Raw genomic sequence first — 72,089 nt, forward strand, 5'->3', positions numbered from 1 at the left:
TCAGGTTTACTGTATCCCTTGGACCTTCGTATTGGCGATGAAACACAGAAATTGCATCCGAATTTAATACAAAAGGCACAATGCCGACTTAAGTACAAGAGGACTGACACACTAACTTTCTAAGATTTGAACCTCTTGTGTGAGTCCAGTTTTAGATTTCGATGCTTCACTTCAGGTTTACTGTATCCCTTGGACCCTCTTACAGACGACGAAACACAGAAATTGCAATTGAATTTTTTAAAAAAAATCACAATGCCGAGTTAAGTACGAGAGGACTGACACTCTAACTCTCTACGATTTGAACCTCTCTTGTGAGTCCAGTTTTAGAATCCGATGCTTCACTTCAGGATTACAGTATCCCATGGACCTTCTTAATGATGATGAAACACAGAAATTGCACCCGAATTTAATACAAGAGGCACAAGGCTGACCTAAGTACAAGAGGACTCACACCATAACTCTCTATGATTTGAACCTCTCCCGTTAGACCAGTTTTAGATTCCGATGCTTCACCTCAGGTTTACTGTATCGCTTGGACCTTCTTATTGACGATGAAACACAGAAATTGCATCCGAATTTAATACCAAAGCCACAATGCTGTCTTAAGTGCAAGAGGACTGACATTCTAACTTTCTATGATTTGAACCTCTCCTTTGTGTCCAGTTTTAGTTTCCGATGCTTCAATCCAGGTTTACTGTATCCCTTGGACCTTCTTATTGACGATGAAACACAGAAATTGCATCAGACTTTAATACCAAAGGCACAATGCCGACTTAAGTACAAGAGGACTGACACTCTAACTTTCTATGATTTGAACCTCTCCTGTGAGTCCAGTTTTAGAATCCGATGCTTCACTTCAGGATTACTGTATCCTTGGACCTTCTTATTGACGATGAAACACACAAATTGCATCCGAAAATAATACAAAAGGCACAATGCCGACTTAAGTACAAGAGGACTGACACTCTAACTTTCTATGATTTGAACCTCTCCTGTCAGTCCAGTTTTAGATTCCGATGCTTCACTTCAGGTTTACTGTATCCATTGGACCTTCTTATTGACGATTAAACACACAATGAGCAACCGAATGTAATACAAAAGGCACAATGTCGACTTAAGTACAAGAGGACTGACACTCTAACTCTCTATGATTTGAAACTCTCCTGTGAGTCCAGTTTTAGATTCCGATGCTACACTTCAGGTTTACTGTATCGCTTGGACCTTCTTATTGACGATGAAACTCAGAAATTGCATCCGAATTTAATGCGAAAGGCACAAAGTCGACCTAAGTACAAGAGCACTGACACTCTAACTTTTTATGATTTGAACCTCTCCTGTGAGTCCAGTTTTAGATTCCGTTGCTTCACTTCAGGTTTACTGTATCCCTTGGACATTCCTATTTACGATGAAAAACAGAAATTGCGCCCGAATTTAATACAAAAGGCACAATGCCGTCTTAAGTACAAGAGGTCTGACACTCTAATATTTTATGATTTGAACCTCTCCTGTGAGTCCAGTTTTAGAATGCGATGCTTCACTTCAGGATTACTGTATCCCTTGGACCTTCTTATTGACGATGAAACACAGAAATTGCGTCCGAATTTAATACAAAAAGCACAATGCCGACTTAAGTACAAGAGGACTGACACTCTAACTTTCTATGATTTGAACCTCTCCTGTGAGTCCAGTTTTAGATCACGATGCTTCACTTCAGGTGTACTGTATCCCTTGGATCTTCTAATTGACGATGAAACACAGAAATTGCATCCGAATTTAATACAAAAGGCACAATGCCGACTTAAGTACAAGTGGATAGACACCCTTATTTTCTATGATTTTAACCTCTCCTGTAAATCCAGTTTTAGAATCCGATGCTTCACTTCAGGATTACTGTATCCTTGGACCTTCTTATTGACGATGAAACACACAAATTGCATCCGAATTTAATACAAAAGGCACAATGCCGACTTAAGTACAAGAGGACTGACACTCTAACTTGCTATGATTTGAACCTCTCCTGTCAGTCCAGTTTTAGATTCCGATAATTCAATTCAGGTTTACTGTATCCATTGGTCCTTCTTATTGACGATTAAACACACAATGAGCAACCGAATGTAATGCAAAAGGCACAATGCCGACTTAAGTACAAGAGGACTGACACTCTAACTCTCTATGATTTGAACCTCTCCTGTGAGTCCAGTTTTAGATTCCGATGCTACACTTCAGGTTTACTGTATCCCTAGGACCTTCTTATTGACGACGAAACACAGAAATTGCATCCGAATTTTATACAAAAGGCACAATGACGACCTAAGTACGAGAGGACTGACACTCTAACTATATATGATTTTAACCTCTCCTGTGAGTCCAGTTTTAGATTCCGATGCTCCACTTCAGGTTTACTGTATCCCTTGGACCTTCTTATTGACGATGATACACAGAAATTGCATCCGAGTTTAATACAAAACGCACAATGCCGACTTAAGTACAAGAGGACTGACACTCTAACTCTCTATGATTTGAACTTCTCCTGTGAGTCCAGTTTTAGATTTCGATGCTTCACTTCAGGTTTACTGTATCCCTTGGACCTTCGTATTGGCGATGAAACACTGAAATTGCATCCGAATTTAATACAAAAGGCACAATGCCGACTTAAGTACAAGAGGACTGACACACTAACTTTCTAAGATTTGAACCGCTTGTGTGAGTCCAGTTTTAGATTCCGATGCTTCACTTCAGGTTTACTGTATCCCTTGGACCCTCTTACAGACGACGAAACACAGAAATTGCAATTGAATTTTTTAAAAAAAATCACAATGCCGAGTTAAGTACGAGAGGACTGACACTCTAACTCTCTACGATTTGAACCTCTCCTGTGAGTCCAGTTTTAGAATCCGATGCTTCACTTCAGGATTACAGTATCCCATGGACCTTCTTATTGACGATGAAACACAGAAATTGCACCCGAATTTAATACAAGAGGCACAAGGCCGACCTAAGTACAAGAGGACTGACACTCATACTCTCTATGATTTGAACCTCTCGTGTGAGTCCAGTTTTAGATTCCGATGCTTCACTTCAGGTTTACAGTATCACTTGGGCCTTCTTATTGACGATGAAACACAGAAATTGCACCCGAATTTAATACAAAGGGCACAATGCCGACTTAAGTACAAGAGGACTGACACTCTATCTTTCTGGAATTTGAACCTCTCCTGTGAGTTCCGTTTTAGATTCGGATGCTTCACTTCAGGTTTACTGTATCCCTTGGACATTCTTATAGACGATGAAACACAGAAATTGCATCCGAATTTAATACAAAAGCCACAATGCTGTCTTAAGTGCAAGAGGACTGACACTCTAACTTTCTGTGATTTGAACCTCTCCTTTGTGTCCAGTTTTAGTTTCCGATGCTTCAATCCAGGTTTACTGTATCCCTTGGACCTTCTTATTGACGATGAAACACAGAAATTGCATCCGACTTTAATACCAAAGGCACAATGCCGACTTAAGTACAAGAGGACTGACACTCTAACTTTCTATGATTTGAACCTCTCCTGTGAGTCCAGTTTTAGACTCCGATGCTTCATTTCAGGTTTACTGTTTACCTTGGACCTTCTTATTGACGATGAAACACAGAAATTGCATCCGAATTTAATACAAAAGCACAATGTCAACTTAAGTACAAGAGGACTGACTCTGTAACTTTCTATGATTTGAACCTGTCCTGTGAGTCCAGTCTTAGAATCCGATGCTTCACTTCAGGTTTACCGTATCCCATGGACCTTCTTATTGACGATAAAACACAGAAATTGCATCCGAATTTAATACAAGAGGCACAAGGCCGACTTAAGCACAAGAGGACTGACACCATAACTCTCTATGATTTGAACCTCTCCTGTGAGACCAGTTTTAGATTCCGATGTTTCACCTCAGGTTTACTGTATCGCTTGGACCTTCTTATTGACGATGAAACTCAGAAATTGCATCCGAATTTAATACAAAAGGCACAATGTCCACTTAAGTACAAGAGGACTGACACTCTAACTTTCTTTGATTTGAACCTCTCATGTGAGTCCAGTTTTAGATTCCGATGCTTCACTTCAGGTTTACTGTATCCCTTGGACCTTCTAATTGACGATGAAACACAGATATTGCAACCGAATTTAATACTAAAGGTGCAATGCGCACTTAGGTACAAGAGGACTGACACTCTAAATCTCTATGATTCGAACCTCTCGTGTGAGTCCAGTTTTAGATTCCGGTGCTTCACTTCAGGTTTACTGTATCCCTTGGGACTTCTTATTGACGATGAAACACAGAAATTTCAGCCGAATTTAATACAAAAGGCACAATGCCGACTTAAGTACAAGAGGACTGACACTCTATCTTTCTATGATTTGAACCTCTCCTGTGAGTTCAGTGTTAGATTCGGATGCTTCACTTCAGGTTTACTGTATCCCTGGGACCTTCTTATTGACGATGAAACACAGATATTGCATTCGAATTTAATACAAAAGGCACAATGCTGTCTTAAGTACAAGAAGACTGACACTCTAACTTTCTATGATTTGAACCTCTCCTGTGAGTCCAGATTTAGACTCTGATGCTTCACTTCAGGTTTACTGTATCACTTGGTACTTCTTATTGACAATGAAACACAGAAATTGCACCCGAATTTAATACAAAAGGCACAATGCCGACTTAAGTACAAGAAGACTGACACTCTAACTTTCTATGATTTGAACCATTCCTTTGAGTACAGTTTTAAAATCCGATGCTTCACTTCAGGTTTACTGTATCCCTCGGACCTTCTTATTGACGATGAAACACAGAAATTGCATCCGAATATAATACAAAAGGCACAATGCCCACTTAAGTACAAGAGGACTGACGCACTAACTCTCTTTGATTGGAACCTCTCCTGTTAGACCAGTTTTAGATCCCGATGCTTCACTTCAGGTGTACTGTATCCCTTGGACCTTCTAATTGACGATGAAACACAGAAATTGCATGCGAATTTAATACAAAAGGCACAATGCCGACTTAAGTACAAGTGGATAGACACTCTAATTTTCTATGATTTGAACCTCTCCTGTAAATCCAGTTTTAGAATCCGATGCTTCACTTCAGGATTACTGTATCCTTGGACCTTCTTATTGACGATGAAACACACAAATTGCATCCGAATGTAATACAAAAGGCACAATGCCGACTTAAGTACAAGAGGACTGACACTCTAACTGTCTATGATTTAAACCTCTCCTGTCAGTCCAGTTTTAGATTCCGATGCTTCACTTCAGGTTTACTGTATCCATTGGACCTTCTTATTGACGATGAAACACACAATGAGCAACCGAATGTAATACAAAAGGCACAATGCCGACTTAAGTACAAGAGGACTGACACTCTAACTCTCTATGATTTGAACCTCTCCTGTGAGACCAGTTTTAGATTCCGATTCAGGTTTACTGTATCCCTAGGACCTTCTTATTGACGACGAAACACAGAAATTGCATCCGAATTTATACAAAAGGCACAATGACGACCTAAGTACGAGAGGACTGACACTCTAACTTTCTATGATTTGAACCATTCCTTTGAGTCCAGTTTTAAAATCCGATGCTTCACTTCAGGTTTACTGTATCCCTTGGACCTTCGTATTGACGATGAAACACAGAAATTGCATCCGAATATAATACAAAAGGCACAATGCCCACTTAAGTACAAGAGTAGTGACACACTAACTCTCTTTGATTTGAACCTCTAATGTGAGTCCAGTTTTAGATTCCGATGCTTCACTTCAGGTTTACTGTATCCCTTGGACCTTCTTATTGACGATGATACACAGAAATTCCATCCGAGTTTAATACAAAACGCACAATGCCGACTTAAGTACAAGAGGACTGACACTCTAACTCTCTATGATTTGAACCTCTCCTGTGAGTCCAGTTTTAGATTTCGATGCTTCACTTCAGGTTTACTGTATCCCTTGGACCTTCTTATTGACGATGAAACACAGAAATTGCATCCGAATTTAATACAAAAGGCACAATGCCGACTTAAGTACAAGGGGACTGACACACTAACTTTCTATGATTTGAACCTCTTGTGTGAGTCCAGTTTTAGATTCCGATGCTTGACTTCAGGTTTACTGTATCCCTTGGACCCTCTTACTGACGACGAAACACAGAAATTGCAATTGAATTTTTAAAAAAAAATCACAATGCCGACTTAAGTACGAGAGGACTGACACTCTAACTCTCTACGATTTGAACCTCTCCTGTGCGTCCAGTTTTAGAATCCGATGCTTCACTTCAGGATTACAGTATCCCATGGACCTTCTTATTGACGATGAAACACAGAAATTGCACCCGAATTTAATACAAGAGGCACAAGGCCGACCTAAGTACAAGAGGACTGACACCATAACTCTCTATGATTTGAACCTCTCCTGTTAGACCAGTCTTAGATTCCGATGCTTCACCTCAGGTTTACTGTATCGCTTGGACCTTCTTACTGACGATGAAACACAGAAATTGCATCCGAATTTAATACAAAAGGGCACGATGCCCACTTAAGTACAGGAGGACTGACACTCGAACTCTCTATGATTTGAACCTCTCCTGTGAGTCCAGTTTTAGATTCCGATGCTTCACTTCAGGTTTACTGTATCCCTTGGACCTTCTTATTGACGATGAAACACGGAAATTGCATCCGAATTAAATTCATAAGGCGCAATGCCCACTTAGGTACAAGAGGACTGACACTCTAACTCTCTATGATTTGAACCTCTCGTGTGAGTCCAGTTTTAGATTCCGATGCTTCACTTCAGGTTTACAGTATCCCTTGGGCCTTCTTATAGACGATGAAACACAGAAATTGCACCCGAATTTAATACAAAGGGCACAATGCCGACTTAAGTACAAGAGGACTGACACTCTATCTTTCTGTGATTTGAACCTCTCCTGTGAGTTCAGTTTTAGATTCGGATGCTTCACTTCAGGTTTACTGTATCCCTTGGACCTTCATATTGACGATGAAACACAGATATTGCATCCGAATTTAATACAAAAGGCACAATGCTGTCTTAAGCGCAAGGGGACTGACCCTCTAACTTTCTATGATTTGAACCTCTCCTTTTTGTCCAGTTCTAGTTTCCGATGCTTCAATCCAGGTTTACTGTATCCCTTGGACCTTCTTATTGACGATGAAACACAGAAATTGCATCCGACTTTAATACCAAAGGCACAATGCCGACTTAAGTACAAGAGGACTGGCACTCTAACTTTCTATGATTTGAACCTCTCCTGTGAGTCCAGTTTTAGACTCCGATGCTTCACTTCAGGTTTACTGTATACCTTGGACCTTCTTATTGACGATGAAACACAGAAATTGCATCCGAATTTAATACAAAAGCACAATGTCAACTTAAGTACAAGAGGACTGACTCTGTAACTTTCTATGATTTGAACCTCTCCTGTGAGTCCAGTCTTAGAATCCGATGCTTCACTTCAGGTTTACCGTATCCCATGGACCTTCTTATTGACGATAAAACACAGAAATTGCATCCGAATTTAATACAAGAGGCACAAGGCCGACTTAAGCACAAGAGGACTGACACCATAACTCTCTATGATTTGAACCTCTCCTGTGAGACCAGTTTTAGATTCCGATGTTTCACCTCAGGTTTACTGTATCGCTTGGACCTTCTTATTGACGATGAAACTCAGAAATTGCATCCGAATTTAATACAAAAGGCACAATGTCCACTTAAGTGCAAGGGGACTGACACTCTAACTCTCTATGATTTGAACCTCTCATGTGAGTCCAGTTTTAGATTCCGATGCTTCACTTCAGGTTTACTGTATCCCTTGGACCTTCTAATTGACGATGAAACACAGATATTGCAACCGAATTTAATACTAAAGGTGCAATGCGCACTTAGGTACAAGAGGACTGACACTCTAAATCTCTATGATTCGAACCTCTCGTGAGAGTCCAGTTTTAGATTCCGATGCTTCACTTCAGGTTTACTGTATCCCTTGGGACTTCTTATTGCCGATGAAACACAGAAATTGCACCCGAATTTATTACAAAAGGCACAATGCCGACTTAAGTACAAGAGGACTGACACTCTATCTTTCTATGATTTGAACCTCTCCTGTGAGTTCAGTGTTAGATTCGGATGCTTCACTTCAGGTTTACTGTATCCCTTGGACCTTCTTATTGACGATGAAACACAGATATTGCATTCGAATTTAATACAAAAGGCACAATGCTGTCTTAAGTACAAGAAGACTGACACTCTAACTTTCTATGATTTGAACCTCTCCTGTGAGTCCAGATTTAGACTCTGATGCTTCACTTCAGGTTTACTGTATCACTTGGTTCTTCTTATTGACGATGAAACACAGAAATTGCACCCGAATTTAATACAAAAGGCACAATGCCGACATAAGTACAAGAGGACTGACACTCTAACTTTCTATGATTTGAACCATTCCTTTGAGTCCAGTTTTAAAATCCGATGCTTCACTTCAGGTTTTCTGTATCCCTCGGACCTTCTTATTGACGATGAAACACAGAAATTGCATCCGAATATAATACAAAAGGCACAATGCCCACTTAAGTACAAGAGGACTGACGCACTAACTCTCTTTGATTGGAACCTCTCCTGTTAGACCAGTTTTAGATCCCGATGCTTCACTTCAGGTGTACTGTATCCCTTGGACCTTCTAATTGACGATGAAACACAGAAATTGCATCCGAATTTAATACAAAAGGCACAATGCCGACTTAAGTACAAGTGGATAGGCACTCTAATTTTCTATGATTTGAACCTCTCCTGTAAATCCAGTTTTAGAATCCGATGCTTCACTTCAGGATTACTGTATCCTTGGCCCTTCTTATTGACGATGAAACACACAAATTGCATCCGAATGTAATACAAAAGGCACAATGCCGACTTAAGTACAAGAGGACTGACACTCTAACTTTCTATGATTTAAACCTCTCCTGTCAGTCCAGTTTTAGATTCCGATGCTTCACTTCTGGTTTACTGTATCCATTGGACCTTCTTATTGACGATGAAACACACAATGAGCAACCGAATGTAATACAAAAGGCACAATGCCGACTTAAGTACAAGAGGACTGACACTCTAACTCTCTATGATTGGAACCTCTCCTGTGAGTCCAGTTTTAGATTCCGATGCTACACTTCAGGTTTACTGTATCCCTAGGACCTTCTTATTGACGACGAAACACAGAAATTGCATCCGAATTTTATACAAAAGGCACAATGACAACCTAAGTACGAGAGGACTGACACTCTAACTTTCTATGATTTGAACCATTCCTTTGAGTCCAGTTTTAAAATCCGATGCTTCACTTGAGTTTACTGTATCCCTTGGACCTTCGTATTGACGATGAAACACAGAAATTGCATCCGAATATAATACAAAAGGCACAATGCCCACTTAAGTACAAGAGGACTGACACACTAACTCTCTTTGATTTGAACCTCTAATGTGAGTCCAGTTTTAGATTCCGATGCTTCACTTCAGGTTTACTGTATCCCTTGGACCTTCTTATTGACGATGAAACACAGATATTGCATCCAAATTCAATACAAAAGGCACAATGCCGGCTTAAGTACAAGAAGACTGACACTCTAACTATCTATGATTTTAACCTCTCCTGTGAGTCCAGTTTTAGATTCCGATGCTTCACTTCAGGTTTACTGTATCCCTTGGACCTTCTTATTGACGATGATACACAGAAATTGCATCCGAGTTTAGTACAAAACGCACAATGCCGACTTAAGTACAAGAGGACTGACACTCTAACTCTCTATGATTTGAACCTCTCCTGTGAGTCCAGTTTTAGATTTCGATGCTTCACTTCAGGTTTACTGTATCCCTTGGACCTACTTATTAACGATGAAACACAGAAATTGCATCCGAATTTAATTCAAAAGGCACAATGCCGACTTAAGTACAAGGGGACTGACACACTAACTTTCTATGATTTGAACCTCTTGTGTGAGTCCAGTTTTAGATTCCGATGCTTGACTTCAGGTTTACTGTATCCCTTGGACCCTCTTACTGACGACGAAACACAGAAATTGCAATTGAATTTTAAAAAAAAAATCACAATGCCGACTTAAGTACGAGAGGACTGACACTCTAACTCTCTACGATTTGAACCTCTCCTGTGCGTCCAGTTTTAGAATCCGATGCTTCACTTCAGGATTACAGTATCCCATGGACCTTCTTATTGACGATGAAACACAGAAATTGCACCCGAATTTAATACAAGAGGCACAAGGCCGACCTAAGTACAAGAGGACTGACACCATAACTCTCTATGATTTGAACCTCTCCTGTTAGACCAGTTTTAGATTCCGATGCTTCACCTCAGGTTTACTGTATCGCTTGGACCTTCTTACTGACGAAGAAACACAGAAATTGCATCCGAATTTAATACAAAAGGCACAATGCCCACTTAAGTACAGGAGGACTGACACTCTAACTCTCTATGATTTGAACCTCTCCTGTGAGTCCAGTTTTAGATTCCGATGCTTCACTTCAGGTTTACTGTATCCCTTGGACCTTCTTATTGACGATGAAACACAGAAATTGCATCCGAATTAAATTCATAAGGCGCAATGCCCACTTAGGTACAAGAGGACTGACACTCTAACTCTCTATGATTTGAACCTCTCGTGTGAGTACAGTTTTAGATTCCGATGCTTCACTTCAGGTTTACAGTATCCCTTGGGCCTTCTTATTGACGATGAAACACAGAAATTGCACCCGAATTTAATACAAAGGGCACAATGCCGACTTAAGTACAAGAGGACTGACCCTCTAACTTTCTATGATTTGAACCTCTCCTTTTTGTCCAGTTTTAGTTTCCGATGCATAAATCCAGGTTTACTGTATCCCTTGGACCTTCTTATTGACGTTGAAACACAGAAATTGCATCCGAATTTAATACCAAAGGCACAATGCCGACTTAAGTACAAGAGGACTGACACTCTAATTTTCTATGATTTGAACCTCTCCTGTGCGTCCAGTTTTAGACTACGATGCTTCACTTCAGGTTTACTGTATACCTTGGACCTTCTTATTGACGATGAAACACAGAAATTGCATCCGAATTTAATACAAAAGCACAATGTCAACTTAAGTACAAGAGGACTGACTCTGTAACTTTCTATGATTTGAACCTCTCCTGTGAGTCCAGTTTTAGAATCCGATGCTTCACTTCAGGTTTACTGTATCCCATGGACCTTCTTATTGACGAAGAAACACAGATATTGCATCCGAATTTAATACAAGAGGCATAAGGCCGACTTAAGCACAAGAGGACTGACACCATAACTCTCTATGATTTGAACCTCTCCTGTTAGACGAGTTTTAGATTCCGATGCTTCACCTCAGGTTTACTGTATCGCTTGGACCTTCTTATTGACGATGAAACACAGAAATTGCATCCGAATTTCATACAAAAGGCACAATGTCCAGTTAAGTACAAGAGGACTGACACTCTAACTCTCTATGATTTGAACCTTTCCTGTGAGTCCAGTTTTAGATTCCGTTGCTTCACTTCAGGTTTACTGTATCCCTTGGACCTTCTAATTGACGGTGAAACACAGAAATTGCAACCGAACTTAATTCAAAAGGTGCAATGCGCACTTAGGTACAAGAGGACTGACACTCTAAGTCTCTATGATTCGAACCTCTCGTGTGAGTCCAGTTTTAGATTCCGGTGCTTCACTTCAGGTTTCCTGTATCCCTTGGGTCTTCTTATTGACGATGAAACACAGAAATTGCACCCGAATTTAATACAAAAGGCACAATGCCGACTTAAGTACAAGAAGACTGACACTCTATCTTTCTATGATTTGAACCTCTGCTGTGAGTTCAGTTTTGGATTCGGATGCTTCACTTCAGGTTTTCTGTATCCCTAGGACCGTTTTATTGACGACGAAACACAGAAATTGCATCCGAATTTTATACAAAAGGCACAATGACGACCTAAGTACGAGAGGATTGACACTCTAACTTTCTATGATTTGAACCATTCCTTTGAGTCCAGTTTTTAAATCCGATGCTTCACTTCAGGTTTACTGTATCCCTTGGACCTTCTTATTGACGATGAAACACAGAAATTGCATCCGAATATAATACAAAAGGCGCAATGCCCACTTAAGTACAAGAGGACTGACACACTAACTCTCTTTGATTTGAACCTCTAGTGTGAGTCCAGTTTTAGATTCCGATGCTTCACTTCAGGTTTACTGTATCCCTTGGACCTTCTTATTGACGATGAAACACAGATATTGCATCCAAATTCAATACAAAAGGCACAATGCCGGCTTAAGTACAAGAGGACTGACACTCTAAGTATCTATGATTTTAACCTCTCCTGTGAGTCCAGTTTTAGATTCCGATGCTTCACTTCAGGTTTACTGTATCCCTTGGACCTTCTTATTGACGATGATACACAGAAATTGCATCCGAGTTTAATACAAAACGCACAATGCCGACTTAAGTACAAGAGGACTGACACTCTAACTCTCTATGATTTGAACCTCTCCTGTGAGTCCAGTTTTAGATTTCGATGCTTCACTTCAGGTTTACTGTATCCCTTGGACCTTCTTATTGACGATGAAACACAGAAATTGCATCCGAATTTAATACAAAAGGCACAATGCCGACTTAAGTACAAGAGGACTGACACACTAACTTTCTATGATTTGAACCTCTTGTGTGAGTCCAGTTTTAGATTCCGATGCTTGACTTCAGGTTTACTGTATCCCTTGGACCCTCTTACTGACGACGAAACACAGAAATAGCAATTGAATTTTTAAAAAAAATCACCGTGCCGACTTAAGTACGAGAGGACTGACACTCTAACTCTCTACGATTTGAACCTCTCCTGTGAGTCCAGTTTTAGAATCCGATGCTTCACTTCAGGATTACAGTATCCCATGGACCTTCTTATTGACGATGAAACACAAAAATTGCACCCGAATTTAATACAAGAGGCACTAGGCCGACCTAAGTACAAGAGGACTGACACCATAACTCTCTATGATTTGAACCTCTCCTGTTAGACCAGTTTTAGATTCCGATGCTTCACCTCAGGTTTACTGTATCGCTTGGACCTTCTTATTGACGATGAAACACAGAAATTGCATCCGAATTAAATTCATAAGGCGCAATGCCCACTTAGGTACAAGAGGACTGACACTCTAACTCTCTATGATTTGAACCTCTCGTGTGAGTCCAGTTTTAGATTCCGATGCTTCACCTCAGGTTTACAGTATCCTTTGGGCCTTCTTATTGACGATGAAACACAGAAATTGCACCTGAATTTAATACAAAGGGCACAATGCCGACTTAAGTACAAGAGGACTGACACTCTATCTTTCTGTGATTTGAACCTCTCCTGTGGGTTCAGTTTTAGATTCGGATGCTTCACTTCAGGTTTACTGTATCCCTTGGACCTTCTTATTGACGATGAAACACAGATATTGGATCCGAATTTAATTCAAAAGGCACAATGCCGACTTAAGTACAAGAGGACTGACACACTAACTTTCTATGATTTGAACCTCTTGTGTGAGTCCAGTTTTAGTTTCCGATGCTTGACTTCAGGTTTACTGTATCCCTTGGACCCTCTTACTGACGACGAAACACAGAAATAGCAATTGAATTTTTAAAAAAAAATCACAATGCCGACTTAAGTACGAGAGGACTGACACTCTAACTCTCTACGATTTGAACCTCTCCTGTGCGTCCAGTTTTAGAATCCGATGCTTCACTTCAGGATTACAGTATCCCATGGACCTTCTTATTGACGATGAAACACAGAAATTGCACCCGAATTTAATACAAGAGGCAGAAGGCCGACCTAAGTACAAGAGGACTGACACCATAACTCTCTATGATTTGAACCTCTCCTGTTAGACCAGTTTTAGATTCCGATGCTTCACCTCAGGTTTATTGTATCGCTTGGACCTTCTTACTGACGATGAAACACAGAAATTGCATCCGAATTTAATACAAAAGGCACAATGCCCACTTAAGTACAGGAGGACTGACACTCTAACTCTCTATGATTTGAACCTCTCCTGTGAGTCCAGTTTTAGATTCCGATGCTTCACTTCAGGTTTACTGTATCATTTGGACCTTCTTATTGACGATGAAACACAGAAATTGCATCCGAATTAAATTCGTAAGGCGCAATGCCCACTTTGGTACAAGAGGACTGACACTCTAACTCTCTATGATTTGAACCTCTCGTGTGAGTCCAGTTTTAGATTCGGATGCTTCACTTCAGGTTTACTGTATCCCTTGGACCTTCTTATTGACGATGAAACACAGATATTGCATCCGAATTTAATACAAAAGGCACAATGCTGTCTTAAGTGCAAGGGGACTGAACCTCTAACTTTCTATGATTTGAACCTCTCCTTTGTGTCCAGTTTTAGTTTCCGATGCTTCAATCCAGGTTTACTGTATCCCTTGGTCCTTCTTGTTGACGATGAAACACCGAAATTGCATCCGAATTTAATACCAAAGGCACAATGCCGACTTAAGTACAAGAGGACTGACACTCTAACTTTCTATGATTTGAACCTCTCCTGTGAGTCCAGTTTTAGACTCCGATGCTTCACTTCAGGTTTACTGTATACCTTGGACCGTCTTATTGACGATGAAACACAGAAATTGCATCCGAATTTAATACAAAAGCACAATGTCAACTTAAGTATAAGAGGACTGACTCTGTAACTTTCTATGATTTGAACCTCTCCTGTGAGTCCAGTTTTAGAATCCGATGCTTCACTTCAGGTTTACTGTATCCCATGGACCTTCTTATTGACGATGAAACACAGATATTGCATCCGAATTTAATACAAGAGGCACAAGGCCGACTTAAGCACAAGAGGACTGACACCATAACTCTCTATGATTTGAACCTCTCCTGTTAGACCAGTTTTGGATTCCGATGCTTCACCTCAGGTTTACTGTATCGCTTGGACCTTCTTATTGACGATGAAACACAGAAATTGCATCCGAATTTCATACAAAAGGCACAATGTCCACTTAAGTACAAGAGGACTGACACTCTAACTCTCTATGATTTGAACCATTCCTTTGAGTCCAGTTTTAGATTCCGATGCTTCACTTCAGGTTTACTGTATCCCTTGGACCTTCTAATTGACGATGAAACACAGAAATTGCAACCGAACTTAATTCAAAAGGTGCAATGCGCTCTTAGGTACAAGAGGACTGACACTCTAAGTCTCTATGATTCGAACCTCTCGTGTGAGTCCAGTTTTAGATTCCGGTGCTTCACTTCAGGTTTCCTGTATCCCTTGGGTCTTCTTATTGACGATGAAACACAGATATTGCATCCAAATTCAATACAAAAGGCACAATGCCGGCTTAAGTACAAGAGGACTGACACTCTAACTATCTATGATTTTAACCTCTCCTGTGAGTCCAGTTTTAGATTCCGATGCTTCACTTCAGGTTTACTGTATCCCTTGGACCTTCTTATTGACGATGATACACAGAAATTGCATCCGAGTTTAATACAAAACGCACAATGCCGACTTAAGTACAAGAGGACTGACACTCTAACTCTTTATGATTTGAACCTCTCCTGTGAGTCCAGTTTAAGATTTCGATGCTTCACTTCAGGTTTACTGTATCCCTTGGACCTTCTTATTGACGATGAAACACAGAAATTGCGTCCGAAATTAAAACAAAAGGCACAATGCCGACTTAAGTACAAGAGGACTGACACACTAACTTTCTATGATTTGAACCTCTTGTGTGAGTCCAGTTTTAGATTCCGATGCTTGACTTCAGGTTTACTGTATCCCTTGGACCCTCTTACTGACGACGAAACACAGTAATTGCAATTGAATTTTTAAAAAAAAATCACAATGCCGACTTAAGTACGATTGGACTGACACTCTAACTCTCTACGATTTGAACCTCTTTTGTGAGTCCAGTTTTAGAATCCGATGCTTCACTTCAGGATTACAGTATCCCATGGACCTTCTTATTGACGATGAAACACAGAAATTGCACCCGAATTTAATACAAGAGGCACAAGGCCGACCTAAGTACAAGAGGACTGACACCATAACTCTCTATGATTTGAACCTCTCCTGTTAGACCAGTTTTAGATTCCGATGCTTCACCTCAGGTTTACTGTATCGCTTGGACCTTCTTATTGACGATGAAACACAGATATTGCATCCGAATTAAATTCATAAGGCGCAATGCCCACTTAGGTACAAGAGGACTGACACTCTAACTCTCTATGATTTGAACCTCTCGTGTGAGTCCAGTTTTAGATTCCGATGCTTCACTTCAGGTTTACAGTATCCCTTGGGCCTTCTTATTGAAGATGAAACACAGAAATTGCACCCGAATTCAATACAAAGGGCACAATGCCGACTTAAGCACAAGAGGACTGACACTCTATCTTTCTGTGACTTGAACCTCTCCTGTGGGTTCAGTTTTAGATTCGGATGCTTCACTTCAGGTTTACTGTATCCCTTGGACCTTCTTATTGACGATGAAACACAGAAATTGCATCCGAATTTAATACAAAAGCACAATGTCAACTTAAGTACAAGAGGACTGACTCTGTAATTTTCTATGATTTGAACCTCTCCTGTGAGTCCAGTTTTAGAATCCGATGCTTCACTTCAGATTTACTGTATCCCATGGACCTTCTTATTGACGATGAAACACAGATAATGCATCCGAATTTAATACAAGAGGCACAAGGCCGACTTAAGCACAAGAGGACTGACACCATAACTCTCTATGATTTGAACCTCTCCTGTTAGACCAGTTTTAGATTCCGATGCTTCACCTCAGGTTTACTGTATCCCTTGGACCTTCTTATTGACGATGAAACACAGAAATTGTATCCGAATTTAATACAAAAGGCACAATGCCGACTTAAGTACAAGAGGACTGACACTCTAACTTTCTATGATTTGAACCTCTCCTGTGAGTCCAGTTTTAGATTCCGATGCTTCACTTCAGGTTTACTGTATCCCTTGGACCTTCTAATTGACGATGAAACACAGAAATTGCAACCGAATTTAATACAAAAGGTGCAATGCGCACTTGGGTACAAGAGGACTGACACTCTAAATCTCTATGATTCGAACCTCTCGTGTGAGTCCAGTTTTAGATTCCGGTGCTTCACTTCAGGTTTACTGTATCCCTTGGGTCTTCTTATTGACGATGAAACACAGAAATTGCACCCGAATTTAATACAAAAGGCACATTGCCGACTTAAGTACAAGAGGACTGACACTCTATCTTTCTATGATTTGAACCTCTCCTGTGAGTTCAGTTTTAGATTCGGATGCTTCACTTCAGGATTACTGTATCCCTTGGACCTTCTTATTGACGAAGAAACACAAAAATTGCATCCGAATTTAATACAAAAGGCACAATGCCGACTGAAGTACCAGAGGACAGACACTCTAATTTTCTATGATTTGAACCTCTCCTGTGAGTCAAGTTTTAGAATCCGATGCTTCACTTCAAGATTTCTGTATCCCTTGGACCTTCTTATTGACGATGAAACACACAAACTGCATCCGAATTTAATACAAAAGGCACAATGCCGACTTAAGTACAAGAGGACTGACACTCTAACTTTCTATGATTTGAACCTCTCCTGTTAGGCCAGTTTTAGATTCCGATGCTTCATTTCAGGTTTACTGTATCCATTGGACCTCCTTATTGACGATCAAACACAGAAATTGCATCCGAATTTAATACAAAAGGCACAATGCCGAACTTAAATACAAGAGGACTGACACTCCAACTCTCTATGATTTGAACCTCACCTGTGAGACCAGTTTTAGATTCCGATGCTTCACTTCAGGTTTACTGTCTTCCTTGGACCTTCTAATTGACGATGAAACACAGAAATTGCATCCGAATTTAATACAAAAGGCACAATGCCGACTTAAGTACAAGAGGACTGACACTCTAATTTTTTATGATTTGAACCTCTCCTGTGAGTCCAGTTTTAGATTCCGATGCTTCACTTCAGGTTTACTGTATCCATTGGACCTTCTTATTGTCGATGAAACACAGAATGTGCAACCGAATTTAATACAAAAGGTACAATGCCGACTTAAGTACAAGAGGACTGACACTCTAACTCTCTATGATTTGTACCTCTCCTGGGAGTCCAGTTTTAGATTCCGATGCTACACTTCAGGTTTACTGTATCCCTAGGACCTTCTTATTGATGACGAAACACAGAAATTGCATCCGAATTTTATACAAAAGGCACAATGACGACTTAAGTACGAGAGGACTGACACTCTAACTTTCTATGATTTGATCCTCTCCTGTGAGTCCAGTATTAGAATCCGCTGCTTCACTTCAGGTTTACTGTATCCTTTGGACCTTTTTATTGACAAAGAAACACAGAAATTGCATCCGAATTTAATACAAAAAGCACAATGCCCACTTAAGTACAAGAGGACTGACCCTCTAACCCTCTATGATTTGAACCTTTAATGTGAGTCCAGTTTTAGATTCCGATGCTTCACTTCAGGTTTACTGTATCCCTTGGACCCTCTTATTGTCGATGAAACACAGAAATTGCATCCGAATTTAATTCGAAAGACTCAATGTCGACTTAAGTACAAGATCACTGACACTCTAACTCTATACGATTTGAACCTCTTCTGTGAGTCCAGTTTTAGATTCCGATGCTTCACATCAGGTTTACAGTATCCCTTGGACCTCTTTATTGACGATGAAACACAGAAATTGCATCCGAATTTAATACAAAAGGCACAATGCCGTCTTAAATACAAGAGGACTGACACTCTAACTCTCTATGATTTGAACCTCTCCTGGGAGTCCAGTTTTAGATTCCGATGCTACACTTCAGGTTTACTGTATCTCTAGGACCTTCTTATTGACGACGAAACACAGAAATTGCATCCGAATTTTATACAAAAGGCACAATGACGACTTAAGTACGAGAGGACTGACACTCTAACTTTCTATGATTTGAACCTCTCCTTTGAGTCCAGTCTTAAAATCCGATGCTTCACTACAGGTATACTGAATCCCTTGGACCTTCCTATTGACGATGAAACACAGAAATTGCATCCGAATTTAATACAAAAGGCACAATGCCCACTTAAGTACAAGAGGACTGACACACTAACTCTCTTTGATTTGAACCTCTAATGTGAGTCCAGTTTTAGATTCCGATGCTTCACTTCAGGTTTACTGTATCCCTTGGACCTTCTTATTGACGATGAAACACAGAAATTACATCCAAATTCAATACAAAAGGCACAATGCCAACTTAAGTACAAGAAGACTGACACTCTAACTTTCTATCATTTGAACCTCTCCTGTGAGTCCAGTTTTAGATTCCGATGCTTCACTTCAGGTTTACTGTATCCCTTGGACCTTCTTAATGACGATGAAACACAGAAATTCCATCCGAATTTAATACAAAAGGCATAATGCCGACTTAAGTACAAGAGGACTGACACTCTAACTCTCTACAATTTGAACCTCTCCTGTGAGTCCAGTTTTAGATTCCGATGCTTCACTTCAGGTTTACTGTATCCCTCGGACCCGCTTATTGACGATGAAACACAGAAATTGCATCCGAATTTAATACAACAGGCACAATGCCGACTTAAGTACAAGAGGACTGTCACCCTAACTTTCTATGATTTGAACCTCTCCTGTGAGTCCAGTTTTAGATTCCGATGCTTCACTTCAGGTTTACTGTATCCCTTGGATCTTCTTATTGACGATGAAACACAGATATCGCATCCGAATTTAATACAAAAGGCACAATGCTGACTTAAGTACAAGAGAACTGACACTCAAACTTTCTATGATATGAGCCTCTCCTTTGAGTCCAGTTTTAGATTCCGATGCTTCACTTCAGGTTTACTGTATCCCTTGGACCTTCTTATTGACGATGAAACACAGAAATTGCATCCGAATTTAATACAAAAGGCACAATGCCGACTTAAGTACAAGAGGACTGACACTCTAACTTTCTATGATTTGAACCTCTCCTGTGAGTCTAGTTTTAGATTCCGATGCTTCACTTCAGGTTAACTGTATACCATGGACCTTCTTATTAACGATGAAACACACAAATTGCATCCGAATTTAATACAAAAAGCACAATGCCGACTTAAGTACAAGAGGACTGACACTCTAACTTTCTATGATTTGAACATCTCCTGTGAGTCCAGTTTTAGAGTCCGATGCTTCACATCAGGTTTACTGTATCCATTGGACCTTTTTATTGACGATGAAACACAGAATGTGCAACCCAATTTAATACAAAAGGCACAATGCCGACTTAAGTACAAGAGGACTGACACTCTAACTCTCTATGATTTGAACCTCTCCTGGAACTCCAGTTTTAGATTCCGATGCTACACTTCAGGTTTGCTGTATCCCTAGGACCTTCTTATTGACGACGAAACACAGAAAATGCATCCGAATTTTATACAAAAGGCACAATGACGACTTAAGTACGAGAGGACTGACACTCTAACTTTCTATGATTTGAACCTCTCCTGTGAGTCCAGTTTTAGAATCCGATGCTTCATTTCAGGGTTACTGTATCCCTTGGACCTTCTTATTGACGATGAAACACAGAAATTGCATCCGAATTTAATACAAAAGGCACAATGCCCACTTAAGTACAAGGGGACTGACACTCCAACTCTCTATGATTTCAACCTCTAATGTGAGTCCAGTTTTAGATTCTGATGCTTCACTTCAGGTTTACTGTATCCCTTGTACCCTCTTATTGACGATGAAACACAGAAATTTCATTCGAATTTAATACGAAAGGCACAAGGTCGACTTAAGTACAAGAGCACTGACACTCTAACTTTCTATGATTTGAACCTCTCCTGTGAGTCCAGTTTTAGATTTCGATGCTTCACTTCAGGTTTACTGTATTTCTTGGACATTCTTATTTACGATGAAAAACAGAAAATGCGTCCGAATTTAATACAAAAGGCACAATGGCGACTTAAGTACAAGAGGACCGACACACTAAATTTCTATGATTTGAACCTCCCCTGTGAGTCCAGTTTTAGATTCAGATGCTTCACTTCAGGTTTACTGTATCCCTTGGACCTTCTTATTGACGATGAAACACAGAATGTGCAACCGAATTTAATACAAAGGGCACAATGCCGACTTACGTACAAGAGAACTGACACCTTAACTCTCTATGGTTTGAACCTCTCCTGTGAGTCCAGTTTTAGATTCCGATGCCTCACATCAGGTTTACAGTATCCCTTGGACCTCTTTATTGACGATGAAACACAGAAATTGCATCCGAATTTAATACAAAAGGAACAATGCCGACTTAAATACAAGAGGACTGACACTCTAACACTCTATGTTTTGAACCACTCCTGTGAGTCCAGTTTTAGATTCCGATGCTTCACTTCAGGTTTACTGTATCCCTTGGACCTTCATATTGACGATGAAAGACAGAAATTGCATCAGAATGTAATACAAAAGGCACAATGCCGACTTAAGTACAAGAGGACTGACACTCTAACTTTCTATGATTTGAACCTCTTTTGTGAGTCCAGTTTTAGATTCCGATGCTTCACATCAGGTTTACTGTATCCCTTGGACCTCTTTATTGACGATGAAACACAGAAATTGCATCCGAATTTAATACAAAAGGCACAATGCCGACTTAAATACAAGAGGACTGACACACTAACTCTCTACGATTTGAACCTCTACTATGAGTCCAGTTTTAGATCCCGATGCTACACTTCAGGTTAACTGTACCCTTGGACCTTCTAATAGACGATGAAACACAGAAATTGCATCCGAATTTAATACAAAAGGCACAATGCCGACTTAAGTACAAGAGGACTGACACTCTAACTTTCTATGATTTGAACCTCTCCTGTGAGTCCAGTTTTAGATTCCGATGCTTCACTTCAGGTTTACTGTAACCCAAGGACCTTCTTAATGACGATGAAACACAGAAATTGCATCAGAAGTTAATACAAAAGGCATAGTACCGACTTAAGTACAAGAGGACTGACACTCTAACTCTCTACAATTTGAACCTCTCCTGTGAGTCCAGTTTTAGATTCCGATGCTTCATTTCAGGTTTACTGTATCCCTCGTACCCTCTTATTGACGATGAAACACAGAATTTGCATCAGAATTTAATACAACTGGCACAATGCCGACTTAAGTACAAAAGGACTGACACTCTAACTTTCTACGATTTGAACCTCTCCTGTGAGTCCAGTTTTAGATTCCGATGCTTCACTTCAGGTTTACTGTATCCCTAGGAAGTTCTTAATGACGATGAAACACATAATTGCATCCGAATTTAATACAAAGGGCATAGTTCCGACTCAAGTACAAGAGGACTGACACTCTAACTCTCTACAATTTGAACCTCTCCTGTGAGTCCAGTTTTAGAATCCGATGCTTCATTTCAGGTTTACTGTATCCCTCGGACCCTCTTATTGACGATGAAACACAGAAATTGCATCCGAATTTAATACAACAGGCACAATGCCGACTTAAATGCAAGAAAACTGACACTCTAACTCTCTATGGTTTGAACCTCTCCTGTGAGTCCAGTTTTAGATTCCGATGCCTCACATCAGGTTTACAGTATCCCTTGGACCTCTTTATTGACGATGAAACACAGAAATTGCATCCGAATTTAATACAAAAGGAACAATGCCGACTTAAATACAAGAGGACTGACACTCTAACACTCTATGTTTTGAACCACTCCTGTGAGTCCAGTTTTAGATTCCGATGCTTCACTTCAGGTTTACTGTATCCCTTGGACCTTCATATTGACGATGAAAGACAGAAATTGCATCCGAATGTAATACAAAAGGCACAATGCCGACTTAAGTACAAGAGGAATGACACTCCAACTTTCTATGATTTGAACCTCTCCTGTGAGTCCAGTTTTAGATTCCGATGCTTCACATCAGGTTTACTGTATCCCTTGGACCTCTTTATTGACGATGAAACACAGAAATTGCATCCGAATTTAATACAAAAGGCACAATGCCGACTTAAATACAAGAGGACTGACACTCTAACTCTCTACGATTTGAACCTCTACTATGAGTCCAGTTTTAGATCCCGATGCTTCACTTCAGGTTAACTATATCCCTTGAACCTTCTAATAGACGATGAAACACAGAAATTGCATCCGAATTTAATACAAAAGGCACAATGCCGACTTAAGTACAAGAGGACTGACACTCTAACTTTCTATGATTTGAACCTCTCCTGTGAGTCCAGTTTTAGATTCCGATGCTTCGCTTCAGGTTTACTGTATCCCTAGGACCTTCTTAATGACGATGAAACACAGAAATTGCATTAGAATTTAATACAAAAGGCATAAGGCCGACTTAAGTACAAGAGGACTGACACTCTAACTCTCTACAATTTGAACCTCTCCTGTGAGTCCAGTTTTAGATTCCGATGCTTCATTTCAGGTTTACTGCATCCCTCGTACCCTCTTATTGACGATGAAACACAGAAATTGCATCCGAATTTAATACAACAGGCACAATGCCGACTTAAGTACAAGAGGACTGACACTCTAACTTTCTACAATTTGAACCTCCCCTGTGAGTCCAGTTTTAGATTCCGATTCTTCATTTCAGGTTTACTGTATCCCTCGGACCCTCTTATTGACGATGAAACACAGAAAATGCATAAGAATTTAATACAACATGCACAATGCCGACTTAAGTACAAGAGGACTGACACTCTAACTTTCTATGATTTGAACCTCACCTGTGAGTCCAGTTTTAGAGTCCGATGCTTCACTTCAGGTTTACTGTATCCATTGGACCTTTTTATTGACGATGAAACACAGAATGTGCAACCCAATTTAATACAAAAGGCACAATGCCGACTTAAGTACAAGAGGACTGACACTCTAACTCTCTATGATTTGAACCTCTCCTGGAAGTCCAGTTTTAAATTCCGATGCTACACTTCAGGTTTGCTGGATCCCTAGGACCTTCTTATTGACGACGAAACACAGAAATTGCATCCGAATTTTATACAAAAGGCACAATGACGACTTAAGTACGAGAGGACTGACACTCTAACTTTCTATGATTTGAACCTCTCCTGTGAGTCCAGTTTTAGAATCCGATGCTTCATTTCAGGGTTACTGTATTCCTTGGACCTACTTATTGACGATGAAACACAGAAATTGCATCCGAATTTAATACAAAAGGCACAATGCCCACTTAAGTACAAGAGGACTGACACTCCAACTCTCTATGATTTCAACCTCTAATGTGAGTCCAGTTTTAGATTCTGATGCTTCACTTCAGGTTTACTGTATCCCTTGTACCCTCTTATTGACGATGAAACACAGAAATTTCATCCGAATTTAATACGAAAGGCACAATGTCGACTTAAGTACAAGAGCACTGACACTCTAACTTTCTATGATTTGAACCTCTCCTGTGAGTCCAGTTTTAGATTTCGATGCTTCACTTCAGGTTTACTGTATTCCTTGGACATTCTTATTTACGATGAAAAACAGAAAATGCGTCCGAATTTAATACAAAAGGCACAATTTCGACTTAAGTACAAGATGCCCGACACACTAAATTTCTATGATTTGAACCTCCCCTGTGAGTCCAGTTTTAGATTCAGATGCTTCACTTCAGGTTTACTGTATCCCTTGGACCTTCTTATTGACGATGAAACACAGAATGTGCAACCGAATTTAATACAAAGGGCACAATGCCGACTTACGTACAAGAGAACTGACACTCTAACTCTCTATGGTTTGAACCTCTCCTGTGAGTCCAGTTTTAGATTCCGATGCCTCACATCAGGTTTACAGTATCCCTTGGACCTCTTTATTGACGATGAAACACAGAAATTGCATCCGAATTTAATACAAAAGGAACAATGCCGACTTAAATACAAGAGGACTGACACTCTAACACTCTATGTTTTGAACCACTCCTGTGAGTCCAGTTTTAGATTCCGCTGCTTCACTTCAGGTTTACTGTATCCCTTGGACCTTCATATTGACGATGAAAGACAGAAATTGCATCCGAATGTAATACAAAAGGCACAACGCCGACTTAAGTACAAGAGGACTGACACTCTAACTTTCTATGATTTGAACATCTCCTGTGAGTCCAGTTTTAGATTCCGATGCTTCACATCAGGTTTACTGTATCCCTTGGACCTCTTTATTGACGACGAAACACAGAAATTGCATCCGAATTTAATACAAAAGGCACAATGCCGACTTAAATACAAGAGGACTGACACTCTAACTCTCTACGATTTGAACCTCTACTATGAGTCCAGTTTTAGATCCCGATGCTTCACTTCAGGTTAACTGTACCCTTGGACCTTCTAATAGACGATGAAACACACAAATTGCATCCGAATTTAATACAAAAGGCACAATGGCGACTTAAGAACAAGAGGACTGACACTCTAAATTTCTATGATTTGAACCTCTCCAATGAGTCCAGTTTTAGATTCTGATGCTTCACTTCAGGTTTACTGTATCCCTAGGACCTTCTTACTGACGACGAAACACAGAAATTGCATCAGAATTTAATACAAAAGGCATAATACCGACTTAAGTACAAGAGGACTGACACTCTAACTCTCTACAATTTGAACCTCTCCTGTGAGTCCAGTTTTAGATTCCGATGCTTCATTTCAGGTTTACTGTATCCCTCGTACCCTCTTATTGACGATGAGACACAGAAATTGCATCCGAATTTAATACAACAGGCACAATGCCGACTTAAGTACAAGAGGACTGAGACTCTAACTTTCTATGATTTGAACCTCTCCTGTGAGTCCAGTTTTAGATTCCGATGCTTCACTTCAGGTTTACTGTATCCCTAGGACGTTCTTAATGACGATGAAACACAGAAATTGCATCCGAATTTAATACAAAAGGCATAGTGCCGACTCAAGTACAAGAGGACTGACACTCTAACTCTCTACAATTTGAACCTCTCCTGTGAGTCCAGTTTTAGATTCCGATGCTTCACTTCAGGTTTACTGTATCACTTGGACCTTCTTATTGACGATGAAACACAGAAATTGCATCCGAATTTAATACAAAGGGCACAATGCCGACTTAAGTACAAGAGGACTGACACTCTAATTTTCTATGATTTGAACCTTTCCTGTGAGTCCAGTTTTAGAATGCGATGCATCACTTCAGGATTACTGTATCCCTTAGACCTTCTTATTGACGATGAAACACAGAAATTGCATCCGAATTTAATACAAAAAGCACAATGCCGACTTAAGTACAACAGGACTGACACTCTAACTTTCTATGATTTGAACCTCTCCTGTGAGTCCAGTTTTAGAATCCGATGCTTCATTTCAGGGTTACTGTATCCCTTGGACCTTCTTATTGACGATGAAACACAGAAATTGCATCCGAATTTAATACAAAAGGCACAATGCCGACTTAAGTACAAGAGGACTGACCCTCTAACCCTCTATGATTTGAACCTCTAATGTGAGTCCAGTTTTAGATTCCGATGCTTCACTTCAGGTTTACTGTATCCCTTGTACCCTCTTATTGACGATGAAACACAGAAATTGCATCCGAATTTAATACAAAAGGAACAATGCCGACTTAAATACAAGAGGACTGACACTCTAACTCTCTATGATTTGAACCTCTCCTGGGGGTCCAGTTTTAGATTCCGATGCTTCACTTCAGGTTTACTGTATCCCTTGGACATTCTTATTTACGAAGAAAAACAGAAATTTCATCCGAATTTTGTACAAAAGGCACAATGACGACTTAAGTACGAGAGGACTGACACTCTAACTTTCTATGATTTGAACCTCTCCTGTGAGTCCAGTTTTAGAATCCGATGCTTCATTTCAGGGTTACTGTATCACTTGTACCCTCTTATTGACGATGAAACACAGAAATTGCATCCGAATTTAATACGAAAGGCACAATGTCGACTTAAGTACAAGAGCACTGACACTCTAACTTTCTATGATTTGAACCTCTCCTGTGAGTCCAGTTTTAGATTTCGATGCTTCACTTCAGGTTTACTGTATTCCTTGGACATTCTTATTTACGATGAAAAACAGAAAATGCGTCCAAATTTAATACAAAAGGCACAATGGCGACTTAAGTACAAGAGGACCGACACACTAAATTTGTATGATTTGATCCTCCCCTGTGAGTCCAGTTTTAGATTCAGATGCTTCACTTCAGGTGTACTGTATCCCTTGGACCTTCTTAATGACGATGAAACACTGAATGTGCAACCGAATTTAATAACAAGGGCACAATGCCGACTTACGTACATGAAGACTGACACTCTAACTCTCTATGATTTGAACCTCTCCTGTGAGTCCAGTTTTAGATTCCGACGCCTCACATCAGGTTTACTGTATCCCTTGGACCTCTTTATTGACGATGAAACACAGAAATTGCATTTGAATTTAATACAAAAGGAACAATGCCGACTTAAATACAAGAGGACTGACACTCTAACTCTCTATGATTTGAACCTCTCCTGTGAGTCCAGTTTTAGATTCCGATGCTTCACTTCAGGTTTACTGTATCCCTTGGACCTTCTTATTGACGCTGAAACGCCGAAATTGCATCCGAATGTAATACAAAAGGCACAATGCCGACATAAGTACCAGAGGACTGACACTCTAACTTTCTATGATTTGAACCTCACCTGTGAGTCCAGTTTTAGATTCCGATGCTTCACTTCAGGTTTACTGTATACCTTGGACCTTCTTATTGACGATGAAACACAGAAATTGCATCCGAATTTAATACAAAAAGCACAATGCCGACTTAAGTACAAGAGGACTGACACTCTAACTTCCTATGATTTGAACCTCTCCTGTGAGTCCAGTTTTGGATTCCGATGCTTCACTTCAGGTTTACTGTATCTCTTGGAACTTCTTATTGACGATGAAACACAGAAATTGCAACCGAATGTAATACAAAATTCACAATGCTGACTTAAGTACAAGAGTACTGACACTCTAACTTTCTATGATTTGAACCGCTCCTTTGAGTCCAGTTTTAGATTCCGATGCTTCACTTCAGGTTTACTGTATCCCTTGGACCTTCTTATTGACGATGAAACACAGAAATTGCATCCGAATTTAATACAAAAGGCACAATGCCGACTTAAGTACAAGAGCACTGACACTCTAACTTTCTATGATTTGAACCTCTCCTGTGAGTCCAGTTTTAGATTTCGATGCTTCACTTCAGGTTTACTGTATTCCTTGGACATTCTTATTTACGATGAAAAACAGAAAATGCGTCCGAATTTAATACAAAAGGCACAATGGCGACTTAAGTACAAGATGCCCGACACACTAAATTTCTATGATTTGAACCTCCCCTGTGAGTCCAGTTTTAGATTCAGATGCTTCACTTCAGGTTTACTGTATCCCTTGGACCTTCTTATTGACGATGAAACACAGAATGTGCAACCGAATTTAATACAAAGGGCACAATGCCGACTTACGCACAAGAGAACTGACACTCTAACTCTCTATGGTTTGAACCTCTCCTGTGAGTCCAGTTTTAGATTCCGATGCCTCACATCAGGTTTACAGTATCCCTTGGACCTCTTTATTGACGATGAAACACAGAAATTGCATCCGAATTTAATACAAAAGGAACAATGCCGACTTAAATACAAGAGGACTGACACTCTAACACTCTATGTTTTGAACCACTCCTGTGAGTCCAGTTTTAGATTCCGCTGCTTCACTTCAGGTTTACTGTATCCCTTGGACCTTCATATTGACGATGAAAGACAGAAATTGCATCCGAATGTAATACAAAAGGCACAACGCCGACTTAAGTACAAGAGGACTGACACTCTAACTTTCTATGATTTGAACATCTCCTGTGAGTCCAGTTTTAGATTCCGATGCTTCACATCAGGTTTACTGTATCCCTTGGACCTCTTTATTGACGATGAAACACAGAAATTGCATCCGAATTTAATACAAAAGGCACAATGCCGACTTAAATACAAGAGGACTGACACTCTAACTCTCTACGATTTGAACCTCTACTATGAGTCCAGTTTTAGATCCCGATGCTTCACTTCAGGTTAACTGTACCCTTGGACCTTCTAATAGACGATGAAACACACAAATTGCATCCGAATTTAATACAAAAGGCACAATGGCGACTTAAGAACAAGAGGACTGACACTCTAAATTTCTATGATTTGAACCTCTCCAATGAGTCCAGTTTTAGATTCTGATGCTTCACTTCAGGTTTACTGTATCCCTAGGACCTTCTTACTGACGATGCAACACAGAAATTGCATCAGAATTTAATACAAAAGGCATAATACCGACTTAAGTACAAGAGGACTGACACTCTAACTCTCTACAATTTGAACCTCTCCTGTGAGTCCAGTTTTAGATTCCGATGCTTCATTTCAGGTTTACTGTATCCCTCGTACCCTCTTATTGACGATGAAACACAGAAATTGCATCCGAATTTAATACAACAGGCACAATGCCGACTTAAGTACAAGAGGACTGACACTCTAACTTTCTATGATTTGAACCTCTCCTGTGAGTCCAGTTTTAGATTCCGATGCTTCACTTCAGGTTTACTGTATCCCTAGGACGTTCTTAATGACGATGAAACACAGAAATTGCATCCGAATTTAATACAAAAGGCATAGTGCCGACTCAAGTACAAGAGGACTGACACTCTAACTCTCTACAATTTGAACCTCTCCTGTGAGTCCAGTTTTAGATTCCGATGCTTCACTTCAGGTTTACTGTATCACTTGGACCTTCTTATTGACGATGAAACACAGAAATTGCATCCGAATTTAATACAAAGGGCACAATGCCGACTTAAGTACAAGAGGACTGACACTCTAATTTTCTATGATTTGAACCTTTCCTGTGAGTCCAGTTTTAGAATGCGATGCATCACTTCAGGATTACTGTATCCCTTAGACCTTCTTATTGACGATGAAACACAGAAATTGCATCCGAATTTAATACAAAAAGCACAATGCCGACTTAAGTACAACAGGACTGACACTCTAACTTTCTATGATTTGAACCTCTCCTGTGAGTCCAGTTTTAGAATCCGATGCTTCATTTCAGGGTTACTGTATCCCTTGGACCTTCTTATTGACGATGAAACACAGAAATTGCATCCGAATTTAATACAAAAGGCACAATGCCGACTTAAGTACAAGAGGACTGACCCTCTAACCCTCTATGATTTGAACCTCTAATGTGAGTCCAGTTTTAGATTCCGATGCTTCACTTCAGGTTTACTGTATCCCTTGTACCCTCTTATTGACGATGAAACACAGAAATTGCATCCGAATTTAATACAAAAGGAACAATGCCGACTTAAATACAAGAGGACTGACACTCTAACTCTCTATGATTTGAACCTCTCCTGGGGGTCCAGTTTTAGATTCCGATGCTTCACTTCAGGTTTACTGTATCCCTTGGACATTCTTATTTACGAAGAAAAACAGAAATTTCATCCGAATTTTGTACAAATGGCACAATGACGACTTAAGTACGAGAGGACTGACACTCTAACTTTCTATGATTTGAACCTCTCCTGTGAGTGCAGTTTTAGAATCCGATGCTTCATTTCAGGGTTACTGTATCACTTGTACCCTCTTATTGACGATGAAACACAGAAATTGCATCCGAATTTAATACGAAAGGCACAATGTCGACTTAAGTACAAGAGCACTGACACTCTAACTTTCTATGATTTGAACCTCTCCTGTGAGTCCAGTTTTAGATTTCGATGCTTCACTTCAGGTTTACTGTATTCCTTGGACATTCTTATTTACGATGAAAAACAGAAAATGCGTCCAAATTTAATACAAAAGGCACAATGGCGACTTAAGTACAAGAGGACCGACACACTAAATTTGTATGATTTGATCCTCCCCTGTGAGTCCAGTTTTAGATTCAGATGCTTCACTTCAGGTGTACTGTATCCCTTGGACCTTCTTATTGACGATGAAACACTGAATGTGCAACCGAATTTAATAACAAGGGCACAATGCCGACTTACGTACATGAAGACTGACACTCTAACTCTCTATGATTTGAACCTCTCCTGTGAGTCCAGTTTTAGATTCCGACGCCTCACATCAGGTTTACTGTATCCCTTGGACCTCTTTATTGACGATGAAACACAGAAATTGCATTTGAATTTAATACAAAAGGAACAATGCCGACTTAAATACAAGAGGACTGACACTCTAACTCTCTATGATTTGAACCTCTCCTGTGAGTCCAGTTTTAGATTCCGATGCTTCACTTCAGGTTTACTGTATCCCTTGGACCTTCTTATTGACGCTGAAACGCCGAAATTGCATCCGAATGTAATACAAAAGGCACAATGCCGACATAAGTACAAGAGGACTGACACTCTAACTTTCTATGATTTGAACCTCACCTGTGAGTCCAGTTTTAGATTCCGATGCTTCACTTCAGGTTTACTGTATACCTTGGACCTTCTTATTGACGATGAAACACAGAAATTGCATCCGAATTTAATACAAAAAGCACAATGCCGACTTAAGTACAAGAGGACTGACACTCTAACTTCCTATGATTTGAACCACTCCTGTGAGTCCAGTTTTGGATTCCGATGCTTCACTTCAGGTTTACTGTATCTCTTGGAACTTCTTATTGACGATGAAACACAGAAATTGCAACCGAATGTAATACAAAATTCACAATGCTGACTTAAGTACAAGAGTACTGACACTCTAACTTTCTATGATTTGAACCGCTCCTTTGAGTCCAGTTTTAGATTCCGATGCTTCACTTCAGGTTTACTGTATCCCTTGGACCTTCTTATTGACGATGAAACACAGAAATTGCATCCGAATTTAATACAAAAGGCACAATGCCGACTTAAGTGCAAGAGGACTGACACTCTAACTTTCTATGATTTGAACCTCTCCTGTGAGTCTAGTTTTAGATTCCGATGCTTCACTTCAGGATAAATGTATGCCTTGGACCTTCTTATTGATGATGAAACACAGAAATTGCATCCGAATTTAATACAAAAGGCACAATGCCGACTTAAGTACAAGAGGACTGACACTCTAACTTTCTATGATTTGAACCTCACCTGTGAGTCCAGTTTTAGATTCCGATGCTTCACTTCAGGTTTACTGTATACCTTGGACCTTCTTATTGACGATAAAACACAGAAATTGCATCCGAATTTAATACAAAGGGCACAATGCCGACTTAAGTACAAGAGGACTGACACTCTAATTTTCTATGATTTGAACCTCTCCTGTGAGTCCAGTTTTAGAATGCAATGCTTCACTTTAGGATTACTGTATCCCTTGGACCTTCTTATTGACGATGAAACACAGAAATTGCATCCGAATTTAATACAAAAAGCACAATGCCGACTTAAGTACAAGAGGACTGACACTCTAACTTCCTGTGATTTGAACCTCTCCTGTGTGTCCAGATTTAGAGTCCGATGCTTCATTTCAGGTTTACTGTATCCCATGGAGCTTCTTATTGACGATGAAACACAGAAATTGCATCCGAATTTAATACAAATTGCACAATGCCCACTTAAGTACAAAAGGACTGACACTCCAACTCTCTATGATTTTAACCTCTAATGTGAGTCCAGTTTTAGATTCCGATGCTTCACTTCAGGTTTACTGTATCCCTTGGAGATTCTTATTGATGATGAAACACAGAAATTGCATCCGAATTTAATACGAAAGGCACAATGTCGACTTAAGTACAACAGCACTGACACTCTAACTTTCTATGATTTGAACGTCTCCTGTCAGTCCGATATTAGATTTCGATGCTTCACTTCAGGTTTACTGTATCCCTTGGACATTCTTATTTACAATGAAAAACAGAAAATGCGTCCGAATTTAATACACAAGGCACAATGGCGACTTAAGTACAAGAGGACCGACACACTAAATTTCTATGATTTGATCCTTCCCTGTGAGTTCAGTTTTAGATTCAGATGCTTCACTTCAGATTTACTGTATCGCTTGGACCTTCTTATTGACGATGAAACGCAGAACGTGCAACCGAATTTAATACAAAAGGCACAATGCAGACTTACGTACAAGAGGACTGACACTCTAACTCTCTATGATTTGAACCTCTCCTGTGAGTCCAGTTTTAGATTCCGATGCCTCACATCAGGTTTACTGTACCCCTTGGACCTCTTTATTGACGATGAAACACAGAAATTGCATCCGAATTTATTACAAAAGGCACAATGCCGACTTAAATACAAGAGGACTGACACTCTAACCCTCTAAGATTAAAACCTCTCCTGTGAGTCCAGATTTAGAGTCCGATGCTTCATTTCAGGTTTACTGTATCCCATGGAGCTTCTTATTGACGATGAAACACAGAAGTTGCATCCGAATTTAATACAAAATGCACAATGCCCACTTAAGTACAAAAGGACTGACACTCCAACTCTCTATGATTTTAACCTCTAATGTGAGTCCAGTTTTAGATTCCGATGCTTCACCTCAGGTTTACTGTATCCCTTGGTCCTTCTTATTGACGATGAAACACAGAAATTGCATTACGAATGTAGTACAAAAGGCACAATGCCGACTTAAGTACAAGAGGACTGACACTCTAATTTTCTATGATTTGAACCTCTCCTGTGAATCCACCTTTAGAATCCGATGCTTCACTTCAGGAATACTGTATCCCTTGGACCTTCTTATTGACGATGAAACACAGAAATTGCATCCGAATTTAATACAAAAGGCACAATGCCGACTTAAGTACAAGAGGACTGACACTCAAACTCTCTATGATTTCAAACTCTCCTGGGAGTCCAGTTTTAGATTCCGATGCTACACTTCAGGTTTACTGTATCCCTAGGACCTTCTTATTGACGACAAACCTCAGAAATTGCATCCGAATTTAATACAAAAGGCACAATGCCCACTTAAGTACAAGAGGACTGACACTCTAACTCTCTATGATTTGAATCTCTAATGTGAGTCCAGTTTTAGATTCCGATGCTTCACTTCAGGTTTACTGTATCCCTTGGACCTTCTTATTGACGATGAAACACAGAAATTGCATCCGAATTTAATACAAAAGGCACAATGCCGACTTAAGAACAAGAGGACTGACACTCTAACTTTCTATGATTTGAACCTCTCCTATGAGTCCAGTTTTAGATTCCGATGCTTCACTTCAGGTTTACTGTATCCCTAGGACCTTCTTACTGACGATGAAACACAGAAATTGAATCAGAATTTAATACAAAAGGCATAATACCGACTTAAGTACAAGAGGACTGACACTCTAACTCTCTACAATTTGAACCTCTCCTGTGAGTCCAGTTTTAGATTCCGATGCTTCATTTCAGGTTTACTGTATCCCTCGTACCCTCTTATTGACGATGAAACACAGAAATTGCATCCGAATTTAATACAACAGGCACAATGCCGACTTAAGTACAAGAGGACTGACACTCTGACTTTCTATGATTTGAACCTCTCCTGTGAGTCCAGTTTTAGATTCCGATGCTTCACTTCAGGTTTACTGTATCCCTAGGACGTTCTTAATGACGATTAAACACAGAAATTGCATCCGAATTTAATACAAAAGTCATAGTGCCGACTCAAGTACAAGAGGACTGACACTCTAACTCTCTACAATTTGAACCTCTCCTGTGAGTCCAGTTTTAGATTCCGATGCTTCACTTCAGGTTTACTGTATCACTTGGACCTTCTTATTGACGATGAAACACAGAAATTGCATCCGAATTTAATACAAAAAGCACAATGCCGACTTAAGTACAACAGGACTGACACTCTAACTTTCTATGATTTGAACCTCTCCTGTGAGTCCCGTTTTAGAATCCGATGCTTCATTTCAGGGTTACTGAATCCCTTGGACCTTCTTATTGACGATGAAACACAGAAATTGCACCCGAATTTAGTACAAAAGGCACAATGCCGACTTAAGTACAAGAGGACTGGCCCTCTAACCCTCTATGATTTGAACCTCTAATGTGAGTCCAGTTTTAGATTCCGATGCTTCACTTCAGGTTTACTGTATCCCTTGGACCTTCTTATTGACGCTGAAACGCCGAAATTGCATCCGAATGTAATACAAAAGGCACAATGCCGACATAAGTACAAGAGGACTGACACTCTATTTTTCTATGATTTGAACCTCACATGTGAGTCCAGTTTTAGATTCCGATGCTTCACTTCAGGTTTACTGTATACCTTGGACCTTCTTATTGACGATAAAACACAGAAATTGCATCAGAATTTAATACAAAAGGCACAATGCCTACTTAAGTACAAGAGGACTGACACTCAAACTTTCTATGTTTTGAACCTCTCCTGTGAGTCCAATTTAGATTCCGATGCTTCACTTCAGGTTTACTGTATCCCTTGGATCTACTTATTGACGATGAAACACAGATTTTGCATCCGAATTTAATACAAAAGGCACAATGCCGACTTATGTACCAGAGGACTGACACTCTAACTCTCTATGATTTGAACCTCTCCAGGGAGTCCAGTTTTAGATTCCGATGCTTCTCTTCAGGTTTACTGTATGACTTGGACCTTCTTATTGACGATGAAACACAGAAATTGCATCCGAATTTAATACAAAGGGCAAAATGCCGACTTAAGTACAAGAGGACAGACACTCTAATTTTCTATGTTTTGAACCTCTCCTGTGAGTCCAGTTTTAGAATGCGATGCTTCACTTCAGGATTACTGTATCCCTTGGACCTTCTTATTGACGATGAAACACAGAAATTGCATCCGAATTTAATACAAAAAGCACAATGCCGACTTAAGTACAAGAGGACTGACACTCTAACTTCCTATGATTTGAACCTCTCCTGTGAGTCCAGTTTTGGATTCCGATGCTTCACTTCAGGTTTACTGTATCTCTTGGAACTTCTTATTGACGATGAAACACAGAAATTGCAACCGAATGTAATACAAAATTCACAATGCTGACTTAAGTACAAGAGTACTGACACTCTAACTTTCTATGATTTGAACCGCTCCTTTGAGTCCAGTTTTAGATTCCGATGCTTCACTTCAGGTTTACTGTATCCCTTGGACCTTCTTATTGACGATGAAACACAGAAATTGCATCCGAATTTAATACAAAAGGCACAATGCCGACTTAAGTGCAAGAGGACTGACACTCTAACTTTCTATGATTTGAACCTCTCCTGTGAGTCTAGTTTTAGATTCCGATGCTTCACTTCAGGATAAATGTATACCTTGGACCTTCTTATTGATGATGAAACACAGAAATTGCATCCGAATCTAATACAAAAGGCACAATGCCGACTTAAGTACAAGAGGACTGACACTCTAACTTTCTATGATTTGAACCTCACCTGTGAGTCCAGTTTTAGATTCCGATGCTTCACTTCAGGTTTACTGTATACCTTGGACCTTCTTATTGACGATAAAACACAGAAATTGCATCCGAATTTAATACAAAGGGCACAATGCCGACTTAAGTACAAGAGGACTGACACTCTAATTTTCTATGATTTGAACCTCTCCTGCGAGTCCAGTTTTAGAATGCAATGCTTCACTTTAGGATTACTGTATCCCTTGGACCTTCTTATTGACGATGAAACACAGAAATTGCATCCGAATTTAATACAAAAAGCACAATGCCGACTTAAGTACAAGAGGACTGACACTCTAACTTCCTGTGATTTGAACCTCTCCTGTGTGTCCAGATTTAGAGTCCGATGCTTCATTTCAGGTTTACTGTATCCCATGGAGCTTCTTATTGACGATGAAACACAGAAATTGCATCCGAATTTAATACAAATTGCACAATGCCCACTTAAGTACAAAAGGACTGACACTCCAACTCTCTATGATTTTAACCTCTAATGTGAGTCCAGTTTTAGATTCCGATGCTTCACTTCAGGTTTACTGTATCCCTTGGACATTCTTATTGATGATGAAACACAGAAATTGCATCCGAATTTAATACGAAAGGCACAATGTCGACTTAAGTACAACAGCACTGACACTCTAACTTTCTATGATTTGAACCTCTCCTGTCAGTCCGATATTAGATTTCGATGCTTCACTTCAGGTTTACTGTATCCCTTGGACATTCTTATTTACAATGAAAAACAGAAAATGCGTCCGAATTTAATACACAAGGCACAATGGCGACTTAAGTACAAGAGGACCGACACACTAAATTTCTATGATTTGAACCTTCCCTGTGAGTTCAGTTTTAGATTCAGATGCTTCACTTCAGGTTTACTGTATCGCTTGGACCTTCTTATTGACGATGAAACGCAGAACGTGCAACCGAATTTAATACAAAAGGCACAATGCAGACTTACGTACAAGAGGACTGACACTCTAACTCTCTATGATTTGAACCTCTCCTGTGAGTCCAGTTTTAGATTCCGATGCCTCACATCAGGTTTACTGTATCCCTTGGACCTCTTTATTGACGATGAAACACAGAAATTGCATCCGAATTTATTACAAAAGGCACAATGCCGACTTAAATACAAGAGGACTGACACTCTAACCCTCTATGATTAAAACCTCTCCTGTGAGTCCAGATTTAGAGTCCGATGCTTCATTTCAGGTTTACTGTATCCCATGGAGCTTCTTATTGTCGATGAAACACAGAAGTTGCATCCGAATTTAATACAAAATGCACAATGCCCACTTAAGTACAAAAGGACTGACACTCCAACTCTCTATGATTTTAACCTCTAATGTGAGTCCAGTTTTAGATTCCGATGCTTCACCTCAGGTTTACTGTATCCCTTGGACCTTCTTATTGACGATGAAACACAGAAATTGCATTACGAATGTAGTACAAAAGGCACAATGCCGACTTAAGTACAAGAGGACTGACACTCTAATTTTCTATGATTTGAACCTCTCCTGTGAATCCACCTTTAGAATCCGATGCTTCACTTCAGGAATACTGTATCCCTTGGACCTTCTTATTGACGATGAAACACAGAAATTGCATCCGAATTTAATACAAAAGGCACAATGCCGACTTAAGTACAAGAGGACTGACACTCAAACTCTCTATGATTTGAAACTCTCCTGGGAGTCCAGTTTTAGATTCCGATGCTACACTTCAGGTTTACTGTATCCCTAGGACCTTCTTATTGACGACAAACCTCAGAAATTGCATCCGAATTTAATACAAAAGGCACAATGCCCACTTAAGTACAAGAGGACTGACACTCTAACTCTCTATGATTTGAATCTCTAATGTGAGTCCAGTTTTAGATTCTGATGCTTCACTTCAGGTTTACTGTATCCCTTGGACCTTCTTATTGACGATGAAACACAGAAATTGCATCCGAATTTAATACAAAAGGCACAATGCCGACTTAAGAACAAGAGGACTGACACTCTAACTTTCTATGATTTGAACCTCTCCTATGAGTCCAGTTTTAGATTCCGATGCTTCACTTCAGGTTTACTGTATCCCTAGGACCTTCTTACTGACGATGAAACACAGAAATTGCATCAGAATTTAATACAAAAGGCATAATACCGACTTAAGTACAAGAGGACTGACACTCTAACTCTCTACAATTTGAACCTCTCCTGTGAGTCCAGTTTTAGATTCCGATGCTTCATTTCAGGTTTACTGTATCCCTCGTACCCTCTTATTGACGATGAAACACAGAAATTGCATCCGAATTTAATACAACAGGCACAATGCCGACTTAAGTACAAGAGGACTGACACTCTAACTTTCTATGATTTGAACCTCTCCTGTGAGTCCAGTTTTAGATTCCGATGCTTCACTTCAGGTTTACTGTATCCCTAGGACGTTCTTAATGACGATTAAACACAGAAATTGCATCCGAATTTAATACAAAAGTCATAGTGCCGACTCAAGTACAAGAGGACTGACACTCTAACTCTCTACAATTTGAACCTCTCCTGTGAGTCCAGTTTTAGATTCCGATGCTTCACTTCAGGTTTACTGTATCACTTGGACCTTCTTATTGACGATGAAACACAGAAATTGCATCCGAATTTAATACAAAAAGCACAATGCCGACTTAAGTACAACAGGACTGACACTCTAACTTTCTATGATTTGAACCTCTCCTGTGAGTCCAGTTTTAGAATCCGATGCTTCATTTCAGGGTTACTGAATCCCTTGGACCTTCTTATTGACGATGAAACACAGAAATTGCACCCGAATTTAATACAAAAGGCACAATGCCGACTTAAGTACAAGAGGACTGACCCTCTAACCCTCTATGATTTGAACCTCTAATGTGAGTCCAGTTTTAGATTCCGATGCTTCACTTCAGGTTTACTGTATCCCTTGTACCCTCTTATTGACGATGAAACACAGAAATTGCATCCGAATTTAATACAAAAGGAACAATGCCGACTTAAATACAAGAGGACTGACACTCTAACTCTCTATGATTTGAACCTCTCCTGGGGGTCCAGTTTTAGATTCCGATGCTTCACTTCAGGTTTACTGTATCCCTTGGATATTCTTATTTACGAAGGAAAACAGAAATTTCATCCGAATTTTATACAAAAGGCACAATGACGACATAAGTACGAGAGGACTGACACTCTAACTTTCTATGATTTGAACCTCTCCTGTGAGTCCAGTTTTAGAATCCCATGCTTCATTTCAGGGTTACTGTATCACTTGTACCCTCTTATTGACGATGAAACACAGAAATTGCATCCGAATTTAATACGAAAGGCACAATGTCGACTTAAGTACAAGAGCACTGACACTCTAACTTTCTATGATTTGAACTTCTCCTGTGAGTCCAGTTTTAGATTTCGATGCTTCACTTCAGGTTTACTGTATTCCTTGGACATTCTTATTTACGATGAAAAGCAGATTTTGCATCCGAATTTAATACAAAAGGCACAATGCCGACTTATGTACCAGAGGACTGACACTCTAACTCTCTATGATTTGAACCTCCCCAGGGAGTCCAGTTTTAGATTCCGATGCTTCTCTTCAGGTTTACTGTATGACTTGGACCTTCTTATTGACGTTGAAACACAGAAATTGCATCCGAATTTAATACAAAGGGCAAAATGCCGACTTAAGTACAAGAGGACAGACACTCTAATTTTCTATGATTTGAACCTCTCCTGTGAGTCCAGTTTTAGAATGCAATGCTTCACTTCAGGATTACAGTATCCCTTGGACCTTCTTATTGACGATGAAACACAGAAATTGCATCCGAATTTAATACAAAGGGCACAATGCCGACTTAAGTACAAGAGGACTGACACTCTAATTTTCTATGATTTGAACCGCTCCTTTGAGTCCAGTTTTAGATTCCGATGCTTCACTTCAGGTTTACTGTATCCCTTGGACCTTCTTATTGACGATGAAACACAGAAATTGCATCCGAATTTAATACAAAAGGCACAATGCCGACTTAAGTGCAAGAGGACTGACACTCTAACTTTCTATGATTTGAACCTCTCCTGTGAGTCTAGTTTTAGATTCCGATGCTTCACTTCAGGATAAATGTATACCTTGGACCTTCTTATTGATGATGAAACACAGAAATTGCATCCCAATTTAATACAAAAGGCACAATGCCGACTTAAGTACAAGAGGACTGACACTCTAACTTTCTATGATTTGAACCTCACCTGTGAGTCCAGTTTTAGATTCCGATGCTTCACTTCAGGTTTACTGTATACCTTGGACCTTCTTATTGACGATAAAACACAGAAATTGCATCCGAATTTAATACAAAGGGCACAATGCCGACTTAAGTACAAGAGGACTGACACTCTAATTTTCTATGATTTGAACCTCTCCTGTGAGTCCAGTTTTAGAATGCAATGCTTCACTTTAGGATTACTGTATCCCTTGGACCTTCTTATTGACGATGAAATACAGAAATTGCATCCGAATTTAATACAAAAAGCACAATGCCGAGTTAAGTACAAGAGGACTGACACTCTAACTTCCTGTGATTTGAACCTCTCCTGTGTGTCCAGATTTAGAGTCCGATGCTTCATTTCAGGTTTACTGTATCCCATGGAGCTTCTTATTGACGATGAAACACAGAAATTGCATCCGAATTTAATACAAATTGCACAATGCCCACTTAAGTACAAAAGGACTGACACTCCAACTCTCTATGATTTTAACCTCTAATGTGAGTCCAGTTTTAGATTCCGATGCTTCACCTCAGGTTTACTGTATCCCTTGGACCTTCTTATTGACGATGAAACACAGAAATTGCACCCGAATTTAATACAAAAGGCACAATGCCGACTTAAGTACAAGAGGACTGACACTCTAATTTTCTATGATTTGAACCTCTCCTGTGAATCCACCTTTAGAATCCGATGCTTCACTTCAGGAATACTGTATCCCTTGGACCTTCTTATTGACGATGAAACACAGAAATTGCATCCGAATTTAATACAAAAGGCACAATGCCGACTTAAGTACAAGAGGACTGACACTCAAACTCTCTATGATTTGAAACTCTCCTGGGAGTCCAGTTTTAGATTCCGATGCTACACTTCAGGTTTACTGTATCCCTAGGACCTTCTTATTGACGACAAACCTCAGAAATTGCATCCGAATTTAATACAAAAGGCACAATGCCCACTTAAGTACAAGAGGACTGACACTCTAACTCTCTATGATTTGAATCTCTAATGTGAGTCCAGTTTTAGATTCCGATGCTTCACTTCAGGTTTACTGTATCCCTTGGACCTTCTTATTGACGATGAAACACAGAAATTGCATCCGAATTTAATACAAAAGGCACAATGCCGACTTAAGAACAAGAGGACTGACACTCTAACTTTCTATGATTTGAAGCTCTCCTATGAGTCCAGTTTTAGATTCCGATGCTTCACTTCAGGTTTACTGTATCCCTAGGACCTTCTTACTGACGATGAAACACAGAAATTGCATCAGAATTTAATACAAAAGGCATAATACCGACTTAAGTACAAGAGGACTGACACTCTAACTCTCTACAATTTGAACCTCTCCTGTGAGTCCAGTTTTAGATTCCGATGCTTCATTTCAGGTTTACTGTATCCCTCGTAAACTCTTATTGACGATGAAACACAGAAATTGCATCCGAATTTAATACAACAGGCACAATGCCGACTTAAGTACAAGAGGACTGACACTCTAACTTTCTATGATTTGAACCTCTCCTGTGAGTCCAGTTTTAGATTCCGATGCTTCACTTCAGGTTTACTGTATCCCTAGGACGTTCTTAATGACGATTAAACACAGAAATTGCATCCGAATTTAATACAAAAGTCATAGTGCCGACTCAAGTACAAGAGGACTGACACTCTAACTCTCTACAATTTGAACCTCTCCTGTGAGTCCAGTTTTAGATTCCGATGCTTCACTTCAGGTTTACTGTATCACTTGGACCTTCTTATTGACGATGAAGCACATAAATTGCATCCGAATTTAATACAAAGGGCACAATGCCGACTTAAGTACAAGAGGACTGACACTCTAATTTTCAATGATTTGAACCTCTCCTGTGAGTCCAGTTTTAGAATGCGATGCATCACTTCAGGATTACTGTATCCCTTAGACCTTCTTATTGACGATGAAACACAGAAATTGCATCCGAATTTAATACAAAAAGCACAATGCCGACTTAAGTACAACAGGACTGACACTCTAACTTTCTATGATTTGAACCTCTCCTGTGAGTCCAGTTTTAGAATCCGATGCTTCATTTCAGGGTTACTGAATCCCTTGGACCTTCTTATTGACGATGAAACACAGAAATTGCACCCGAATTTAATACAAAAGGCACAATGCCGACTTAAGTACAAGAGGACTGACCCTCTAACCCTCTATGATTTGAACCTCTATTGTGAGTCCAGTTTTAGATTCCGATGCTTCACTTCAGGTTTACTGTATCCCTTGTACCCTCTTATTGACGATGAAACACAGAAATTGCATCCGAATTTAATACAAAAGGAACAATGCCGACTTAAATACAAGAGGACTGACACTCTAACTCTCTATGATTTGAACCTCTCCTGGGGGTCCAGTTTTAGATTCCGATGCTTCACTTCAGGTTTACTGTATCCCTTGGATATTCTTATTTACGAAGGAAAACAGAAATTTCATCCGAATTTTATACAAAAGGCACAATGACGACATAAGTACGAGAGGACTGACACTCTAACTTTCTATGATTTGAACCTCTCCTGTGAGTCCAGTTTTAGAATCCCATGCTTCATTTCAGGGTTACTGTATCACTTGTACCCTCTTATTGACGATGAAACACAGAAATTGCATCCGAATTTAATACGAAAGGCACAATGTCGACTTAAGTACAAGAGCACTGACACTCTAACTTTCTAGGATTTGAACCTCTCCTGTGAGTCCAGTTTTAGATTTCGATGCTTCACTTCAGGTTTACTGTATTCCTTGGACATTCTTATTTACGATGAAAAACAGATTTTGCATCCGAATTTAATACAAAAGGCACAATGCCGACTTATGTACCAGAGGACTGACACTCTAACTCTCTATGATTTGAACCTCCCCAGGGAGTCCAGTTTTAGATTCCGATGCTTCTCTTCAGGTTTACTGTATGACTTGGACCTTCTTATTGACGATGAAACACAGAAATTGCATCCGAATTTAATACAAATGGCAAAATGCCGACTTAAGTACAAGAGGACAGACACTCTAATTTTCTATGATTTGAACCTCTCCTGTGAGTCCAGTTTTAGAATGCAATGCTTCACTTCAGGATTACAGTATCCCTTGGACCTTCTTATTGACGATGAAACACAGAAATTGCATCCGAATTTAATACAAAGGGCACAATGCCAACTTAAGTACAAGAGGACTGACACTCTAATTTTCTATGATTTGAACCGCTCCTTTGAGTCCAGTTTTAGATTCCGATGCTTCACTTCAGGTTTACTGTATCCCTTGGACCTTCTTATTGACGATGAAACACAGAAATTGCATCCGAATTTAATACAAAAGGCACAATGCCGACTTAAGTGCAAGAGGACTGACACTCTAACTTTCTATGATTTGAACCTCTCCTGTGAGTCTAGTTTTAGATTCCGATGCTTCACTTCAGGATAAATGTATACCTTGGACCTTCTTATTGATGATGAAACACAGAAATTGCATCCGAATTTAATACAAAAGGCACAATGCCGACTTAAGTACAAGAGGACTGACACTCTAACTTTCTATGATTTGAACCTCACCTGTGAGTCCAGTTTTAGATTCCGATGCTTCACTTCAGGTTTACTGTATACCTTGGACCTTCTTATTGACGATAAAACACAGAAATTGCATCCGAATTTAATACAAAGGGCACAATGCCGACTTAAGTACAAGAGGACTGACACTCTAATTTTCTATGATTTGAACTTCTCCTGTGAGTCCAGTTTTAGAATGCAATGCTTCACTTCAGGATTACAGTATCCCTTGGACCTTCTTATTGACGATGAAACACAGAAATTGCATCCGAATTTAATACAAAAAGCACAATGCCGACTTAAGTACAAGAGGACTGACACTCTAACTTCCTATGATTTGAACCTCTCCTGTGTGTCCAGATTTAGAGTCCGATGCTTCATTTCAGGTTTACTGTATCCCATGGAGCTTCTTGTTGACGATGAAACACAGAAATTGCATCCGAATTTAATACAAATTGCACAATGCCCACTTAAGTACAAAAGGACTGACACTCCAACTCTCTATGATTTTAACCTCTAAAGTGAGTCCAGTTTTAGATTCCGATGCTTCACTTCAGGTTTACTGTATCCCTTGGACATTCTTATTGATGATGAAACACAGAAATTGCATCCGAATTTAATACGAAAGGCACAATGTCGACTTAAGTACAACAGCACTGACACTCTAACTTTCTATGATTTGAACCTCTCCTGTCAGTCCGATATTAGATTTCGATGCTTCACTTCAGGTTTACTGTATCCCTTGGACATTCTTATTTACAATGAAAAACAGAAAATGCGTCCGAATTTAATACACAAGGCACAATGGCGACTTAAGTACAAGAGGACCGACACACTAAATTTCTATGATTTGAACCTTCCCTGTGAGTCCAGTTTTAGATTCAGATGCTTCACTTCAGGTTTACTGTATCGCTTGGACCTTCTTATTGACGATGAAACACAGAACGTGCAACCGAATTTAATACAAAAGGCACAATGCAGACTTACGTACAAGAGGACTGACACTCTAACTCTCTATGATTTGAACCTCTCCTGTGAGTCCAGTTTTAGATTCCGATGCCTCACATCAGGTTTACTGTATCCCTTGGACCTCTTTATTGACGATGAAACACAGAAATTGCATCCGAATTTATTACAAAAGGCACAATGCCGACTTAAATACAAGAGGACTGACACTCTAACCCTCTATGATTAAAACCCCTCCTGTGAGTCCAGATTTAGAGTCCGATGCTTCATTTCAGGTTTACTGTATCCCATGGAGCTTCTTATTGACGATGAAACACAGAAGTTGCATCCAAATTTAATACAAAATGCACAATGCCCACTTAAGTACAAAAGGACTGACACTCCAACTCTCTATGATTTTAACCTCTAATGTGAGTCCAGTTTTAGATTCCGATGCTACACTTCAGGTTTACTGTATCCCTAGGACCTTCTTATTGACGACAAACCTCAGAAATTGCATCCGAATTTAATACAAAAGGCACAATGCCGACTTAAGTACAAGAGGACTGACACTCTAACTCTCTATGATTTGAAACTCTCCTGGGAGTCCAGTTTTAGATTCCGATGCTACACTTCAGGTTTACTGTATCCCTAGGACCTTCTTATTGACGACAAACCTCAGAAATTGCATCCGAATTTAATACAAAAGGCACAATGCCCACTTAAGTACAAGAGGACTGACACTCTAACTCTCTATGATTTGAATCTCTAATGTGAGTCCAGTTTTAGATTCCGATGCTTCACTTCAGGTTTACTGTATCCCTTGGACCTTCTTATTGACGATGAAACACAGAAATTGCATCCGAATTTAATACAAAAGGCACAATGCCGACATAAGTGCAAGAGGACTGACACTCTAACTTTCTATGATTTCAACCTCTCCTGTGAGTCCAGTTTTAGATTCCGATGCTTCACTTCAGGTTTACTGTATCCATTGGACCGTCTTATTGACGATGAAACACAGAATGTGCAACCGAATTTAATACAAAAGGCACAATGCCGACTTAAGTACAAGAGGACTGACACTCTAATTCTCTATGATTTGAATCTCTAATGTGAGTCCAGTTTTAGATTCCGATGCTTCACTTCAGGTTTACTGTATCCCTTGGACCTTCTTATTGACGATGAAACACAGAAATTGCATCCAAATTTAATACAAAAGGCACAATGCCAACTTAAGTACAAGAGGACTGACACTCTATCTTTCTATGATTTGAACCCCTCCTGTGAGTTCAGTTTTAGATTCCAATTCTTCACTTCAGGTTTACTGTATCCCTTGGACCATCTTATTGACGATGAAACACAGAAATTGCATCCGAATTTAATACAAAAGGCACAATGCCGACTTAAGGACAAGAGGACTGACACTCTAACTCCCTATAATTTGAACCTCTCCTGTGAGTCCAGTTTTAGATTCCGATGCTTCAGTTCAGGTTTACTGTATCCCTCGGACCCTCTTATTGACGATGAAACACAGAAATTGCATCCGAATTTAATACAAAAGGCACTATGCCGACTTAAGTACAAGAGGACTGACACTCTTATATTCTATGATATGAACCTCTCCTGTGGGTCCAGTTTTAGATTCCGATGCTTCACTTCAGGTTTACTGTATCCCTTGGAATTTCTTATTGACGATGAAACACAGAAATTGCATCCGAATTTAATACAAAAGACTCAATGCTGACTCAACTACAAGAGTACTGACACTCTAACTTTCTATGATTTGAACCTCTCCTTTGAGTCCAATTCTAGATTCCGATGCTTCACTTCAGGTTTACTGTATCCCTTGGACCTTCTTATTGACGATGAAACACAGAAATTGCATCCGAATTTTATACAAAAGGCACAATGCCGAGTTAAGTACAAGAGGACTGACACTCTAATTCTCTATGATTTGAACCACTCCTGGGAGTCCAGTTTTAGATTCCGATGCTACACTTCAGGTTTACTGTGTCCCTAGGACCGTCTTATTGACGACGAAACTCAGAAATTGCATCCGAAATTTATGCAAAAGGCACAATGGCGACATAAGTACGAGAGGACTGACACTCTAACTTTCTATGATTTGAACCTCTCCTGTGAGTCCAGTTTTAGAATCCGATGCTTCAATTCAGGTTTACTGTATCCCTTGGACCTTCTTATTGACGATGCAACACAGAAATTGCATCCGAATTAAATACAAATGGCAAAAGCCGACTTAAGTACAAGAGGACTGACACTCTAAGTCTCTATGATTTGAACCTCTAATGTGAGTCCAGTTTTAGATTCCGATGCTTCACTTCAGGTTTACTGTATCCCTTGGACCCTCTTATTTTCGATGAATCACAGAAATTGCATCCGAATTTAATATGAAAGGCACAATGTCGACTTAAGTGCAAGAGGACTGACACTCTAACTTTCTATGATTTGAACCTCTCCTGTGAGTCCAGTTTTAGATTCCGATGCTTCACATCAGGTTTACTGTATACCTTGGATTTTCTTATCGACGATGAAAAACAGAAATTGCATCCGAATTTCATACAAAATGCACAATGCCCACTTAAGTACAAAAGGACTGACACTCCAACTCTCTATGATTTTAACCTCTAATGTGAGTCCAGTTTTAGATTCCGATGCTACACTTCAGGTTTACTGTATCCCTAGGACCTTCTTATTGACGACAAACCTCAGAAATTGCATCCGAATTTAATACAAAAGGCACAATGCCGACTTAAGTACAAGAGGACTGACACTCTAACTCTCTATGATTTGAAACTCTCCTGGGAGTCCAGTTTTAGATTCCGATGCTACACTTCAGGTTTACTGTATCCCTAGGACCTTCTTATTGACGACAAACCTCAGAAATTGCATCCGAATTTAATACAAAAGGCACAATGCCCACTTAAGTACAAGAGGACTGACACTCTAACTCTCTATGATTTGAATCTCTAATGTGAGTCCAGTTTTAGATTCCGATGCTTCACTTCAGGTTTACTGTATCCCTTGGACCTTCTTATTGACGATGAAACACAGAAATTGCATCCGAATTTAATACAAAAGGCACAATGCCGACATAAGTGCAAGAGGACTGACACTCTAACTTTCTATGATTTCAACCTCTCCTGTGAGTCCAGTTTTAGATTCCGATGCTTCACTTCAGGTTTACTGTATCCATTGGACCGTCTTATTGACGATGAAACACAGAATGTGCAACCGAATTTAATACAAAAGGCACAATGCCGACTTAAGTACAAGAGGACTGACACTCTAACTCTCTATGATTTGAATCTCTAATGTGAGTCCAGTTTTAGATTCCGATGCTTCACTTCAGGTTTACTGTATCCCTTGGACCTTCTTATTGACGATGAAACACAGAAATTGCATCCAAATTTAATACAAAAGGCACAATGCCAACTTAAGTACAAGAGGACTGACACTCTATCTTTCTATGATTTGAACCCCTCCTGTGAGTTCAGTTTTAGATTCCAATTCTTCACTTCAGGTTTACTGTATCCCTTGGACCTTCTTATTGACGATGAAACACAGAAATTGCATCCGAATTTAATACAAAAGGCACAATGCCGACTTAAGGACAAGAGGACTGACACTCTAACTCCCTATAATTTGAACCTCTCCTGTGAGTCCAGTTTTAGATTCCGAAGCTTCAGTTCAGGTTTACTGTATCCCTCGGACCCTCTTATTGACGATGAAACACAGAAATTGCATCCGAATTTAATACAAAAGGCACTATGCCGACTTAAGTACAAGAGGACTGACACTCTTACATTCTATGATATGAACCTCTCCTGTGGGTCCAGTTTTAGATTCCGATGCTTCACTTCAGGTTTACTGTATCCCTTGGAATTTCTTATTGACGATGAAACACAGAAATTGCATCCGAATTTAATACAAAAGACTCAATGCTGACTCAACTACAAGAGTACTGACACTCTAACTTTCTATGATTTGAACCTCTCCTTTGAGTCCAATTCTAGATTCCGATGCTTCACTTCAGGTTTACTGTATCCCTTGGACCTTCTTATTGACGATGAAACACAGAAATTGCATCCGAATTTTATACAAAAGGCACAATGCCGAGTTAAGTACAAGAGGACTGACACTCTAACTCTCTATGATTTGAACCACTCCTGGGAGTCCAGTTTTAGATTCCGATGCTACACTTCAGGTTTACTGTGTCCCTAGGACCGTCTTATTGACGACGAAACTCAGAAATTGCATCCGAAATTTATGCAAAAGGCACAATGGCGACATAAGTACGAGAGGACTGACACTCTAACTTTCTATGATTTGAACCTCTCCTGTGAGTCCAGTTTTAGAATCCGATGCTTCAATTCAGGTTTACTGTATCCCTTGGACCTTCTTATTGACGATGCAACACAGAAATTGCATCCGAATTAAATACAAATGGCAAAAGCCGACTTAAGTACAAGAGGACTGACACTCTAAGTCTCTATAATTTGAACCTCTCCTGTGAGTCCAGTTTTAGATTCCGATGCTTCACTTCAGGTTTACTGTATCCCTTGGAATTTCTTATTGGCGATGAAACACAGAAACTGCATTCGAATTTAATACAAAAGACTCAATGCTGACTTAAGTACAAGAGTACTGACACTCTAACTTTCTATGATTTGAACCTCTCCTTTGAGTCCAGTTCTAGATTCCGATGCTTCACTTCAGGTTTACTGTATCCCCTGGACCTTCTTATTGACGATGAAACACAGAAATTGAATCCGAATTTAATACAAAAGGCACAATGCCGACTTAAGTACAAGAGGACTAACACTCTAACTCTCTATGATTTGAACCACTCCTCGGAGCCCAGTTTTAGATTCCGATGCTACACTTCAGGTTTACTGTATCCCTAGGACCTTCTTATTGACGACGAAACACAGAAAATGCATCCGAATTTTATACAAAAGGCACAATGACGGCATAAGTATGAGAGGACTGACACTCTAACTTTATATGATTTGAACCACTCCTGTGAGTCCAGTTTTAGAATCCGATGCTTGATTTCAGGTTTACTGTATTCCTTGGACCTTCTTATTGACGATGAAACACAGAAATTGCATCCGAATTTAATACAAAAGGCACAATGCCCACTTAAGTACAACACGACTGACATTCTAACTCTCTATGATTTGAACCTCTAATGTGAGTCCAGTTTTAGATTCCGATGCTTCACTTCAGGTTTACTGTACCCCTAGGACCCTCTTATTTTCGATGAAACACAGAAATTGCATCCGAATTTAATACGAAAGGCACAATGTCGACTTAAGTACAAGAGAACTGACACTCTAACATTCTATGATTTGAACCTCTCCTGTGAGTCCAGTTTTAGATTCCGATGCTTCACTTCAGGTTTACTGTATCCCTTGGACATTCTTATTTACGATGATATACAGAAATTGCGTCCGAATTTAATACAAAAGGCAGAATGGCGACTTAAGTACAAGAGGACCGACGCACTAAATTTCTATGATTTGAACCTCTCCTGTGAGTCCAGTTTTAGTTTCCGATGCTTCACTTCTGGTTTACTGTATCCCTTGGCTCTGGCTATTGACGATGAAACACAGATATTGCATCCGAATTTAACACAAAAGGGACAATGCCGACTTATGTACAAGAGGACTGACACTCTAACTCTCTATGATTTGAACCTCTCCAGTGAGTCCGGTTTTAGATTCCGATGCTTCACTTCAGGTTTACTGTATCACTTGGACCTTCTTCTTGACGATGAAACACAGAAATTGCATCCGAATTTAATACTAAAGGCACAATGACCACTTAAGTACAAGTGGTCAAAACTCTAACTCTCTATGATTTGAACCTCTCCTTTGAGTCCAGTTTTAGTTTCCGATGCTTCACTTCAGGTTTACTGTATCCCTTGGACCTTCTTATTGACGATGAAACACAGAAATTGCATCCAAATTTAATATAAAAGTCACAATGCCAACTTAAGTACAAGAGGACTGACACTCTAACTTTCTATGATTTGAACCTCTCCTGTGAGTCCAGTTTTAGAATCCGATGCTTCAATTCAGGTTTACTGTATCCCTTGGACCTTCTTATTGATGATGAAACACAGAAATTGCATCCGAATTTAATACAAAAGGCACAATGCCGACTTAAGTACAAGAGGACTGACACTCTAACTTTCTATGATTTGAACCTCACCTGTGAGTCCAGTTTTAGATTCCGATGCTTCACTTCAGGTTTACTGTATACCTTGGACCTTCTTATTGACCATAAAACACAGAAATTGCATCCGAATTTAATACAAAGGGCACAATGCCGACTTAAGTACAAGAGGACTGACACTCTAATTTTCTATGATTTGAACTTCTCCTGTGAGTCCAGTTTTAGAATGCAATGCTTCACTTCAGGATTACAGTATCCCTTGGACCTTCTTATTGACGATGAAACACAGAAATTGCATCCGAATTTAATACAAAAAGCACAATGCCGACTTAAGTACAAGAGGACTGACACTCTAACTTCCTATGATTTGAACCTCTCCTGTGTGTCCAGATTTAGAGTCCGATGCTTCATTTCAGGTTTACTGTATCCCATGGAGCTTCTTGTTGACGATGAAACACAGAAATTGCATCCGAATTTAATACAAATTGCACAATGCCCACTTAAGTACAAAAGGACTGACACTCCAACTCTCTTTGATTTTAACCTCTAAAGTGAGTCCAGTTTTAGATTCCGATGCTTCACTTCAGGTTTACTGTATCCCTTGGACATTCTTATTGATGATGAAACACAGAAATTGCATCCGAATTTAATACGAAAGGCACAATGTCGACTTAAGTACAACAGCACTGACACTCTAACTTTCTATGATTTGAACCTCTCCTGTCAGTCCGATATTAGATTTCGATGCTTCACTTCAGGTTTACTGTATCCCTTGGACATTCTTATTTACAATGAAAAACAGAAAATGCGTCCGAATTTAATACACAAGGCACAATGGCGACTTAAGTACAAGAGGACCGACACACTAAATTTCTATGATTTGAACCTTCCCTGTGAGTCCAGTTTTAGATTCAGATGCTTCACTTCAGGTTTACTGTATCGCTTGGACCTTCTTATTGACGATGAAACACAGAACGTGCAACCGAATTTAATACAAAAGGCACAATGCAGACTTACGTACAAGAGGACTGACACTCTAACTCTCTATGATTTGAACCTCTCCTGTGAGTCCAGTTTTAGATTCCGATGCCTCACATCAGGTTTACTGTATCCCTTGGACCTCTTTATTGACGATGAAACACAGAAATTGCATCCGAATTTATTACAAAAGGCACAATGCCGACTTAAATACAAGAGGACTGACACTCTAACCCTCTATGATTAAAACCCCTCCTGTGAGTCCAGATTTAGAGTCCGATGCTTCATTTCAGGTTTACTGTATCCCATGGAGCTTCTTATTGACGATGAAACACAGAAGTTGCATCCGAATTTAATACAAAATGCACAATGCCCACTTAAGTACAAAAGGACTGACACTCCAACTGTCTATGATTTTAACCTCTAATGTGAGTCCAGTTTTAGATTCCGATGCTACACTTCAGGTTTACTGTATCCCTAGGACCTTCTTATTGACGACAAACCTCAGAAATTGCATCCGAATTTAATACAAAAGGCACAATGCCGACTTAAGTACAAGAGGACTGACACTCTAACTCTCTATGATTTGAAACTCTCCTGGGAGTCCAGTTTTAGATTCCGATGCTACACTTCAGGTTTACTGTATCCCTAGGACCTTCTTATTGACGACAAACCTCAGAAATTGCATCCGAATTTAATACAAAAGGCACAATGCCCACTTAAGTACAAGAGGACTGACACTCTAACTCTCTATGATTTGAATCTCTAATGTGAGTCCAGTTTTAGATTCCGATGCTTCACTTCAGGTTTACTGTATCCCTTGGACCTTCTTATTGACGATGAAACACAGAAATTGCATCCGAATTTAATACAAAAGGCACAATGCCGACATAAGGGCAAGAGGACTGACACTCTAACTTTCTATGATTTCAACCTCTCCTGTGAGTCCAGTTTTAGATTCCGATGCTTCACTTCAGGTTTACTGTATCCATTGGACCCTCTTATTGACGATGAAACACAGAAATTGCATCCGAATTTAATACAAAAGGCACTATGCCGACTTAAGTACAAGAGGACTGACACTCTTACATTCTATGATATGAACCTCTCCTGTGGGTCCAGTTTTAGATTCCGATGCTTCACTTCAGGTTTACTGTATCCCTTGGAATTTCTTATTGACGATGAAACACAGAAATTGCATCCGAATTTAATACAAAAGACTCAATGCTGACTCAACTACAAGAGTACTGACACTCTAACTTTCTATGATTTGAACCTCTCCTTTGAGTCCAATTCTAGATTCCGATGCTTCACTTCAGGTTTACTGTATCCCTTGGACCTTCTTATTGACGATGAAACACAGAAATTGCATCCGAATTTTATACAAAAGGCACAATGCCGAGTTAAGTACAAGAGGACTGACACTCTAACTCTCTATGATTTGAACCACTCCTGGGAGTCCAGTTTTAGATTCCGATGCTACACTTCAGGTTTACTGTGTCCCTAGGACCGTCTTATTGACGACGAAACTCAGAAATTGCATCCGAAATTTATGCAAAAGGCACAATGACGACATAAGTACGAGAGGACTGACATTTTAACTTTCTGTGATTTGAACCTCTCCTGTGAGTCCAGTTTTAGAATCCGATGCTTCAATTCAGGTTTACTGTATCCCTTGGACCTTCTTATTGACGATGCAACACAGAAATTGCATCCGAATTAAATACAAATGGCAAAAGCCGACTTAAGTACAAGAGGACTGACACTCTAAGTCTCTATGATTTGAACCTCTAATGTGAGTCCAGTTTTAGATTCCGATGCTTCACTTCAGGTTTACTGTATCCCTTGGACCCTCTTATTTTCGATGAATCACAGAAATTGCATCCGAATTTAATATGGAAGGCACAATGTCGACTTAAGTGCAAGAGGACTGACACTCTAACTTTCTATGATTTGAACCTCTCCTGTGAGTCCAGTTTTAGATTCCGATGCTTCACATCAGGTTTACTGTATACCTTGGATTTTCTTATCGACGATGAAAAACAGAAATTGCATCCGAATTTAATACGAAAGGCATAATGCCGACTTAAGTACAAGAGGACTGACACTCGAACTCTCTATGATGTGAACCTCTCCAGTGAGTCCAGTTTCAGATTCCGATGCTTCACTTCAGGTTTACTATATACCTGGGACCCTCTGATTGACGATGAAACACAGAAATTGCATCCGAATTTAATACTAAAGGCACAATGCCGACTTAAGTACAAGAGGACTGACACTCTAACTTTCTATGATTTGAACCCCTCCTGTGAGTCCAGTTTTAGATTCCGATGCTTCACTTCAGGTTTACTGTATACCTTGGACTTTCTTATCGACGATGAAAAACAGAAATTGCATCCGAATTTAATACGAAAGGCATAATGCCGACTTAAGTACAAGAGGACTGACACTATAACTCTCTATAATTTGAACCTCTCCTGTGAGTCCAGTTTTAGATTCCGATGCTTCACTTCAGGTTTACTGTATCCCTTGGAATTTCTTATTAGCGATGAAACACAGAAACTGCATCCGAATTTGATTCAAAAGACTCAATGCTGACTTAAGTACAAGAGTACTGACACTCTAACTTTCTATGATTTGAACCTCTCCTTTGAGCCCAGTTCTAGATTCCGATGCTTCACTTCAGGTTTACTGTATCCCTTGGACCTTCTTATTGTCGATGAAACACAGAAATTTCATCCGAATGTAATACAAAAGGCACAATGCCCACTTAAGTACAACAGGACTGACATTCTAACTCTCTATGATTTGAACCTCTAATGTGAGTCAGGTTTTAGATTCCGATGGTTCACTTCAGGTTTACTGTATCCCTTGGACCTTCTTATTGACGATGAAACACAGAAATTGCATCCAAATTTAATACGAAAGGCATAATGCCGACTTAAGTACAAGAGGACTGACACTCGAACTCTCTATGATTTGAACCTCTCCTGTGAGTCCAGTTTTAGATTCCGATGCTTCATTTCAGGTTTACTGTATCCCTTGGAATTTCTTATTGGCGATGAAACACAGAAACTGCATCCGAATTTAATGCAAAAGACTCAATGCTGACTTAAGTACAAGAGTACTGACACTCTAACTTTCTATGATTTGAACCTCTCCTTTGAGCCCAGTTCTAGATTCCGATGCTTCACTTCAGGTGTACTGTATCCCTTGGATCTTCTTATTGACGATGAAACACAGAAATTGCATCCGAATTTAATACAAAAGGCACAATGCCCACTTAAGTACAACTGGACTGACATTCTAACTCTCTATGATTTGAACCTCTCCTGTGGGTCCAGTTTTAGATTCCGATGCTTCACTTCAGGTTTACTATATACCTTGGACCCTCTGATTGACGATGAATCACAGAAATTGCATCCGAATTTAATACAAAAGGCACAATGCCGTTTTAAGTACAAGAGGACAGACACTCTAACTTTCTATGATTTGAACCACTCCTGTGAGTCCAGTTTTAGAATCCGATGCTTCAATTCAGGTTTACTGTATCACTTGGACCTTCTTATTGACGATGAAACACAGAAATTGCATCCGAATTAAATACAAACGGCACAATGTCGACTTATGTACAAGAGGACTGACACTCGAACTCTCCATGATTTGAACCTCTCCTGTGAGTCCAGTTTTAGATTCCCATGCTTCACTTCAGGTCTACGTTATACCTTGGACCCTCTGATTGACGATGAAACACAGAAATTCCATCCGAATTTAATACAAAAGGCACAATGCCGACTCAAGTACAAGAGGACTGACACTCTAACTTTCTACGATTTGAACCTCTCCTGTGAGTCCAGTTTTAGATTCCGATGCTTCACTTCAGGTTTACTGTATCCCTTGGGACTTCTTATTGACGATGAAACACAGAAATTGCATCCGAATTTAATACAAAAGGCACAATGCTGACTTAAGTACAAGAGGACTGACACTCTAATTTTCTATGATTTGAACCTCTCCTTTGAGCCCAGTTTTAGATTCCGATGCTTCACTTCAGGTTTACTGTATCCCTTGGACCTTCTTATTGGCGATGAAACGCAGTAATTGCATCCGAATTTAATACTAAAGGCACAATGCCGACTTAAGTACAAGAGGACTGACACTCTAACATTCTATGATTTGAACCTCTGCGGTGAGTCCAGTTTTAGATTCCGATGCTTCACTTCAGGTTTACTGTATACCTTGGACTTTCTTATCGACGATGAAAAACAGAAATTGCATCCGAATTTAATACGAAAGGCATAATGCCGACTTAAGTACAAGAGGACTGACACTCTAACTCTCTATAATTTGAACCTCTCCTGTGAGTCCAGTTTTAGATTCCGATGCTTCACTTCAGGTTTACTGTATCCCTTGGAATTTCTTATTGGCGATGAAACACAGAAACTGCATTCGAATTTAATACAAAAGACTCAATGCTGACTTAAGTACAAGAGTACTGACACTCTAACTTTCTATGATTTGAACCTCTCCTTTGAGTCCAGTTCTAGATTCCGATGCTTCACTTCAGGTTTACTGTATCCCCTGGACCTTCTTATTGACGATGAAACACAGAAATTGAATCCGAATTTAATACAAAAGGCACAATGCCGACTTAAGTACAAGAGGACTAACACTCTAACTCTCTATGATTTGAACCACTCCTCGGAGTCCAGTTTTAGATTCCGATGCTACACTTCAGGTTTACTGTATCCCTAGGACCATCTTATTGACGACGAAACACAGAAAATGCATCCGAATTTTATACAAAAGGCACAATGACGGCATAAGTATGAGAGGACTGACACTCTAACTTTCTATGATTTGAACCACTCCTGTGAGTCCAGTTTTAGAATCCGATGCTTGATTTCAGGTTTACTGTATCCCTTGGACCTTCTTATTGACGATGAAACACAGAAATTGCATCCGAATTTAATACAAAAGGCACAATGCCCACTTAAGTACAACACGACTGACATTCTAACTCTCTATGATTTGAACCTCTAATGTGAGTCCAGTTTTAGATTCCGATGCTTCACTTCAGGTTTACTGTACCCCTAGGACCCTCTTATTTTCGATGAAACACAGAAATTGCATCCGAATTTAATACGAAAGGCACAATGTCGACTTAAGTACAAGAGAACTGACACTCTAACATTCTATGATTTGAACCTCTCCTGTGAGTCCAGTTTTAGATTCCGATGCTTCACTTCAGGTTTACTGTATCCCTTGGACATTCTTATTTACGATGATATACAGAAATTGCGTCCGAATTTAATACAAAAGGCAGAATGGCGACTTAAGTACAAGAGGACCGACGCACTAAATTTCTATGATTTGAACCTCTCCTGTGAGTCCAGTTTTAGTTTCCGATGCTTCACTTCTGGTTTACTGTATCCCTTGGCTCTGGCTATTGACGATGAAACACAGATATTGCATCCGAATTTAACACAAAAGGGACAATGCCGACTAATGTACAAGAGGACTGACACTCTAACTCTCTATGATTTGAACCTCTCCAGTGAGTCCGGTTTTAGATTCCGATGCTTCACTTCAGGTTTACTGTATCACTTGGACATTCTTATTGACGATGAAACACAGAAATTGCATCCGAATTTAATACTAAAGGCACAATGACCACTTAAGTACAAGTGGTCAAAACTCTAACTCTCTATGATTTGAACCTCTCCTTTGAGTCCAGTTTTAATTTCCGATGCTTCACTTCAGGTTTACTGTATCCCTTGGACCTTCTTATTGACGATGATACACAGAAATTGCATCCAAATTTAATATAAAAGTCACAATGCCAACTTAAGTACAAGAGGACTGACACTCTAACTTTCTATGATTTGAACCTCTCCTGTGAGTCCAGTTTTAGAATCCGATGCTTCAATTCAGGTTTACTGTATCCCTTGGACCTTCTTATTGACGATGAAACACCGAAATTGCATACGAATTAAATACAAAAGGCACAAGCCGACTTAAGTACAAGAGGACTGACACACTAAGTCTCTATGATTTGAACCTCTAATATGAGTCCAGTTTTAGATTCTGATGCTTCACTTCAGGTTTACTGTATACCTTGGACTTTCTTATCGACGATGAAAAACAGAAATTGCATCCGAATTAAATACAAAAGGCACAATGCCGACATAAGTACTAGAGGACTGACACACTAACTCTCTATGATTTGAACCACTCCTGGGAGTCCAGTTCTAGATTCCGATGCTTCACTTCAGGTTTACTGTATCCCTTGGACCTTCTTATTGACGATGAACCACAGAAATTGCATCCGAATTAAATACAAAAGGCACAATGCCGACTTAAGTACTAGAGGACTGACACACTAACTCTCTATGATTTGAACCACTCCTGGGAGTCCAGTTTTAGATTCCGATGCTACACTTCAGGTTTACTGTATCCCTAGGACCGTCTTATTGACGACGAAACTCAGAAATTGCATCCGAATTTTATGCAAAAGGCACAATGACGACATAAGTACGAGAGGACTGACACTCTAACTTTCTATGATTTGAACCTCTCCTGTGAGTCCAGTTTTAGAATCCGATGCTTCACTTCAGGTTTACTGTATCACTTGGAATTTCTTATTTGCGATGAAACACAGAAACTGCATCCGAATTTAATACAAAAGACTCAATGCTGACTTAAGTACAAGAGTACTGACACTCTAACTTTCTATGATTTGAACCTCTCCTTTGAGCCCAGTTCTAGATTCCGATGCTTCACTTCAGGTTTACTGTGTCCCTTGGTCCTTCTTATTGACGATGAAACACAGAAATTGCATCCGAATTTAATACAAAAGGCACAATGCCGACTTAAGTACAAGAGGACTGACACTCTAACTCTCTATGATTTGAACCACTCCTGGGAGTCCAGTTTTAGATTCCGATGCTACACTTCAGGTTTACTGTATCCCTAGGACCTTCTTATTGACGACGAAACACAGAAATTGCATCCGAATTTTATACAAAAGGCACAATGACGACATAAGTACGAGAGGACTGACACTCTAACTTTCTATGATTTGAACCTCTCCTGTGAGTCCAGTTTTAGAATCCGATGCTTCATTTCAGGTTTACTGTATCCCTTGGACCTTCTTGTTGACGATGAAACACAGAAATTGCATCCGAATTTAATACTAAAGGCACAATGCCGACTTAAGTACAAGAGGACTGACACTCTAACTTTCTATGATTTGAACCTCTGCGGTGAGTCCAGTTTTAGATTCCGATGCTTCACTTCAGGTTTACTGTATACCTTGGACTTTCTTATCGACGATGAAAAACAGAAATTGCATCCGAATTTAATACGAAAGGCATAATGCCGACTTAAGTACAAGAGGACTGACACTCTAACTCTCTATAATTTGAACCTCTCCTGTGAGTCCAGTTTAATATTCCGATGCTTCACTTCAGGTTTACTGTATCCCTTGGAATTTCTTATTGGCGATGAAACACAGAAACTGCATTCGAATTTAATACAAAAGACTCAACGCTGACTTAAGTACAAGAGTACTGACACTCTAACTTTCTATGATGTGAACCTCTCATTTGAGTCCAGTTCTAGATTCCGATGCTTCACTTCAGGTTTACTGTATCCCCTGGACCTTCTTATTGACGATGAAACACAGAAATTGAATCCGAATTTAATACAAAAGGCACAATGCCGACTTAAGTACAAGAGGACTGACACTCTAACTCTCTATGATTTGAACCACTCCTGGGAGTCCAGTTTTAGATTCCGATGCTACACTTCAGGTTTACTGCATCCGTAGGACGTTCTTATTGACGACGAAACACAGAAAATGCATCCGAATTTTATACAAAAGGCACAATGACGGCATAAGTACGAGAGGACTGACACTCTAACTTTCTATGATTTGAACCTCTCCTGTGAGTCCAGTTTTAGAATCCGATGCTTCATTTCAGGTTTACTGTATCCCTTGGACCTTCTTATTGACGATGAAACACAGAAATTGCATCCGAATTTAATACAAAAGGCACAATGCCCACTTAAGTACAACAGGACTGACATTCTAACTCTCTATGATTTGAACCTCTAATGTCAGTCCAGTTTTAGATTCCGATGCTTCACTTCAGGTTTACTGTAGCCCTTGGACCCTCTTATTTTCGATGAAACACAGAAATTGCATCCGAATTTAATACGAAAGGCACAATGTCGACTTAAGTACAAGAGAACTGACACTCTAACTTTCTATGATTTGAACCTCTCCTGTGAGTCCAGTTTTAGATTCCGATGCTTCACTTCAGGTTTACTGTGTCCCTTGGACATTCTTATTTACGATGATATACAGAAATTGCGTCCTAATTTAATACAAAATTCACAATGCCGACTTAAGTACAAGAGGACTGACACTCTAACTCTCTATGATTAGAACCACTCCTGGGAGTCCAGTTTTAGATTCCGATGCTACACTTCAGGTTTACTGTATTACTACGACCTTCTTATTGACGACGAAACACAGAAAATGCATCCGAATTTTATACAAAAGGCGCAATGACGGCATATGTATGAGAGGACTGGCACTCTAACTTTCTATGATTTGAACCTCTCCTGTGAGTCCAGTTTTAGAATCCGATGCTCCATTTCAGGTTTACTGTATCCCTTGGACCTTCTTATTGACGATGAAACACAGAAATTGCATCCGAATTTAATACAAAAGGCACAATGCCAACTTAAGTACAACAGGACTGACATTCTAACTCTCTATGATTTGAACCTCTAATGTGAGTCCAGTTTTAGATTCCGATGCTTCACTTCAGGTTTACTGTAGCCCTTGGACCCTCTTATTTTCGATGAAACACAGAAATTGCATCCGAATTTAATATGAAAGGCACAATGTCGACTTAAGTACAAGAGAACTGACACTCTAACATTCTATGATTTGAACCTCTCCTGTGAGTCCAGTTTTAGATTCCGATGCTTCACTTCAGGTTTACTGTATCCCTTGGACATTCTTATTTACGATGATATACAGAAATTGCGTCCGAATTTAATACAAAAGGCACAATGGCGACTTAAGTACAAGAGGACCGACGCACTAAATTTCTATGATTTGAACCTCTCCTGTGAGTTCAGTTTTAGTTTCCGATGCTTCACTTCTGGTTTACTGTATCCCTTGGCTCTGGCTATTGACGATGAAACACAGATATTGCATCCGAATTTAACACAAAAGGGACAATGCCGACTTATGTACAAGAAGACTGACACTCTAACTCTCTATGATTTGAACCTCTCCTGTGAGTCCAGTTTGAGATTCCGATGCTTCACTTCAGGTTTACTATATACCTTGGACCCTCTGATTGACGATGAAACACAGAAATTGCATCCGAATGTAACACAAAAGGCACAATGCCCACTTAAGTACAAGTGGTCTGAACTCTAACTCTCTATGATTTGAACCTCTCCTTTGAGTCCAGTTTTAGTTTCCGATGCTTCACTTCAGGTTTACTGTATCCCTTGGACCTTCTTATTGACGATGAAACACAGAAATTGCATCCAAATTTAATACAAAAGGCACAATGCCAACTTAAGTACAAGAGGACTAACACTCTAACTTTCTATGATTTGAACCTCTCCTGTGAGTCCAGTTTTAGATTCCGATGCTTCACTTCAGGTTTACTGTATCCCTTGGAATTTCTTATTGACGATGAAACACAGAAATTGCATCCGAATTTAATACAAAAGACTCAATGCTGACTTAAGTACAAGAGTACTGACACTCTAACATTCTATGATTTGAACCTCTCCTTTGAGTCCAGTTCTAGATTCCGATGCTTCACTTCAGGTTTACTGTATCCCATGGACCTTCTTATTGACGATGAAACACAGAAATTGCATCCGAATTTAAGACAAAAGGCTCAATGCCGACTTAAGTACAAGAGGACTGACACTCTAACTCTCTATGATTTGAACCACTCCTGGGAGTCCAGTTTTAGTTTCCGATGCTACACTTCAGGTTTACTGTATCCCTAGGACCGTCTTATTGACGACGAAACTCAGAAAGTGCATCCGAATTTTATGCAAAAGGCACAATGACGACATAAGTACGAGAGGACTGACACTCTAACTTTCTATGATATGAACCTCTCCTGTGAGTCCAGTTTTAGAATCCGATGCTTCAATTCAGGTTTACTGTATCCCTTGGACCTTCTTGTTGACGATGAAACACAGAAATTGCATCCGAATTTAATACAAAAGGCACAATGCCCACTTAAGTACAACAGGACTGACATTCCAACTCACTATGATTTGAACCTCTAATGTGAATCCAGTTTTAGATTCCGATGCTTCACTTCAGGTTTACTGTATCCCTTGGACCTTCTTATCGACGATGAAAAACCGAAATTGCATCCGAATTTAATACGAAAGGCATAATGCCGACTTAAGTAAAAGAGGACTGACACTCGAACTCTCAATGATTTGATCCTCTCCTGTGAGTCCAGTTTTAGATTCCGATGCTTCACTTCAGGTTTACTATATACCTTGGACCCTCTGATTGACGATGAAACTTAGAAATTCCATCCGAATTCAATACAAAATGGCACAATGCCGACTTAAGTACAAGAGGACTGACACTCTAACTTTCTACGATTTGAACCTCTCCTGTAAGTCCAGTTTTAGATTCCGATGCTTCACTTCAGGTTTACTGTATCCCTTGGGACTTCTTATTGACGATGAAACACAGAAATTGCATCCGAATTTAATACAAAAGGCACAATGCTGACTTAAGTACAAGAGGACTGACACTCTAATTTTCTATGATTTGAACCTCTCCTTTGAGTCCAGTTTTAGATTCCGATGCTTCACTTCAGGTTTACTGTATCCCTTGGACCTTCTTATTGGCGATGAAACGCAGTAATTGCATCCGAATTTAATACTAAAGGCACAATGCCGACTTAAGTACAAGAGGACTGACACTCTAACTTTCTATGATTTGAACCTCTGCGGTGAGTCCAGTTTTAGATTCCGATGCTTCACTTCAGGTTTACTGTATACCTTGGACTTTCTTATCGACGATGAAAAACAGAAATTGCATCCGAATTTAATACGAAAGGCATAATGCCGACTTAAGTACAAGAGGACTGACACTCTAACTCTCTATAATTTGAACCTCTCCTGTGAGTCCAGTTTAATATTCCGATGCTTCACTTCAGGTTTACTGTATCCCTTGGAATTTCTTATTGGCGATGAAACACAGAAACTGCATTCGAATTTAATACAAAAGACTCAACGCTGACTTAAGTACAAGAGTACTGACACTCTAACTTTCTATGATTTGAACCTCTCATTTGAGTCCAGTTCTAGATTCCGATGCTTCACTTCAGGTTTACTGTATCCCCTGGACCTTCTTATTGACGATGAAACACAGAAATTGAATCCGAATTTAATACAAAAGGCACAATGCCGACTTAAGTACAAGAGGACTGACACTCTAACTCTCTATGATTTGAACCACTCCTGGGAGTCCAGTTTTAGATTCCGATGCTACACTTCAGGTTTACTGCATCCGTAGGACGTTCTTATTGACGACGAAACACAGAAAATGCATCCGAATTTTATACAAAAGGCACAATGACGGCATAAGTACGAGAGGACTGGCACTCTAACTTTCTATGATTTGAACCTCTCCTGTGAGTCCAGTTTTAGAATCCGATGCTTCATTTCAGGTTTACTGTATCCCTTGGACCTTCTTATTGACGATGAAACACAGAAATTGCATCCGAATTTAATACAAAAGGCACAATGCCCACTTAAGTACAACAGGACTGACATTCTAACTCTCTATGATTTGAACCTCTAATGTCAGTCCAGTTTTAGATTCCGATGCTTCACTTCAGGTTTACTGTAGCCCTTGGACCCTCTTATTTTCGATGAAACACAGAAATTGCATCCGAATTTAATACGAAAGGCACAATGTCGACTTAAGTACAAGAGAACTGACACTCTAACTTTCTATGATTTGAACCTCTCCTGTGAGTCCAGTTTTAGATTCCGATGCTTCACTTCAGGTTTACTGTGTCCCTTGGACATTCTTATTTACGATGATATACAGAAATTGCGTCCTAATTTAATACAAAAGGCACAATGCCGACTTAAGTACAAGAGGACTGACACTCTAACTCTCTATGATTAGAACCACTCCTGGGAGTCCAGTTTTAGATTCCGATGCTACACTTCAGGTTTACTGTATTACTACGACCTTCTTATTGACGACGAAACACAGAAAATGCATCCGAATTTTATACAAAAGGCACAATGACGGCATATGTATGAGAGGACTGGCACTCTAACTTTCTATGATTTGAACCTCTCCTGTGAGTCCAGTTTTAGAATCCGATGCTCCATTTCAGGTTTACTGTATCCCTTGGACCTTCTTATTGACGATGAAACACAGAAATTGCATCCGAATTTAATACAAAAGGCACAATGCCAACTTAAGTACAACAGGACTGACATTCTAACTCTCTATGATTTGAACCTCTAATGTGAGTCCAGTTTTAGATTCCGATGCTTCACTTCAGGTTTACTGTAGCCCTTGGACCCTCTTATTTTCGATGAAACACAGAAATTGCATCCGAATTTAATATGAAAGGCACAATGTCGACTTAAGTACAAGAGAACTGACACTCTAACATTCTATGATTTGAACCTCTCCTGTGAGTCCAGTTTTAGATTCCGATGCTTCACTTCAGGTTTACTGTATCCCTTGGACATTCTTATTTACGATGATATACAGAAATTGCGTCCGAATTTAATACAAAAGGCACAATGGCGACTTAAGTACAAGAGGACCGACGCACTAAATTTCTATGATTTGAACCTCTCCTGTGAGTTCAGTTTTAGTTTCCGATGCTTCACTTCTGGTTTACTGTATCCCTTGGCTCTGGCTATTGACGATGAAACACAGATATTGCATCCGATTTTAACACAAAAGGGACAATGCCGACTTATGTACAAGAAGACTGACACTCTAACTCTCTATGATTTGAACCTCTCCTGTGAGTCCAGTTTGAGATTCCGATGCTTCACTTCAGGTTTACTATATACCTTGGACCCTCTGATTGACGATGAAACACAGAAATTGCATCCGAATGTAACACAAAAGGCACAATGCCCACTTAAGTACAAGTGGTCTGAACTCTAACTCTCTATGATTTGAACCTCTCCTTTGAGTCCAGTTTTAGTTTCCGATGCTTCACTTCAGGTTTACTGTATCCCTTGGACCTTCTTATTGACGATGAAACACAGAAATTGCATCCAAATTTAATACAAAAGGCACAATGCCAACTTAAGTACAAGAGGACTAACACTCTAACTTTCTATGATTTGAACCTCTCCTGTGAGTCCAGTTTTAGATTCCGATGCTTCACTTCAGGTTTACTGTATCCCTTGGAATTTCTTATTGACGATGAAACACAGAAATTGCATCCGAATTTAATACAAAAGACTCAATGCTGACTTAAGTACAAGAGTACTGACACTCTAACATTCTATGATTTGAACCTCTCCTTTGAGTCCAGTTCTAGATTCCGATGCTTCACTTCAGGTTTACTGTATCCCATGGACCTTCTTATTGACGATGAAACACAGAAATTGCATCCGAATTTAAGACAAAAGGCTCAATGCCGACTTAAGTACAAGAGGACTGACACTCTAACTCTCTATGATTTGAACCACTCCTGGGAGTCCAGTTTTAGTTTCCGATGCTACACTTCAGGTTTACTGTATCCCTAGGACCGTCTTATTGACGACGAAACTCAGAAAGTGCATCCGAATTTTATGCAAAAGGCACAATGACGACATAAGTACGAGAGGACTGACACTCTAACTTTCTATGATATGAACCTCTCCTGTGAGTCCAGTTTTAGAATCCGATGCTTCAATTCAGGTTTACTGTATCCCTTGGACCTTCTTATTGACGATGAAACACAGAAATTGCATCCGAATTAAATACAAAAGGCACAAGCCGACTTAAGTACAAGAGGACTGACACTCTAAGTCTCTATGATTTGAACCTCTAATGTGAGTCCAGTTTTAGATTCCGATGCTTCACTTCAGGTTTACTGTATCCCTTGGACCCTCTTATTTTTGATGAAACACAGAAATTGCATCCGAATTTAATATGAAAGGCACAATGTCGACTTAAGTACAAGAGCACTGACACTCTAACTTTCTATGATTTGAACCTCTCCTGTGAGTCCAGTTATAGATTCCGATGCTTCACTTCTGGTTTACTGTATCCCTTGGCTCTGCCTATTGACGATGAAACACAGATATTGCATCCGAATTTAACACAAAAGGCACAATGCCGACTTATGTACAAGAATACTGACACTCTAACTCTCTATGATTTGAACCTCTCCAGTGAGTCCGGTTTTAGATTCCGATGCTTCACTTCAGGTTTACTGTATCACTTGGACCTTCTTATTGACGATGAAACACAGAAATTGCATCCGAATTTAATACAAAAGGCACAATGCCCACTTAAGTACAAGTGGTCAAAACTCTAACTCTCTATGATTTGAACCTCTCCTTTGAGTCCAGTTTTAGTTTCCGATGCTTCACTTCAGATTTACTGTATCCCTTGGACTTTCTTATCGACGATGAAAAACAGAAATTGCATCCGAATTTAATACGAAAGGCATAATGCCGACTTAAGTACAAGAGGACTGACACTCGAACTCTCTATGATTTGAACCTCTCCTGTGAGTCCAGTTTTAGATTCCGATGCTTCACTTCAGATTTACTATATACTTTGGACCCTCTGATTGACGATGAAACACAGATATTGCATCCGAATTTAATACAAAATACACAATGCCGACTTAAGTACAAGAGGACTGACACTCTAACTTTCTATGATTTGAACCTCTCCTGTGAGTCCAGTTTTAGATTCCGAGGCTTCACTTCAGGTTTACTGTATACCTTGGACTTTCTTATCGACGATGAAAAACAGAAATTGCATCCGAATTTAATACGAAAGGCATAATGCCGACTTAAGTACAAGAGGACTGACACTCTAACTCTCTATAATTTGAACCTCTCCTGTGAGTCCAGTTTTAGATTCCGATGCTTCACTTCAGGTTTACTGTATCCCTTGGAATTTCTTATTGGCGATGAAACACAGAAACTGCATCCGAATTTAATACAAAAGACTCAATGCTCACTTAAGTACAAGAGTACTGACACTCTAACTTTCTATGATTTGATTCTCTCCTTTGAGCCCAGTTCTAGATTCCGATGCTTCACTTCAGGTTTACTGTATCCCTTCGTCCTTCTTATTGACGATGAAATACAGAAATTGCATCCGAATTTTATACAAAAGGCACAATGCCGACTAAAGTACAAGAGGACTGACACTCTAACTCTCTATGATTTGAACCACTCCTGGGAGTCCAGTTTTAGATTCCGATGCTACACTTCAGGTTTACTGTATCCCTAGGACCTTCTTATTGACGACGAAACACAGAAATTGCATCCGAATTTTATACAAAAGGCACAATGACGACATAAGTACGAGAGGACTGACACTCTAACTTTCTATGATTTGAACCTCTCCTGTGAGTCCAGTTTTAGAATCCGATGCTTCATTTCAGGTTTACTGTATCCCTTGGACCTTCCTATTGACGATGAAACACAGAAATTGCATCCAAATGTAATACAAAAGGCACAATGCCAACTTAAGTACAAGAGGACTGACACTCGAACTTTCAATGATTTCAACCTCTCCTGTGAGTCCAGTTTTAGATTCCGATGCTTCACTTCAGGTTTACAGTATACCTTGGACTTTCTTATCGACGATGAAAAACAGAAATTGCATCCGAATTTAATACGAAAGGCATAATGCCGACTTAAGTACAACAGGACTGACACTCGAACTCTCAATGATTTGAACCTCTCCTGTGAGTCCAGTTTTAGATTCCGATGCTTCACTTCAGGTTTACTATTTACCTTGGACCCTCTGATTGACGATGAAACACAGAAATTCCATCCGAATTCAATCCAAAAGGCACAATGCCGACTTAAGTACAAGAGGACTGACACTCTAACTTTCTACGATTTGAACCTCTCCTGTGAGTCCAGTTTTAGATTCCGATGCTTCACTTCAGGTTTACTGTATCCCTTGGGACTTGTTATTGACGATGAAACACAGAAATTGCATCCGAATTTAATACAAAAGGCACAATGCTGACTTAAGTACAAGAGGACTGACACTCTAATTTTCTATGATTTGAACCTCTCCTTTGAGTCCACTTTTAGATTCCGATGCTTCACTTCAGGTTTACTGTATCCCTTGGACTTTCTTATTGGCGATGAAACGCAGTAATTGCATCCGAATTTAATACTAAAGGCACAATGCCGACTTAAGTACAAGAGGACTGACACTCTAACTTTCCATGATTTGAACCTCTGCGGTGAGTCCAGTTTTAGATTCCGATGCTTCACTTCAGGTTTACTGTATCCCTTGGAATTTCTTATTGACGATGAAACACAGAAACTGCATTCGAATTTAATACAAAAGACTCAATGCTGACTTAAGTACAAGAGTACTGACACTCTATCTTTCTATGATTTGAACCTCTCCTTTGAGTCCAGTTCTAGATTCCGATGCTTCACTTCAGGTTTACTGTATCCCCTGGACCTTCTTATTGACGATGAAACACAGAAATTGAATCCGAATTTAATACAAAAGGCACAATGCCGACTTAAGTACAAGAGGACTGACACTCTAACTCTCTATGATTTGAACCACTTCTGGGAGTCCAGTTTTAGATTCCGATGCTACACTTCAGGTTTACTGCATCCCTAGGACCTTCTTATTGACGACGAAACACAGAAAATGCATCCGAATTTTATACAAAAGGCACAATGACGGCATAAGTACGAGCGGACTGACACTCTAACTTTCTATGATTTGAACCTCTCCTGTGAGTCCAGTTTTAGAATCCGATGCTTCATTTCAGGTTTACTGTATCCCTTGGACCTTCCTATTGACGATGAAATACAGAAATTGCATCCAAATTTAATACAAAAGGCACAATGCCAACTTAAGTACAAGAGGACTGACACTCGAACTTTCAATGATTTCAACCTCTCCTGTGAGTCCAGTTTTAGATTCCGATGCTTCACTTCAGGTTTACAGTATACCTTGGACTTTCTTATCGACGATGAAAAACAGAAATTGCATCCGAATTTAATACGAAAGGCATAATGCCGACTTAAGTACAACAGGACTGACACTCGAACTCTCAATGATTTGAACCTCTCCTGTGAGTCCAGTTTTAGATTCCGATGCTTCACTTCAGGTTTACTATTTACCTTGGACCCTCTGATTGACGATGAAACACAGAAATTCCATCCGAATTCAATCCAAAAGGCACAATGCCGACTTAAGTACAAGAGGACTGACACTCTAACTTTCTACGATTTGAACCTCTCCTGTGAGTCCAGTTTTAGATTCCGATGCTTCACTTCAGGTTTACTGTATCCCTTGGGACTTCTTATTGACGATGAAACACAGAAATTGCATCCGAATTTAATACAAAAGGCACAATGCTGACTTAAGTACAAGAGGACTGACACTCTAATTTTCTATGATTTGAACCTCTCCTTTGAGTCCACTTTTAGATTCCGATGCTTCACTTCAGGTTTACTGTATCCCTTGGACTTTCTTATTGGCGATGAAACGCAGTAATTGCATCCGAATTTAATACTAAAGGCACAATGCCGACTTAAGTACAAGAGGACTGACACTCTAACTTTCCATGATTTGAACCTCTGCGGTGAGTCCAGTTTTAGATTCCGATGCTTCACTTCAGGTTTACTGTATACCTTGGACTTTCTTATCGACGATGAAAAACAGAAATTGCATCCGAATTTAATACGAAAGGCATAATGCCGACTTAAGTACAAGAGGAATGACACTCTAACTCTCTATAATTTGAACCTCTCCTGTGAGTCCAGTTTTATATTCCGATGCTTCACTTCAGGTTTACTGTATCCCTTGGAATTTCTTATTGACGATGAAACACAGAAACTGCATTCGAATTTAATACAAAAGACTCAATGCTGACTTAAGTACAAGAGTACTGACACTCTAACTTTCTATGATTTGAACCTCTCCTTTGAGTCCAGTTCTAGATTCCGATGCTTCACTTCAGGTTTACTGTATCCCCTGGACCTTCTTATTGACGATGAAACACAGAAATTGAATCCGAATTTAATACAAAAGGCACAATGCCGACTTAAGTACAAGAGGACTGACACTCTAACTCTCTATGATTTGAACCACTTCTGGGAGTCCAGTTTTAGATTCCGATGCTACACTTCAGGTTTACTGCATCCCTAGGACCTTCTTATTGACGACGAAACACAGAAAATGCATCCGAATTTTATACAAAAGGCACAATGACGACATAAGTACGAGAGGACTGACACTCTAACTTTCTATGATTTGAACCTCTCCTGTGAGTCCAGTTTTAGAATCCGATGCTTCATTTCAGGTTTACTGTATCCCTTGGACCTTCTTATTGACGATGAAACACAGAAATTGCATCCGAATTAAACACAAAAGGCACAATGCCCACTTAAGTACAAGAGGACTGACACTCTAAGTCTCTATGATTTGAACCTCTAATGTGAGTCCAGTTTCAGATTCCGATGCTTCACTTCAGGTTTACTGTATCCCTTGGACCCTCTTATTTTTGATGAAACACAGAAATTGCATCCGAATTTAATATGAAAGGCACAATGTCGACTTAAGTACAAGAGCACTGACACTCTAACTTTCTATGATTTGAACCTCTCCTGTGAGTCCAGTTATAGATTCCGATGCTTCACTTCTGGTTTACTGTATCCCTTGGCTCTGCCTATTGACGATGAAACACAGATATTGCATCCGAATTTAACACAAAAGGCACAATGCCGACTTATGTACAAGAATACTGACACTCTAACTCTCTATGATTTGAACCTCTCCAGTGAGTCCGGTTTTAGATTCCGATGCTTCACTTCAGGTTTACTGTATCACTTGGACCTTCTTATTGACGATGAAACACAGAAATTGCATCCGAATTTAATACAAAAGGCACAATGCCCACTTAAGTACAAGTGGTCAAAACTCTAACTCTCTATGATTTGAACCTCTCCTTTGAGTCCAGTTTTAGTTTCCGATGCTTCACTTCAGGTTTACTGTATCCCTTGGACTTTCTTATCGACGATGAAAAACAGAAATTGCATCCGAATTTAATACGAAAGGCATAATGCCGACTTAAGTACAAGAGGACTGACACTCGAACTCTCTATGATTTGAACCTCTCCTGTGAGTCCAGTTTTAGATTCCGATGCTTCACTTCAGATTTACTATATACTTTGGACCCTCTGATTGACGATGAAACACAGATATTGCATCCGAATTTAATACAAAATACACAATGCCGACTTAAGTACAAGAGGACTGACACTCTAACTTTCTA

This window comes from Schistocerca americana, chromosome X, assembly GCF_021461395.2.
Source record: "Schistocerca americana isolate TAMUIC-IGC-003095 chromosome X, iqSchAmer2.1, whole genome shotgun sequence".
NCBI classification, from domain to species: Eukaryota; Metazoa; Arthropoda; class Insecta; order Orthoptera; family Acrididae; genus Schistocerca; species Schistocerca americana.